The sequence below is a fragment of the Pelobates fuscus genome, chromosome 12 (genome assembly GCF_036172605.1).
Source record: "Pelobates fuscus isolate aPelFus1 chromosome 12, aPelFus1.pri, whole genome shotgun sequence".
NCBI classification, from domain to species: Eukaryota; Metazoa; Chordata; class Amphibia; order Anura; family Pelobatidae; genus Pelobates; species Pelobates fuscus.
Genome location: NC_086328.1, coordinates 88,972,078 through 89,044,166, shown reverse-complemented (window position 1 = coordinate 89,044,166; position 72,089 = coordinate 88,972,078). Strand labels below are relative to the sequence as shown.

General features: G+C 41.3%; 1 protein-coding gene across 1 annotated transcript; it reads left to right on the top strand.

Annotated features, from left to right (window-relative positions):
- The first annotated feature begins 16,739 nt into the window (after window positions 1-16,739).
- Window positions 16,740-50,413, top strand: LOC134578509 (solute carrier family 22 member 20-like). Its single transcript, XM_063437496.1, has 10 exons — window positions 16,740-17,123; window positions 17,509-17,612; window positions 18,947-19,101; window positions 19,535-19,703; window positions 20,350-20,473; window positions 20,682-20,797; window positions 20,924-21,138; window positions 48,279-48,387; window positions 49,618-49,824; window positions 50,317-50,413. Exons 1-10 carry the CDS (start codon window positions 16,740-16,742, stop codon window positions 50,411-50,413), a joined length of 1,680 nt encoding a protein of 559 aa, XP_063293566.1.
- Window positions 50,414-72,089: the final 21,676 nt, after the last annotated feature.

Sequence of the window (72,089 nt, the reverse complement as noted above, 5' to 3'; positions counted from 1 at the left end):
ACACGTCCCCTGATAGGGGACGTAACAGGGATTAAACTGATAGGAATAGTACTACTTAACACAACTTATAATAACGCAGAGAGAGGCAACGCAGAGAGAGGAGTCTGAAGAAGAGGAGTTAGAGGAGGAAGGTGGCTTTGAGGAGGTGGAAGACCAAACACAGCAGGCGTCCCAGGGGGCTTGTTGTCACCTTTCGGGGACCCTTGGTGTTGTACGTGGCTGGGTGGAGGAAGAGACCTTCAATAACATCAGTGAGGACAAGGAACGGGACATGGCTAGCTTGGTATCCAACCTTGTGCAAATGGGGAGTTTGCGGTTGTGCAAATGGACTGTTTGCGGTTGTTTGCGGTGCATTAAACGGGAAGTTTGGTCTGTCACTGTGAAGCGGGCGTAACCCTTACACTACTTGATCGATACAACATCATACCTGATGTTTTAAAGCAGGTTATTCAAACAATTTAGGAATGTTAGGTGATTTATGCCCTTTATGGATTAAAACCAGACTCTGCATCAACTAATAATTTTCCATGGGAGTTTTGCCATGGATCCCCCTCCGGCATGCCACAGTCCAGGTGTTAGTCCCCTTGAAACAACTTTTCCATCACTATTGTGGCCAGAAAGAGTCCCTGTTGGTTTTAAAATTCGCCTGCCCATTGAAGTCTAGGGCGGTTCGCCCGGTTCGCGAACATTTGCGGAAGTTCACGTTCGCCGTTCGCGAACCGAAAATTTTATGTTCGCGACATCACTAATCACTAACTATTAGACATATTAGATTTGTATATTTAGCAATTACTTACATTTATATTATATTTATATTTAACCAAATTACTATCTAGATGGTTGTTTTTTTTATTGCGGTGACAGTCCTGACATTGGATTAAGATTATGAAAGTTATATATCATTAATATAACATGGCCGACATGACAATTTCTTTCACAAATTTGTATTCAAATAGATTACTTTCTAGAAAATGATTTTCATAATAATGCAGTTATAAAAGAAAGAAAAAAATATATCGCACTAAGCATAAAATAGTACTTATATTCATTTATTTATAAAATATTTTATTTATTTAAAAAATATTTTACCAGGAAAGATACATTGAGATTTCTCTCGTTTTCAAGTATGTCCTGTATATAATTTACTATAAACTGATGAGATGGGTCAGTGGGCTAATGCATCATAAACAGAATCTGTTCAACCATTGGGTTGAACAGATTGCTGGCAGGGTTGACTCAGCCCTTCATCCTTCCAAGGTAGATAAAATGCGTACCATTAACTTGAGTAATAGTGACAGCCCCTGGATGTTGGGCAAAAGTAACATCCCTAGGACGTACTTGGAAACCAAAGTAATCTGAATGTACCTTTCCTGGTACAAGACTTTGTTGTTGTTATTATTATTATTCTTCGTATTATTATTATTACTTAGTATCTCTTAAAAGCATGTCAAGTGTGTCTGAAAATTAAATATTTCTAATACCTGTGTTATCACACTAATAAATCATAACTGGTGATAAATTGATTAATAAAACTCTTTCAAGGCTTTGCAACTGTGGAAAATATTACCTGTTAAAAAAATAAAAAAAAAAGTTTCACTTTCTTTCTTTTTATTTATTTATGCATTTCATATGTAATTAGAGTTATGCCCATTATTTATTTATTTTATCTTTTCTCGTCGGATGGATAAACCTTGTAAATGGTTACCTAATTCCAGGAGTTTTGGGGAGAATTTCTAAGGAACTATGCTAGATTGAACCACTTCTCTGAAAATCTGTCTAATCATTTTCTGGATCTTCACATATTACTTTCTATCACGTCATCTAACCATTTCCCTCAGGCACTTGTAAATAGACTTATACGCAGTAAAAACAATCAACTATAATCATTGTATTGGCGAAGCACTAAACAATGCTGCCATGATTTTACCTTAATAAAGATAGCAAAACAAATTCAGAGTCATTCATTAAAGTCCAAATGTCCCTAGTTGAGATTGGCAAAAACAATCCAGTACCATATGGGCAGAGCAGGCTCTACTGGGGTCCAGATGGGTCCACCGAACTCAAACAGCACTTGAAAAGGGTGGCACTTTGCCACCCTATTTTGGATTTTTTCCCTTAATACACTATCCACAAGATGGTCAAAGCCCCTTAATGCAGCAGAGTTGTCCACTATTCATAAATCCCTTCTAATTGGTGGGATAGTAGGACATCAGGAGATCATCACTCCCATTGAGAGCTTCAGGAGACAGCATGCCTAGTAAATGAATCAAGTGTTTCGTGGATGTAAGTGTGTCAATCTGTGTTATGTAAGCATGTGCAGTGTCAGTGAATTTACATGCATGTGTGTTTTTGAATGCATCCGTATGTGTGATCGGTGTGATTCCCTTATGTTGATGTGGGAAAAATGAACAGGGAAATAAGGGGAGGCACAGGTTGGGATTTGCAGGAAAAGGACAAGGGGAGGAGAAGTGTAGGAGAAGCATGGGGGCATAGGAAGATGCAGGGGAGGAATTGTGAGCGATGCACAGTACAGACTGAGCAGAAAATAAAGATCGCAAACTTCTCGGCTTGCTATTTTGTCAATGCCAAGTGCCCTGTGTGAATGCTCCTGTATTGTAAACATATATTGTAAGCATTGCACAGAATGACTAAATAAACTTTAATACCATTTTAATTGCAGTTATGGTCTAAATCAGGGAGTAAGTGTAAGTCTATAAATAGAAGGAACATTATACATACCCTAAAACTGAAACACTATATTCATCTACAAAAAATAACCTCTTCATGTTACGAAGGTCTCCAAGCCAGTCCATTGAAGTACTGGGAACTCAAATTCATTGTTTATTGTTTATTCATTGTTTTAAAACAATCTGTTCTATAAAGTAAAACATGAGAAAAATATATTATAATGTTGCACCTTTTTCATAGCTTTACAACAGGACTCTATGTCACGATTCTGGGAACCTAACACGCTAACACACACACAGAAAAGGTGCAGTACTGGACCTTAGAGTGGCTGGGCTAAGCACACAACAAATATTCAGGAGACAAGCCGAGTAAGGGGAACCAGAAGACGGAATAACGAGAGACAAGCCAAGGTCAAAGGGTAGGAGAAAGTCGCAAGGTCGGATAAGCAAGCCAGAGAGTACGGATTTTATTAGTATTACTATCAGATTTTTCCTGCAAAAGTGTTTGTTCCTTTTAATAGTATAGAAAATTTACATTTTCTGTGAAACAATATGGCGATATCATGGTTAATGGAATAAATATTACACAGCAGCTCAGAAATCCCAATCTTCAAACTACTTCAGAGGTAAGACATACTCCTTTCCCTTTTAACATCTAACCCATCCCAATGGCAAGCAAGGTAATCTGGCATTAGCATGTGCCAACTCTATTACACATTTACCACGCAACGTCACAGGGAGAACTAGAAGGATTTGATATAAAACAATTGACCTGTTCTAGGAACCAAATTCCAAGAAACTCCTTGTCTTTTATTGAAAAAAATAATATTAAATACTTTTTATTTAATTAATATTTAAATACTAGATACCATTTGTATTAAATTATTATTTAAATACTAAATACCATTTGTTCTTATTATTAACCTAGTCAATGTACTCCTAAATCTCTTCTTTTTCTGCCTAAAAGTGATATATGTAGAAACAGTTATGTAACTGTGTTTGTCTAGTGACACAGTGGTACACTGATACAAAAATACAAATTCTAGACCACCCAGGTGCAGTGTATAAAGATAAATAAATAATTACTTTTTGTTAGGTATAGGTATAGCAAAAGGATTCCTCTCAATCCTCAATACAACTTAAGACAAAACAGGATGTACCTAAGTCTATGAAACAAAAGAAAATGCGCTCATAGGGGATTAACGTAAAAACATAAATTGCCCCTAAATTGCAACATATTAATAAGGGGCAATTTATGTTTTTACGTTAATCCCCTATGAGCGCATTTTCTTTTGTTTCATATGCTTAGGTATATCCTGCTTTGTCTACAGGGGTACACTGCATTATGAGGTACATATATCTTTTTTTTTGTAAATATGATTTTTATTGAATGAAAGGTTCACAGTGAGACTCACAGGTCTCCAATTGCATTTGAATCAGGTGGTCAGGACACAACATGTGTCAGAGCAAGATAAAAGAATAAACATGGGATGAATCACAAACAATTGGGCGCACAGGCCCTCAGTATCGTTGGACTCGCAGGTCCCTAGTAGGTTTCTCTAAGACATCCGACTATAAGTTAGATGTTAGCTTCCACTATGCAATTTTTGTTGTCGTAGTTTCGTTTTGTCAGTACAGTATTTCTTCGAGATATAACGGTCCTGTCTGCACTCGCGAGTCCCAAATTGCAATTAAGTGTTGTAGCTAGTTCACAGCATATGTAGGAGAAAAACAGAAAGCATATGTTCGGGCACGCAGGCCCACATTATCAATGGATTCATAGGTCCCTGTTTGACCCAAGGAATCCCTTCACAGCCAGTTGTTTCTGTAAACAGTTACACAGTGTACCATGTGTCTTATCTGTGTCTAGCATAGTTTTTGTAGCATTTAGATTATTATGAACATGGTATTATAGTGATGTGTGTATTATCTATATTGTGAGACAGGTTGACCTTTCAAGTCGTCTGTGGTGTCTGTCGTCAGCTCATCAGTGTTATTTGGGCCTATATTGCTTCGTTCCGTGACTGTCGTCCGGAACGTACGGTTACGCTATCTGAGATTGTTCACTTTTCCGTGTCCATGAATCCCCACCTCTTTAGTAGGTGACCACAGAATAATACGGGGCTGGGGGAGGGAGGTTCAGGTAAGGAAGGAGGGATGGGTTCAGTCCTCAGTCCCTGTGTCGGTAAGTTGTGTGTCCCTAGGTATGTGCGCAGTCAGCAGTGTCTGAAATTCAGGTTTAGCGGTTGTCAGTATCCAGTGGGTCCATATATCGAGGTATGTCTGTTGTTGCGGTCCAGCCGCGTGCATGGTAAGATCCTCTATGGCTCTGAGGTCTTCCATTTGGGTGAACCATGTGTGTATGGATGGGGTTTCTTTTTTCTTCCAGAACTGTGGGACTGTCTGTTTAGCAACGTTGAGGATTCGAATCGTGAGTGATTTTTTATATTTGGATGTCGGAGTTGTCGTATGATGGAGTAGCATGGCTGCCGGTTCCAGTGGTGGTGGGTTGTCTGAGAATCGGGACAGTATTGTGTGAATAGTGCGCCAGAAAGGCTGTATGAGTTCGCAGTCCCACCATATGTGTAGGAGAGTGCCTATTGTCTTGTCACATCTCCAGCAGAGACGAGTCTCGTTGGTGTGTATGTGGTGTGCCGTGGCTGGCGTGTAATACCACCATGTAAGCAACTTGTAAGCCGTCTCTTGGCTTTTGCTAAAAACAGAGCAATGATGTATGATATTGCACATCTTTTCCCAGTCTTGGGTGCTGAATGTTTGGTTTAAAGATTCCTCCCATTGCCCCATAAATTTAGGCACTTCCCCTGGGGTTTGTGACTGGAGGAGGGAGTATAGGTGTGACACCCCGTGTGGTAGTGGATCTGGGTCTGTGCATAGCCTTTTCGAAAGCAGTGAGGTCCCTGGTCAGAGCTACTCCTTGCGGAAGGAGTCTCACATAGCTGCGCAATTGTTCGTACCTAAACTGTGTGAGGAAGGGTTGAGGGTTCTCCCCACATATCTCTGTCAGGCCCTTCAGTCCTGAGGTACATATATCTTTAACACATTCCAGTGGGGAGCACATGTTTATTGTTACTTGCCGCCCGCGGTAGTGGTAATGGTGCCAGGAGTGTCCTCACACACCCCTATTGTAAGTAGTGAAATTGTTTTAAAATGATTTGATTTCTATCCTGGGGTCTGCTGTGCATTGCTCCGACCTACACTCAGTGGCTAAACCAATGTAGACAGAGACTTGGTTCATGAATTGTTTTGGGCCCCCCCAAATAATTGCAAGGATGACCAGAAGGCAGATCCCCACCTGTCGTACAACTCCAGCTTTGCCAGCTTGGGCTCTACCATTTTCCCATCATTGTAGGGTTGTATTTGGTTCTAAGCAGTGTTTGTGTGTTTGGATGTAAGCATACGATACACACACTGACACACAAACAGATACAGGCACAAAGATACACACTGACACAGACAGAGAGACAGACACACAAATACATTCACTGACCCACATGCATATACATAGAAACAGCTACAAACACTGAAACACATGCAGATACACACACTGACACACCGATATTCACACTGACACACATGCAGATATACAGATACACATGGACACACATACAGATACACACTGACATACAATGACACACATACAGATATACAATTACATATACTGACAATATACAGATGCACACACTGACACACATGCAGATACACATACACACACTGACACACATATACAGATATATAGATACACATACTGAAAACATACAAACAGATACTCACACAGACACACATACTGACAAACATAAAGACACATATGCTGATCAAAATGTACACTTTAAAGGGTATCTTCCAGTTTTCTACATTTTGAATGCAGGAGGGTGGTTTCCCCGGGGTTCAGTGTAAGGCTGTTGGGAGTAAGGGGCTGGCTCTCACTTCCTCCCAGGCTGCTGATATTAAAGGGACCCTGTAGTGATGTTTAAAGGTCTCAGCACTTGACTGGACCTCTGCTTACACATGTCCATGGGTGGCCCTGAGTGCATGGGCCACCCGCTTTGCCCCCTTATTGTGTGTGCCCCGGTGCAGCCACTACTTCCGACAGAGAGTCAGGAGCTCTCTGTCTAAGTTAAGATGGGTGATCCAGGATTTATCTCTTAGGCTGTGAGCAATCCTTTAATGCTTTTATCCACTGCAGGGCTTAGCTCAAGAGAGCTAAAAGAAGCTTCGAAAGAAGAAACTTCAAGCTCTCTTCCATAGCAGTAGAGACAACTCACGTTGTATGCACCTCCGATACGTGCAGACTTCTCCTTCTGGCCAGCATTGGAGAAAGTATCAGAGCATTGCCATGGCAATTCGCAGAAATGCTTTGCTACACTATCCAGAGCAGTGCACTTGTTCTGCACCCACAGGAGGTGCAGACTTCAACTTCACTGGCTCCCCCGTCCCCATCCCTGGCATTTGGATGGTCCTGGTCAGTGAGGGAGATCTTCCCTCTTGGCCTCCGTGTAGGACTTTCCAAAAGCTTGAATTTTAATTCCTCAAAGTACTTTATGGTTGACTTTGAGGTGTGTTCTGGAATTATACTATGCACAACCGTTTTCAGTTTATGTTTTCTTACTGTCTGTGGGAGATTACCTTCCAGGATATATTGATATTTAGTTGAATCCATTCATCCGTCTACCTTTTCGATATGTCCTGAGCCACAGGCAGCCACACAACCCAAAGCATAAACAATTTTCCTCCAAGCTTTACTTTTTACCTCCGAACTTAACTTTGGTGACTCTTGTAAAATATTCTATATTTTGGAAATGTCTCTTACGTACATTTCATACTGAGGTGTGGTTGGTCTTGAGTAACATGAACAGATGACAGTAAGTGTTGTCAGTTCTTCTCTATTTCTGAGTGTCCATGGGACATGGGATGACCTAATAGGGTTATTAGAATTGCCACAGCCATTTTGGTGGTATATATATGTAGAATGAATTATCTGTGTAAGAGAGTGTCGAGGAGAACGAGACACAGTCACTGAGACACGGAACATCAAGGCAGAGTGTCTTCACACTCTGAATGTCCAGCATGTACCATCAGCTGTTGACCTTTTTAACATCAATGACATTATAAGTACTGACTTTGTATTTGTGAAGCGAGGAGAATAAATCTCTTTTGTAAGAAAAGCCAGGATAGTCTGATTGAGTTATATTTTTAAATGACATAGAAGAACTATAATATGCATGATACAAGGCGAGCCATCCAACAATAAGAAAGAAGAATTTATAGACATATGAATAAGTATCAAGCAGAATAATTAATATAAAATAATCTGTTTTCTATATATTGACTAAGCCAGCCAGTGTTTTTCTCCAAGTTTCTTTTATACATTTTATGATGAAACCAGCCAGTTTATTCCAAGTTTTTTCATGCTTCAAAAGAGGAGAAAGAAGAGAGAGTGGTCAGAGCTGGATTAAAGTGTGAACTGAAACTTCTCAAGCAACGTGAGTTTTGCAAACAAGCACGAGGAAGATCTGGCAGATTTCCAAAATCATAATCAGAGTCTGCGCAGCCGCGTGAGAGAAGCAAGAACAGATCCAGACAGAATCTAAGATTCGGTGAGTAACATGGAATTCATAAATGATATTGCACAGAAAAGTAAATTGCAAATTGAATTTAATAGCAGCTATTCAAATGAAGAATAATGGTAAAGTTTGTGGGATCAATGTGAGAATGCAAACAGGTTAATTGACAAAAGATGTGTGCTAGTAAGGAAAAACAGAAGTTAAGAAATGTCTTGAAATTAGTGGATACTTTTAATGCACTAATGTTCAAAAAACAGAATTGTCTCAGTGTAAGCTTGACAAAGACCTCTAATCAGGTCGAAACGTTGCTGTGCATTTTGTTGCAATAAACCTGCCTGCGGCTTTACACTTGGAGTGTCTGTGAGTTTTTTTGTTTGCCTCAGTGTAAGCAGTCAGCCAATACAAGGACAGTTTTACAGATAAAGTTTAACATGAAGGTAACAGAAAACTCATGCACTAAATACAAACATGCAGGGCCAGTGCAATGATTTTTGCTGCCCTAGGCAAACAAAAATTTGACGCCTCCCCCTATATGTCCTGCCCACCACGTCACATCATAATGCCCAACCCATATGCTCTTCCATATGGGCCAACCCAGTTCTGCACAAAGTGTCTTTTATCTGAAAAGGCAGTGTGTTTACATTAAAAAGCCTGCAGGCACACGCTATATACACATACACTCGCTGCGACATTGCTTACCTCATCACAGAGAGCGGCATCATCTGGTCCCTGTCTCCTGACTGGCAGTGTGTCCACAGCAGGTTCCTTATGTGTGTGCCAGACTTATGTGACCCGGCATACAGTGATGACCTCAGAGACCACAAGGGAGGGAAGAAACTCCTCCCACGTGTTGTTGTGGTTAACACCTATTGGAGATTAGCCAATCAGACACACCCTATGTGTATATAAGCTAACCTCTCCCTTACCTCAGTGCCCTGTTGTGGTCTTTGGTTTACCATTGAGCGTTGCACTTGTTATTTGGATTTCCTGGTTACTGATATTTGGCTTTGTCTCTCGTTATTCCGTCTCTCTGTTTTCCTTGACCTCGGCTCGTGTTTTAACTATCCCTTTTTGCATAACCCAGCCATTCTAAGGATCAGTATTGCAATTATCTCTACTCTGTCCTGTCTGCGTGTTAGGGTTCCCTAGTGAACGTTACAGCTGTAGTGCTTCTGGTGACTATAGTGTCCCTTTAATGTGAGGTAAATTAGAGATTAGTGCCACTAATAATATATCGGATTGCCTACTTACCACCAGATGAGGATAAGTGGATGATGATGGGTAGGCTGCAGTCGGGCTCCACAGGTTTGGTGTAGAACACGTTTTTTGGAGCATACTGGTCTTTTATATTAGTTTCCCAACAAGGTTGCCACCCAGGTGGACCTTGTTGGACACAGGACATAAAATCAACAAGCCAATAAAAACAGTGTTTTACATTCAGACACTCCCAGATAATGTACACAATCCCTCCCCTCTGTTTGGGAGATAAATTAGTTAATTACTGTATCAACTTAACTATCTCAAACAAAAAATAAAAAAAAATTTTTTACCCATTTTTGAAAACACCCCAAAAACATATGGGATCCTCCTAACACATACATCACCTGATAGCCCCGATCTGGGGGAACAACATACTGAAAAATCACCCAAATCGGTTAGGGGGTTCAAGAGTTAGGTGGAAGTCTCTTTTTGACCGACCGCACAAATGGTTTCATGCCCAAAATAGTTCCAGAAGATTAGGCTGTGTGGCCGGTCTCTTTCGCACAGTCAAAGTACATTAAAATAGTCGAGCGTAGCAGTTCGTACACAGAGGCATTGAGTGTAGTTGGTTCGGTATGTTATATCTAATGAACGGCGCTCCATTCGTGTAATTACCGTCGAACAGAATGAGGAGTGGATGTCCCAGCGATGTTCGTGCCATCGAGTATCTGATTTTAGTTCCATTCACTCAACGACAAAACACCGTTGGCCGCATTCGAATCCCAAGATGGCCAGCGCCACGTGTTCGTGCATACGAACCCCGACCACCCAGTCGATCACTTAGAATGTTAGGGTGTTCGTGATTTTTAGAGGTGTTAGTAAGGTCAGTGAGGTTAACAAGTGCCACGCTCCAGGTCTGGATGGTCGGTCGATCGGTAGATCTTCCATATTATTAGAACGGCCAATAATAAAATAAAACAGACTTAATTCCATTTGAACGGTTAGACAAACTAAAGGTTTCAACTTTAAAATTCAGGGACAGAGGGTCTGTCACAATGTGTTTGAAGTTTGAAAAAGTTCATGTTTAATTTAAAAAAATGTGTGATTTGATATTCTTTAGTTAAACATATGTTCTCTTCATTTTAATACGTTATGTTAAAGCAACAAATGTATGTCATGATTAAATTAGTTCAGTACGTAACATAATAGAATAAAGTAAGCTTTTATGTAGGTAGCTTTTAAGATATTATACCTCCAAAATTTTAAAAAGTTTTAAAACGGGGGTATGATCAATGTTAAATTGGAAATTAAATATGATTAATTTGGAATATATATTTGATTTGAGACTGAAAAGTTGATATGAAGTTGAAAGAAATATAAAACTTTTACAGAAAGGATTATTGCAAAACAAATTATGAGGCCTTAGTATATTGCATAGTACAAGTGTAAACTATTATTAAATGATTAATGTACCAAGAATAAACAAAATTGGTTTATGGGTATTGCAGATCAATATATGTCAAAATATTTTGTTTTAAGCCATTAAATTGATACTGCATTTATTTTTATGTTTTATCGGTTACTAATGAATATGTTGAAGAGAAGTTAAGCCATAAGCAAAGAAAGAAACTACTGTCTGTCGGAGAACCATTTTTAACTTTGACCTGCTAACGTTCAGGGTGACAACTGTGAAACCTATGGTGATGACGTCGTATAGAAGAGAAACCTATCAGGGGACTTTTAAGAAAGATGATAATAGACATATGAATAATCTGACAATTTCCGATTGGAAAATTTGAGAAAAATAAACCGTGATTGGTTATTTAATAGTCATATGTGTGTTTTAGTACAATCAAACATGGGATGCATATATTGACTTTAGAAAGGACGATGGTATAAAGTTAAATATTGCATTATGATATAAAAACGTGTTTAGTTATATTAGAAATAGGACAAGATGAGGATAATCTTGGTTCATTGAAATTAAATATAATACAAAAGAGTTTATGGTTATTGGCCTAGAATAGTAAATGAGTTAATGACATTGGTATGAAGTTTTAACAAAAGGATAATATAAAAGGATAGTTTTATACTGAAGCATTCTGCTTATATATTGATAGATTTAATGAGAAGAAATGAATTCATAGATTATTATATAGTACACAGTTTACCCTGAGTCTATGATGGCATGGACTTGGGATGATAAGATTGATTATATCTATATATATATATAATACATTATACAGTAAGATATACAGCAGAGGGATATACTGATACATGTTTATAGTTAGTAAATGATAGAAGATCTCAATCTTCCTTGGATTCTCATAGAGAGAGCTAACATGAGAACATCTCTTATTGTACTCAATAAATGTGATATGAATAGTGTGTGCATTTGTAGGACAACACTCTTTAATGTTATAGTTTTACGTCACACCATAAACAGAGGGACATGTAAAATATTCTATATTTTGGAAATGTCTCTTACATATATTTCACACTGAGGTGTGGTTGGTCTTGAGTGACATGAACAGATGACAATAAGTGTTATAAGTTCTTCTCTATTTCTGGGTGTCCATGGAACATTGGATGACCTAATAGGGTCATTCGAATTGCCAACAAGCATATTGTATCAATAGCATTGACTTGTAATGCTTACACAGTCATTTTGGTGGTATATATGTAGAATGTATTATCTGTGTAAGAGAGTGTCGAGGAGAATGAGACACAGACATTGAGACACGGAACATCAAGGCAGAGTGTCTTCACGCTCTGAATGTCCAGCATGTACCATCAGCTGTTGACCTATTTAACATCAATGACATTGTAAGTACTGACTCTGTATATGTGAAGCAAGAAAAATAAATCTCTTTTATAAGAAAAGCCAGGAAAGTCTGATTGAGTTGTATTTTTAAGTGACATAGAAGAACTATAATATGCATGATACAAGGCGAGCCATCCAACAATAAGAAAGGAGAATTTACATACATATGAATAAGTATCAAGAAGATTAATTATTTTAAGAGTCCACCTTTTTCTACAACTGTAAACAAGGAATTCAAGTGTTTCTTCATGTGATCACAACATTTTCATCTGATCACAAATGTCTTTGGCTTATCTATGTATTGTGTTGCATACTTCAGACATTGCATTTTGTGGTGACATTGCATTTTAGCTTTTTTTTCTGCTGAACTTTCCATGCAAATCATGCTTGTGCAAGTATCAGCACACAGTGGACAAGTACACAACTACTCCAGTGCTAGTAAATCTTCCTTCAGGAGCTTTACAGTGACATGTGGCTTTTGTGTTGCTTTCCTGTTCAGTCTACAAGCAGTTCTATTGGGGGTTAATTTTGCCTTCCAAATCTTACCTTGACTTCAAATGTTCCTCTTAATCTTTTTCTTAATTTCCATTTCTTAATGACATATCCAACAGTTGAAATTGCAAGCACAAAACTTTTAGATATCTTTTATTACCGTCCCCAGCTTTCTATGAGTCAAAATATTTCTTTTCTAAACCTAAGCCTAAACCTAAGGTTTGAGGAGGCCATGTTAGATGTAAGTCCTACACCTCAAGAGCTTCCAAAACAAACCCCAGTTATGGTGCAATACATAGAAGAGGCATACACAGGTAGTGCTATGGAAGTGCTCTTTGCTGGGTCTTAAGGGAAAAGAGGCATAGCCCCAGCAGGGCCTCATGTATGAAGTGGACCGCTTTCATCTTCTGAGGGAGGGAGTTGGGTCAAACCCATGGTCGCCAAAGGAGGTACCCAGGCTGGCAACTCATAGAAATGTGCTGTTGCTGGATCTTCAGGGATAAGAGGCTGAACCCTGGCATGAATGCAGTGGACCACTTTCATCCCCTGAGGGAGAGATTGGGTACAACCCCTGGTCACTAAAGGGGATACCCAGGATGGCGAATTGATAGAGATGTGCTGTTGCTGGGTCTTCAGGGTTCAGAGGCCAGGGCAGGGCCAGAAAAATATTTGCCTGGTAAGCATAAAAAAAAATAATTCTAGTCCTGCTTAAGCAGACTCCTTCCAAACTGCTGTGAAGGACAGGAAAAAAGACTGTCTGATGGGAAGGGGGATGATCTATTTATACCAATTTCAGAGTTCTATTTCTTGTCCTTTCTGCTTTGAGGGGAGGAGGAAACCCCATTAATAAATGCTGCCATGATTGCTCAGGAAAAATTATTATGCTCTGGAGCTATCAAACCTAAGTCAATTTAGACTATTAAGTTTGTGTTCTAGACTTTACATAGGAATCACTAGTGGATCAATTCCACATATTCTATCTATCTATCTATCTATCTATCTATCTATCTATCTATCTATCTATCTTGCAGTACACCTGCTTTGTAGATGGTTTGTTTTAAGTTAAAGATAATGTTTCACCTGCCAATCTGTCTGTCAGTCTGTCTGTCTTTCCATACATCTCTCTATTTTTTTCACACATGTGTGATATTACAGTATATTAAATGTATCCCCCTTTTACATAACCATTCAGATTCTACAGTTTAAATATTGCACTACTATAACTAGTAACTAGTGCGTTTTGAGGTGAATGCTTGACTACTCTTGGCACTGGTATGAGTTGACTCTCGGTAATTGGCAAGACAAGTTGGCACTGAGTCATACATACTCTTAAGAAAATAAACTTCCCTTTTAACTCAGTCTGTGCCAGCCGCCAGGACAAACGGGATAGATTAACAAAAATATTCAAATTCATGTCAGAAGAAGACTTATTTTCAAAATATCATGTAGTCGATGGCATAAATTCAATTGTGTCGGACACTGGTTTTGTAGGGATTGGTTAAGTATAATTGATTTTGCGAAGGAAGTAAAGGGTGCGCTTGAATGTCAGCTGCCAAAGTACAGTAAATAATAAATGCAGATTCAATATTCTTGGTAAAGGTGTGAGGTCTGAGGTACCATATTAACTTGTTGGCCTGGGAGGAGTTTTGGTATTCCAGGGTGCGAAGCATATATATTGACACCAAACATCTGGAGACTTTATAGGTTGGAAAGACCTCAACTGGCAACACACAGCTGAGGGAAACCAGTCCAGTGAATAAAGCAGACTTCGACATTTTCTTCAGCCTCTATTCCTTGAAACAGAAGATTAGGCAGCTGATCAGGTAATAATTCAAAGACATAATCTTATATCAGTAACACCGCTTTATCATTTGATTTTAAACTAAACAATTTTAGTCTCTGAGGCAGGGCCGGACTGGGGATACAAAGCAGCCCTGGAAAAAAAAATCTATGCCAGCCCCATAAGTCATTGCGCCATATATTGTTGCATGTAATATGTCTTGCCACCCCAGATGATTGATTAATATATATATATATATATATATATATATATATATACATACACACACACACACACACACACACACACACATATATATATATATATATATATATATATATATATATATATATGTATATATATATATATATCTCAAATATATATTGCTTTTTCTTATATAAAATATCGGTCCTTTCAGAGTAAAACGTTTAATTATACAGTAAGCATACTCACATGCAGACACAGACAATCTCACTGACACAGACAAGCTCATTAATACACAGCCTCATAAACAAACAATCTCACTGATATACATAAGCTCACTCACAAGCAGACACACACACACACACATGCAAGCTCACTCACTAGCGGGCGCGCACACACACACACACACAGCTTAATGTAGTGGTTCTGGTGTCTATAGCCTGTCCCTGCAGGCTTTTCAATGTAAACACTGACTTTTCAGAGAAATGGCAGTGTTTACATTGCTTCCTAGTGACAGTCACTAAGACGGTCACTAGAGGTGCTTCCTGTGTCAGTGCTGCACAGTGTGCAACACCTATGTTCAGGGCCACCACGCACTGCAGGCGCTGAACGTTCCCCATAGAGATACATTAATTCAACGCATCTCTGTGAGGAGATGCTGATTGGTGTAGCGTTTTGCAGTCAATCCCATGGCAGAGCATTGGATTGGCTGAGATCATCAAGCTTGATGATCTCAGCCGTAGAGGCAGGGCCAGTCGAGGGGAGACCAGCATGGCGTGGAAAACCCCCCACTATTTTTAAACACACACAGACACACACATACACCATGACAGACACAGACACACACATACACCATGACAGACACACACACACCCCATGACACACACATATACTATGACAGACACACACCGTGACACAGACAGACACACACACCTTGACAGGCACACACACCATGACACAGAAAGACCATGACACACACACCATGACACAGACATACACACACCATGACACATACAGACACACCATGACACAGACATACCATGAAACAGACAGACACACACACACACCATGACACAGACACACATACCATGACAGACAGACACACACACATACACTCACACTGACAGAATGACACATATTATCTGTGAGCGACCAGCCAGGGGGTCGTGCAGGGCAGAGAGTTGAGTGTCCTAAATCTGTTAAATTGGACACTCTAAGATTCTCCGTAAATAGTGTCTGGAAATGTAGTTTGGAATCTATGCACCAATGCAAAATTACTCCCAACCACCTTTAACGGTAAGGAATGTTCTATGGGACCCTTTATATCTCACATTGACCATGTAAAAGACTTGTTAGATTATCAACAAAAATTCGAAAGTGACTTTTAAAATTAGTTGTTGTTTTTTACTGTCTCTTTTAAATGAATAATTGTTTACTTGTTTAGCTGAATTACCTCTACATGAAGACCTGTGTAGAGAGCAACCCTGTGGTGCCTATCTAGAAGCAGGGCGAGCTCTGATGGCGGCCGCTGGGGGAGCTGTGCTGTCTTTGCTCCCCTGCCCTCGCGCGCAGCTTAATGAGAGCGGGGCCGGAAAATGACGTCACAGCTCCCCCAGCAGCCGCCATCAGAGCTCCCCAAGCGGCCGCCACCACACCCAGGTGTCTGCCCGGCCCCTGGTGCCGACGGCCCACCGGGACATTTCCCGGAATCCCGGTGGGCCACTCCGGCCCTGCTCTGAGGTTATCAGTATCAATGAAATAACATAAGTTTGAAACATAGACTGTAATATTTGATTGGGGACGAATCCAAATTAATGCATTTTTCATCGATTTTATTTAAATGTATATGTTTGAAAGAATGCAGAACCTTGCAGGACAATCAATGTTAACTAATTTATAATTGCTTGAAGAGGACTTAGAATTAATTAATTCACGTTTCTTTATTCCAGAGTTTTTTGTCAGTTGACACCATGACATTTGCAGACCTTCTTGACCGTATTGGTGGGGTTGGCACTTTCCAGATACTCCACAGTATACTACTGGCATTTCCAGTTTGCATGGTGGCCTGTCATAACTTCTTACAAAACTTCACTGCCGCTTTCCCTGCTCATCATTGTAAACAAAAACCTGGACTCAACATCAGTGGAAACATCTCCTATGAAGACCTGATGAGGGTGACAATTCCACTGAATCAGAAGGGCCTGCCAGAGAGGTGTCGGAGATTCTCAGAGCCCCAGTGGATGATGCTCAACCCCAATGTCACCCAGGCCAATATTTCAGATGCTGTAACAGAAACTTGCCTAGATGGATGGGTCTATGACACATCAGTTGTCAGATCATCTATTATTACCGAGGTGAGACATCAATCTATGAATCCTTTTGCACTCTAGTTCTCTTGCATTCTAACCATAGAAACATAGAAACATAGAATGTGACGGCAGATAAGATCCATTCGGCCCATCTAGTCTGCCCAATTTTCTAAATACTTTCATTAGTCCCTAGCCTTATCTTATAGTTAGGATAGCCTTATGCCTATCCCACGCATGCTTAAACTCCTAAAAAAAAAAAAAAAATGCCTTTTGATTCTTTCATTGAAGTGCTAGGCTTTATTAAAGTGCTTTATTCATAGATTATTTATAAATCATGTGTTGTTGTTCTACTGACCTCTACGACAATTATTTCATTTCTGTATCTTTGCACCATCCCAAAAGTAATCATTTTACAATTTATTTTTCACAGTGGGATCTGGTATGTGATCTGAGTTCCATGAGGCAAATGGCACAGTCTGTGTACATGGTGGGGGTTCTGCTTGGTGGTGCAGTATTTGGTGGCATAGCAGATAGGTAAGGAGCCAGCTTTAAAAATACTAATGCTCAAATTCATGATATCGTCTTGAGGGAGCACTCATAAATCTCTTTCTCAATAATACATTTTATAGGAACAATATAGTGTTCCTATAAAAAAAACATGTATTCCTGACAGTATAGTCCTGATGTGGCATTTTAAGTGACCGGCCCTGCTTCTATCATGCTGAAAAGATGATTTTATTCACCTTATCTCCCATGTCACATTAGCCTCGCTGCTGTGGAATCTGCCTCCATGGCTGAAGTCATCAATCATGATGATCTCAGCCAATAGAATGGTTTCTTATAGGAAAGCCCTGGGAGGCTATTGTGCAAAAAAAAACATGCCTTCCGTGAATACTATCCTAGCAACCTACTTTTTCTACCCTACCCTAACCTTTTGTGTCATTATACCCTACTCCCTGTAGCATGTAAGCTCATTGAGCTGGGCCCTCAATCCCTCTGTTCCTGTGCGTCCAACTTGTCTGCATACAAATACGTGTCTGTTCGTCCACCCATTGTAAAGCGCTGTGGAACTTGTTGGCGCTTTATAAATAATAATAATAATAATGTGTTGCAAAACGCTGAGCCAATCAGCATCTCCTCATAGAGATGCATTGAATAAATGCATTTCTATGAGGAACATTCAGCGTCTCCATGCAGAGCGTGGAGACGCTGAACGCCAGTGCTGTACACTTTACAGCACTGGACTAGAAAGCACCTCACTCAGACGACCACTAGAGGTGTTATTACGCAGCAATGGAAACAATGCCTTTTCTCCGAAAAGACAGCATTTACTTAAAAAAGTGTGCAGGGGCAGGCTTTAGACACTAGAACCACTACATTAAGCTGTAGTAGTTCTGGTGACTATAGTGTCCCTTTAAAGGAACATTCCAAATGCTGTAACAACTTAATCTCAATGAAGCTGTTGTGGGATCTGGAAGTCCTGTGCAACATCTTACCTTAGAAGGTTAAACAATTTTTGAACAGTTTAAAGTTGTCTTTACAGCCACTTTGCCTCTTACTCCAGCCCCAGTTCCAGTGAGGAAGCTGAGCCCCTGGGCACCAGTGATAGTCATCACTGGCCAACCTTACCTTGCAATAGGCGACTATTTAACATTCAACATTAGTGGAAAATAAAATAAGTTCAAGTGACACACCAAAGTAAAATCTATACTGGCTCTTCTAGAAAACCTGGACATTATAAAAAATGTTAAAATAAAAGTAAAAAAAAAAAAATACAGCTTCTTGCGATAAATAAACGTTCTTAAATATTTTTCAGTTGCATTCCTATGTTTAGAGAAGAAACTCAGAATCTTTTTTCTGCTCTGCAGATTTGGTCGCAGAACTGTCCTCATCTGGTCGTACATGCAGATGTCCATAGCCGGGACTCTTGTTGCTTTTCTGCCCAGCTTCCCGTGTTATGTGTTCTTCAGACTCATCAGTGGCATGACATTCTCCAGCGTACTGCTCAATACACTATGTCTGAGTGAGTACTTTGCACTAAATCACCATTCCAGTTATATAAATAACCCATACACATGCCTTCCAAGTGTCCCTATTTAGGAATGAAAGTCCCTATTTTTGCCCTAATCCCTATATCCCTCTATTCTATCCTAATGTCCCTCTTTTCTAAGAGTGTATCACAGACCTCTAAACCAATAATAGTCTTTAAACAATACATTTGTTTAGAAATCAGTCCTTGTACATAAGACACTTTGTTCTTGTTATAAATTAGTTGCACATTTTTTTGTAGGAAATCATCTTAAATTTCTCCGAACAGCCCCACTCTGGACCACCTGTCCAGCTACTCTCCAAAAATTAAAGTGTCCCTCTCTGCCCATTTGAAATGTTGGGTGGTATGCTTTCCACTACCCATGTTTTGTAAGAACATAGTTGACACAATATATATTTTCTTCTAGTGCTGGAATGGATGCCAGTCAAGGGACGCACCCTGGCAGGAACCTTCATAGGTTATGTTTTTACCTCTGGCCAAATGGTACTGTCAGGCTTGGCATACGCTATCCGTGACTGGCGCTGGTTGCAGTTCTCCGTCACAGCACCCTTCTATTTCTTCTTTGTATATTCTTGGTAGGTATATAATATCTGTTCTATTACACAATAAATTATCATGTACGATTGTATGTATCAAACAATGTATGTATGTGTTAAATGCATTAATGTGTATAATTCCAAATCTAGCCTATGGTATTCAGCCTACTTTACCAGCAGTCACTCTCTTAAGAACCATATTTTATATTTCTTTATATTGAAGCTAAATTTAACACAGAGTGCAAAGTCAAATAGCTGTGATGAGTTGAATGTCTTCTGTCACCTATTTCTATGGTCCAATATGCTAACAGAATTCTGTTGCAAAATTAATAAAATTTCAACATGGCCTTTAACTAAAATGTAAATTATTGTGAACTCCGAGTGAAACCTACGTGAATTTCAAATTTTAGGATAAAATAGCAAAACTGAAATAGTTAGCCATATTTTTATTTTGTCTAGTCTGGTCTAAGAATTTTAAATTCATTTTGAAGTCACCTTGAACTCCCAGCAATCAAATGAGTTCTCCAGGCTTCTTTTCCTATCAAGCAAGTTTTATATTGCTGGAGCATTGTAGAAAGTACAGTCTCTGACAACCAATCATCCTACTTATTTTACTTTATTATATACGAATGCTTGTGATGGCGATATTAACACATCATTATCTGTCTGCGTTGGTCATTCACAGGTTGCTGCAAGAGTCAGGACGTTGGCTAATTTTAAATGGACGCACTGATCAGGCACTGACCAACATGCGAAGGGTGGCCAGATTAAATGGCAAGGAAGCTGAGGGCTTGAAAATGAGTAAGGAGGTAAGAAAATGTGGGGCATAGTGGGAAAATGCACTATATTTAAACTTTCACATTCTAGGATAAAGACTTCTCAATCTCCCACCAGCAGTACAGTATGATCTAATACATAGACAAAATTAGAAATGGGGTAGAGATTGAGACATCCCTATGAATAGTATACTGTAAGTACTAATATAGTATTAATAGTACTGTTACTTTCTCTGTGCAGGAGGTGATCGCAGAGATGCAGAATGAAATATCTAATCGCAAATCTTCTCACAGCCTGTTGGACCTTGTAAGAACCCCTGGTATGAGACGTATCACAGGTTGTCTGATGATGGTTTGGTAAGTACCAGAATTAAAATAAAATGAGTGAACGTTGCTATATTACTTTTTTATATGCATATTTAATACCATAATTTAACATTAAATATTTGAAAAATAAGTGATTTGTTTGTCTTTGTTGTGCAGGTTCTCCACCAGTTTTGCATACTATGGTCTAGCTATGGACTTGCAGAAATTTGGGATTAGTATCTACCTTGTACAGTTCTGCTTTGGAGCTATTGATGTACCAGCAAAGCTTGTGGCAGCTTTAACAATGACCTTTGTCGGCCGTCGGATGACACAAGGACTGTTCCTTATCCTTGCAGGGACCGTGATCATTGCCAACATCTTCGTTCCAGTGGGTGGGTAGTTGGAAATCAATGTGCTCCTCTTCTCATTTTATTCCAAGCTTTCTAAAGAAGTGGTTATAAGCCAGGCAGCAAAAGATACACTCTATATGTGGACTGGCTGCTCATTATCCTGAAGAGCTTACACTCTCCAATCTCAGTGCAACAATCTAGCATTTAAACTATCCAGGTTTTAGGTTTTACAGATAATTTTTGAACTCATTATAATGTAACTATATGTGGTCGATTGTATGTTGCAGACTTATTTAGAAACCAGCTCAGTGTAAAATACCATGTTAAATTAGTGGATTGAGATTGTGTAAATGGTTGAATGTTTGCTCAGTAATTTGACATTCTGTTACATTGCAGATATGCGAGTTCTTAGAACTGCTTTGGCTGCTCTGGGGAAGGGATGCTGTGCGTCTGCCTTTATGTGCGCATACCTTTATTCTGGAGAGCTCTTCCCTACGGAAATCAGGTAAGAAAATATTTTCTGATCCATGATGAGGTTAAGATTTTAGTAATGTGGTTTGGTTTATTTGGGTGTGCTTGCAGTCAGCATCACATAAAAAGAAGATATTGTGAACAATTTAACTTTCCTAAACATAAAGGGATCTGATCTGGTTCTGAAGTGGATCAAATGAGAGAAATCTAATAGGAAGGGTTAATAATATCAGTTTAAATGTAGATTATAGATTGGTAAGCCTGAGGAGTTAATGTAGCCAAATCTATCCAAGCCGGCACAATAAGAGGTTACATTGAAGGATTAGCAAAGACCTAAACATTTTCAAGTTTCAGCACAAATCTAGACTTTGAAATATACATACAATGACCAGCAATGACAAAAAGAGTTTTCTGGATACTTTATAAATATGTCATATAGAATGTAAGCTCGATTGAGCAGGGTCCTCTTCAACCTATTGTTCCCGTAAGTTCTTTGTAATTGTCCTATTTATAGTTAAATCCCCCTCTCATAATATTGTAAAGCACTACGGAATCTGTTGGCGCTATATAAATGGTAATAATAATAATAATAATGTCATGTCCCTTCAAATCAAGATGACATATTGTGTAGTTGCAATATGAAATCTATTGCCAAAAAGAAGGCAACGAAGACAGATAATAATATGATAATGTATAATGAGGTTGATATTTCCCTTACTATCTAAATAATTTTCCATTTATTCTTTGTACATTACAGACAGACCGGCATGGGATTCTCAGATATGAATGCCAGAGTGGGATCTGTGGTAGCCCCCGTAATTCATCTGATTGGAGAATACATACCAATACTGCCTGCAGTCATCTTTGGTGCTGCCCCCATTGTATCTGGAATAGCGGCTACATGTCTGCTCCCCGAGACACGTAACAGACCCCTAAGTGACACAATCCAGGAGGTGGAGGACAGGTGAGGGGGACATATCAATGTAAAACAGGCTCTATCAAGGTGCAAAGTGCTATATGTTAAAGGACATCCATTGGTTTCCATAGTGATTGCTCTTCATTTAGCACTTTGTTCCACAAAGGAACCAACTTTTTTTTCCTCCTCAAATACTTACAGGATAATCCAAACACTATTTGTGTAGTAGAGATCTAATTCCTTCTCTCTGTCTGCACTATTCACATAAATGTGTCTCTCAACCTCCATATCACCAACTGAAGTGATAATATAGAGACATTTTTACCATGAATGCACCACAAAAAGTGTCTGCAAGTCTACTTCCCAAGTCTATTTCTGCTTGAATTGTCAGTGTAAATGCAGTACAACTCCCATCTATAAAAATTATCCTCTTGCTGTAATGATAGCTCAGTATCACAAACGCACAATAGAACATTCATTATATATCAACATGTCATTCTCTGAGGATGTAAAAGGCTGATTCTCATTTTTAGTCAGTCCTTGTTTTAATGGACGATCTGTATGTTATACCGGGACGATCATACTCTTATCATCAATGATTGCAGATACGCAGGATTTTCATAATAAGAAGTATAATAAAAAGTATAATAAAATAATAGTTTAGGATGGGCTATAAAGCCCATGGCACTGTACAGAGTGTTTATTTATTTTTTTTTACTTTTATTTTAATATTTTGTACATAATTATTCAATTTTTGATCTTACGTCTATGTCATGTGAGTATTATGTCCAGTTTTTCTATAGCTTGCTTCATTGATATAATATTTTTCTGTGCAACGCTGGATAAATGAGTATAAAAATATGATTTAATAAATGGTTTTTTTGTTACTTTTTTCACTAAAGGAGGAAAAAGAGTAACTGGAAGCAAGACGTGGAACTAAAGCTTGAAATTGTACCTCTCACACAGAAACCTGAAAACTGCTTGAAGGACACCATCTGAAAATCTTAACCTTTTTTATGACACAAGACAGAAATACATAACATTTTTGACTGTGTAAATAGTCACATTAGTTATGTCACCATCCAAAAGCATTATTTGATCATAGTCAGTATGAACGTTGGTTGAATGTATGAACGTTGGATACTGGGTCTCCAAAAAGCAAAATTAAGTTGATGGTTTTAGCAGTGATACCAAGCCTGTAGGTTCTAGAACAGGGGTCTGTACATTATATTGAAAATGTAGATTGCAATCTATTGCAGATGTGCCACTAAATTTTATGAGATGCACGCTGTTTTCTACAAACGTTTAGCCACTTGTATCCGTTAAAAGAAAATCTAGAATCTAGAAAATCTATCATGTGTTATATATAATATATTGATAATGGCATTTGTAGGCTTTGAAAACCAGGAAAGCTTTGATTAAGAGTGTATTAGTCTGACATTCATTTATTCGTTATCATTAACGTATTTGTGCTTGGATGATAATGTATATTAACCCCTTCATGGCAGATGGTGTGCTAGGACTATCACATTATTTGTTTAGCCCCTTATCATGAAGGGAATAAAAGACAGTGGTATTTGTTTACCCTGTTTTTCCCTAGTAGGGGCATTTAGTTTAGCGGTCTTGTCTTGTTTTGTTAATGTTATTGTCCTGTACATTTGTAAATATTTTACCGGTTAAAATAATTTTGTTTTTAGATTTCTAAGCTGCTGATGATGTATAACAATACTATTTATAAATGTTTAAAGTGAATTCTGTTCAGCAAAATGGACTCAATGAGTTCTCAGACCTGAAGCATTCCGTGTTGTCATTGGACGTGTTCCTGCTATAATCATCGATATTCTTTGCACTGGGAGATGGTTTTCTGGGTACTGAGAAAATAATTTGCTATTGAAATATTTTCAGAGGATTCTACCGACAATAGACACTCGAGAAGCTTAAAAATGTAATAAATACATTTTATATCTGGACATTTTTTTTGTAGTTATTGTGAGATTAATTCTGAAACATTGCATAATTAAAAAATTTTTATTAATGTGTAAGCGGTGTATTTGAGACCATACCTGGAAGGTATAGAGAAGAGTTTTCCCAACTTATTCTCTTCAATATTCAGAGACTGAACCAGGCGCCTGAATGGCCACACCAGTTAGATATATATATATATATCAGTGTTATTAGTGTTAGTGTCTGACTACAAATTCCCTGTATGCCTACACAACAATTTTCCAGATAAAGTATACACCAATCAATGGAAGAATTAGTCTACTGAAAAATAATGGCTAAAAAACAGAGCATTAGAAGGTCATTCACTCAGAGGCATGAAAACCAGGGTACCCCGGATGCAGGGCACCCAGTAACGCATCACTAGTGATGTCGCGAACACGAAATTTTCGGTTCGCGAATGGCGAACGGGAACTTCCGCAAACGTTCGCGAACCGGGGGAACCGCCATTGACTTCAATGGGCAGGCGAATTTTAAAACCCACAGGGACTCTTTCTGGCCACAAAAGTGATGGAAAAGTAGTTTCAAGGGGACTAACACCTGGACTGTGGCATGCCGGAGGGGGATCCATGGCAAAACTCCCATGGAAAATTACACAGTTGATGCAGAGTCTGGTTTTAATCCATAAAGGGCATAAATCACCTAACATTCCTAAATCACAATGGATATGGATTGACACCTGACATATGACATATTGACACCTTGACATATGGATTGACACCTGTCCTCAGAGACCCTGATACACACTGACACAGAGCAGAATAGGGACTGTTCCCCTTACATAGGGTCACTTGGCAGATATGGATTGACACCTATCCTAAGGATCCCTGATACACACTGAGACAGAGCAGAAAAGGGACTGTTCCCCCTACATAGGGTCACTTGGCAGATATGGATTGACACCTATCCTAAGGATCCCTGATACACACTGACACAGAGCAGAATAGGGACTGTTCCCCCTACATAGGGTCACTTGGCAGATATGGATTGACACCTGTCCTCAGAGACCATGATACACACTGACACAGAGCAGAATAAGGACTCTTGCCCCTACGAGGAATCACTTGGCAGATATGGATTGACACCTATCCTAAGGATCCCTGATACACACTGACACAGAGCAGAATAGGGACTGTTCCCCCTACATAGGATCACTTGGCAGATATGGATTGACACCTGTCCTCAGGGACCCTGATACACACTGGGGGGACCTACTGTCCTCCCCCCGCCCCCACCCCTGCGTGGTGGGTGGGGGCCATAAAAATGATGAGGGGGGGACTTACTGTCCTTCCCCCGGCCCCCACCCCTGCACGGTGGGTGGAGGCCATGAAGCACAATAGGGGGAGGACCTACTGTCCTCCCCCCGCCCCCACCCCTGCGTGGTGGGTGGTGGCCGTAAAAATAATGAGGGGGGGGCCTACTGTCCTCCCCCCTGGCCCCCACCCCTACGCGGTGGGTGGGGGCCATAAAAATAATGAGGGGGGACCTACTGTCCTCCCCCCAGCCCCCACCCCTGCGCGGTGGGTGGGGGCCATAAATCACAATGGGGGGAGGACCTACTGTCCTCCCCCCGCCCCCACCCCTGCGTGGTGGGTGGGGGCCATAAAAATAATGAGGGGGAGGACCTACTGTCCTCCCTTCGCCCCCACCCCTGCACGGTGGGTGGGGGCCATAAAAATAATGAGGGGGAGGACCTACTGTCCTCCCCCCTGGCCCCCACCCCTGCGCGGTGGGTGGGGGCCATAAAAATAATGAGGGGGGACCTACTGTCCTCCCCCTGGCCCCCACCCCTGCGCGGTGTGTGGGGGCCATAAATCACAATGGGGGGAGGACCTACTGTCCTCCCCCCGCCCCCACCCCTGCGTGGTGGGTGGGGGCCATAAAAATAATGAGGGGGAGGTCCTACTGTCCTCCCCCCTGGCCCCCACCCCTGCGCGGTGGGTGGGGGCCATAAAAATAATGAGGGGGGACCTACTGTCCTCCCCATGGCCCCCACCCCTGCGCGGTGCGTGGGGGCCATAAATCACAATGGGGGGAGGACCTACTGTCCTCCCCCCGCCCCCACCCCTGCGCGGTGGGTAGGGGCCATAAAAATAATGAGGGGGGGACCTACTGTCCTCCCCCACTGGCCCCCACCCCTGAGCGGTGGGTGGGAGCCCTAAAAAAAACAATAAGGGGTGACCTACTGTCCCTCCCCAGCCCCCACCCCTGAGTGGTGGGGGCCCTAATTAAAAATCCCCCCCCCAATCAAAGGTGACTAGGGGTCCCCAAGCCCCTAGTCACCCACCCCAAAAAAGTTACCCCCTACCTACCCCCCTCACCCTAAAAAAAAGTGAAGGGGGAATAAAATAACTAACCTGTAAAGAAAAATTCAGCTTACCATTTGACGTCTTCTTTTTTCTAAAATCTTCTTTTTTTCAGCCCCAAAAAAGGCCAAATAAAAAGCCAAAAAAAGATTTTAGAAAAAAGAAGACGTCATATGGTAAGTTGAATTTTTCTTTACAGGTTAGTTATTTTATTCCCCCTTAACTATTTTTTAGGGTGAGGGGGTTGGTAGGGGGTAACTTTTTTTGGGGTGGGGGGTGGGTGACTCGGGGCTTGGGGACCCCTAGTCACCTTTGATTGGGGGGGGATTTTTTATTTAGGGCCCCCACCCACCACTAAGGGGTGGGGGCTGGGGGGCGACAGTAGGTCCCCCCCTTATTTTTTTTTTAGGGCCCCCACCCACCGCTCAGGGGTGGGGGCAAGGGGGGAGGACAGTAGGTCCCCCCCTCATTATTTTTATGGCAGCCACCCACCGTGCAGGGGTGGGGGCTGGGGGGAGGACAGTAGGTCCCCCCTCATTATTTTTACGGCCCCCCACCCACCGCGCAGGGGTGGGGGCGGGGGGAGGACAGTAGGTCCTCCCCCCATTGTGATTTATGGCCCCCACCCACCGTGCAGGGATGGAGGCCAGGGGGAGGACAGTAGGTCCCCCCCCAGTGTGTATCAGGGTCCCTGAGGACAGGTGTAAATCCATATCTGCCAAGTGACCCTATGTAGGGGGAACAGTCCCTATTCTGCTCTGTGTCAGTGTGTATCAGGGATCCTTAGGATAGGTGTCAATCCATATTTGCCAAGTGACCCTATGTAGGGGGAACAGTCCCTATTCTGCTCTGTGTCAGTGTGTATCAGGGATCCTTAGGATAGGTGTCAATCCATATCTGCCAAGTGACCCTATGTAGGGGGAACAGTCCCTATTATGCTCTGTGTCAGTGTCTGGGGGGAGTATCTGCAGTAATACAGAGTGTCTGGAGGGAGAATTAGCAGTAACACAGGGTGTCTGGATGGAGTATCTGCAGTAACACAGAGTGTCTGGGGGAGTATCTGCAGTAACACAGGATGTCTGGGGGGAGTATCTGCAGTAACACAGGGTGTCTGGAGGGAGTATCTGCAGTGACACAGAGTGTCTGGAGGGAGTATATGCAGTAACACAGAGTGTCTGGAGGGAGTATCTGCAGTAATACAGAGTGTCTGGAGGGAGTATCTGCAGTAATACAGAGTGTCTGGAGGGAGTATCTGCAGTAACACAGGGTGTCTGGAGGGAGTATCTCCAGTAACACAGAGTGTCTGGAGGGAGTATCTGCAGTAACACAGGGTGTCTGGATGGAGTATCTGCAGTAACACAGGGTGTCTGGAGGGAGTATCTGCAGTAACACAGAGTGTCTGGAGGGAGTATCTGCAGTAACACAGGGTGTCTGGAGGGAGTATCTGCAGTAACACAGGGTGTCTGGAGGGAGTATCTGCAGTAACACAGAGTGTCTGGAGGGAGTATCTGCAGTAACACAGGGTGTCTGGAGGGAGTAGCTGCAGTAACACAGAGTGTCTGGAGGGAGTATCTGCAGTATCACAGAGTGTCTGGAGGGAGTATCTGCAGTAACACAGAGTGTCTGGAGGGAGTATCTGCAGTAACACAGGGTGTCTGGAGGGAGTATCTGCAGTAACACAGGGTATCTGGAGGGAGTATCTGCAGTAACACAGAGTGTCTGGGGGGAGTATCTGCAGTAATACAGAGTGTCGGGGGGGAGTATCTGCTTGTAACATTTATATGCACTGAAAAAAAAATAATAATAATAAATTGAAAAAAAATAAAATAAAATGGTTGCAGCTTCCGAATGAATCTAAAATGGATGCTGTCCAGTAGGTGGGAGGGTCTGCTAGAGAGGGTGTGCTGCTGATTGGCTGGAATGTGTCTGCTGACTGTGAGGTACAAGGTCAACGTTTACTCAATGATAAAGAATAGGGGGCGGACCGAACATGCTATGTTCGCCAGGAACTATTCACCAGCGAACCGTTCGGGACCTCACTACGCATCACCCCAGGGTAGCTGCTGAGGCTGCATTCATGTTTTTACAATGGAGCCTTGTTGTCTCACTTCTCCCTGCCAATAATGGACACTTAGTATTAAATCTAGATTGTATTTGTACCAAAGTAGTAATTTTATTGTCCTTAACAAACCTATTTTCTTCTCAAAATAGTTTTCAGTAGTATTGTGAGAAATTGGGAAAGTGGCAGGTCAACTTAAAATGGAACGAAAGTAGCTTCACGCAATATCCAAATTCTAGAAGAGTGATGAATCTCACAGCCTTTGTAACTGATCCAGATGTGATTTTCCGACTGGTAGCTCTTGATGTCTTGGAAATATGAATCACAGTTCTCCATCACATGTGATGCATTAATACAAAGTAGAATGACATTTACATATGTCCAAGTAGCACCACTGTACAGTGTATTCCATCCAATGCCCAATTACCTGTTTTCATAGCTCCCCTGTTAACTACACCATATATTTAGTAGTAATCTTGATCTTCTAATAGGTTTTGGAAACCAAACTGTTTAGCATTACATGTCAAAGGGGTACTTAATGGTGCAGCTCTTTAAGGCATTATGGAGACAGTGCATTACAAATAAGAAAATCCCAGGCTTTAATCATTTTACAGGGACACCCATTTCAGCCTGAAAGTGACTGATATTTCCCAATATTCTTAGATAGGCGACTATTTGTAAGGGAGAAATATTATACATTCATGCGTGTGACTTTGCAAGCAGGTGCTTGTCCAGAGATTATTTCCACTTAAGAACATATAGTGTTATATACACTGTGTTTAAATACTCTCAAATTTACTGATTGCAAAAAATTTTACTGGGTATCTAGACACTTTCACCACTAACTTGCAACTTGTAGCCTCTTCATAGACTAGGAAGGAACTCCTGTTCCTTCTCTTTCCCAACCTAGTTTACTGTAGGATTTATTCTTCCTTGTTGATATACCCATGAGTGCACAATGACTCTTGTTTACAAATACTGCTCTGACCATGAGAAGTGTTTTACCTGGACTCTCAGAGCACTCACATTGTGATTGGTTGCCTATACTATAGTCTTGCCCAATTTGTGCCTTCATTGTCCATCCACTCCTTCCCTTGGTCCTTCAATTACCCAAATGCCTATATTATGCATTGGGTTTTCTCCAACAAACTTTCTGATTGGGTTTATTCCTAAAACAACAGTCATAGCTTTGTTCTTGGAGAGCTTTAGGCATGAGAACAGGATAACTAGAGATGATATTATCACTATAAGCAGAAAGGCTATGATCACCTGCTAAAAAACAATTTTTATAGTGTGTAAGCTCCGGTGTCATGGATTATTAGAGAAGCTTGAAGGCCAATTTCCTGCCCACAGACTATGGGCCTGCTCCCAAGAACTCCTGAAAGGGGCTATTGTCACTATGGGGAGGGGTATGGGTGCACTGCAGGGTTGCTGTGCTACCGAACTGAACTTGAGCACCTCTGGGGATTGCCTCTATCCATTTTAAACTTTGAGCATCTGATTGGAAGATACCCTGAAACACTCTGGAACTCTTCCTTGGCTTGGGACTGTGCCGAAGTTCAGTTAATCTTTAAGCAGATATCACTTGGTCCCTCAACATTTGGAGGGGAGGTCGGGGAGGCAAGGAGGAATCAGAGTACAGAGTACATGGGGCTTGGGAGCGCTCCCCTCGCCAGAGGTTTCCAGAAGACCAGTCTCAACTGTCGAAAACTTTTACTTTCACTTTAAAATACAGCTCAAAATGAGTGAGGCAGGAAGAAAACCCTCACATATCTGTCTGTTCAAAAGCCTGGAGTTGTTACTAAAGGGATTTATTAAAATATTGTCCCTTTTATAAAATTAGCCATCAGGGACATACAGTTTGGTCGCTGTAGTCAGCAAAATAAAGTGCTTGAGGGACTGAAGTGTCCCTATAAAAGTACAGTTATACTGTTAAGAAATTATTTAAATATAGGAAACAGAAAAGTAGCAAAACCACCTCACATCCCAAAAATGACATAGGATTCCAGATGGAATGACGGCATAATTAAATAATAATGAACTATATTTTGATGTGAGATAATAGTCCAAAAAACATCAGAAATTTACAACTATGGAATGTGCAAACATGTCAAATGTAGCGGTTTCCTTTGACCTATTTTAGTTTTAAGTTTGTTTATTCCGCAGGGAAAGTGGTAAAGTAATTAGAGTCTTACACTGATTTCTAAGCACATATTTATTTGCAGTAAGTTTGCTTATCATAGTAAATTAATAGTTCAACAACTGATGAAGCCTCATGTGAGATATTGTTTTTGCATATTGTTAAATGAACCCTGGGTAGACAAAGAGATAAAAGAACAGGTCTTCATCGCTCCATTAATGACAGCCAGAAGATCATATGATCCAGCGTTGAGCTTAAGTCATTATTTAGCTCCTGCAACTTTTTAGCTCAAGTGTATCATGTACGGATTTTATTAGTATCAGATTTCCCCTGCAAAATGGTTTGTCCTTTTAATAGTATAGGAAATTTACTTTTTTTTTTTTTTTCAAATTTAACAATTTGGTGATCTCTTGATTAATGGAATAAATATTACACAGCGGCTCAGAAATCCCAATCTTCAAACTACTTCAGAGGTAAGACATACTCCTTTCCCTTTTAACATGTAAACCGTCCCAATGGCAATCAAGGTAAGCTGGCATTACCGCGTGCCAACTCTATTACACATTTACTGCGCAACGTCACAGGGGGAACTAGAAGGATTTGATATAAAATAATAGACCTTTTCCAGGAACTAAATTCCGAGAAAATCCTTGTCTTTTAATGAAAAAATTAATATTAAACAATTAAGTTTGTTCATATTATTAATCTAGTCAATGTACTCCTAAATCTTGTATTTTTCTGCCTAAAAGTGAAATAGGTAGAAACAGTCATGCAACTGTGTTTGTCTAGTGACACAGCGTTACACTGCATTATAAAGAACATATATCTTTAACGCTTCCCAGTGGGGAGAACATGTTCATTGTTACTTACTGCCTGCGGTAGTGGTTATGAAAAAATAGAATATTAAGTAATTACATTTGTTTATATTATCAACCTAGTCAATGGACTCCTAAATCTCTTATTTTTCATCCTAAAAGCAATTTATGTAGAAACCGTCATGGAACCCTGCTTGTCTAGTGACACAGTGTCACGCTGTATAATGAGGAACATGTAACTTTTACACTTTCCAGTGGGGAGCAGTAAATTATCTTACCCACTATCAATAAACCACTCGGCTTCAAACGCGTACAATGTTACTTTTAGCATGCTTTAGTGATTATGGTGCCAGGAGTGCCTTTACACCCCCCCCAATGTAAGTAGTCAAATTGTTTTAGAATGGTTTGACTTCTAACATAGGGTCTACTGGTTGTTGCTACGCAGCTCCACACAGAGGAGGAACTAATGTAGAGAGGGCCCTAGTGCAAGACATTTCTTTCTGTACACACACAGGCACACCCACTGACACAAAGATATACACACACACATACAGATACACACACAGACACATACAGGTACAGAGGCACACATTGACACACATACAGAAACACATGCTAACAACATACACATACCAAGACATGCTAACATACATAAAGATACACACACTGACACACATACAGACACAACGATATACACACTGACACACAGATACACACACTGACACACAAGCAGATACTCACATTGACATGCAAACACACAGACGGACACACGCGCATATACACAGATACATGTACTGACTACACACACATATAGATACCCACACTGACACATTCAGATACAGTGACACAAACTGACACACATACAGATACATACAGATACAGAGACACACACACGCTGACATACAGACCAGTTGCGTATCCGGGGTTGAGGGGGGGAGCTGTTGGGAATTAGGGCTGGCTCTCCCACAGCCCCTCATTACTACCTTATTTTCCATTCTCCTGCACAGCTCAATTTTCTGTTAGCTGGGAGGAAGTGACAGGCTCTAACTTCTTCCTAGGCTGCCATTATTAAAGGGACCCAGTCACGATGTTAAAGAGTCTCAGTGCCTGACCAGTCCCTGCTGACATATGTCCACCGGATGGGACTAAGTGCATGGGCCACCAGATTGTCCCCCTTATTGTGCAGGCCCCGGTGCAGTAGTACTGGCTCCTCCAGTGGTAGTTCCCCCACTGCCTCCACTGCTTCCAACAAAGAGTCAGGAGCTCTCTGTTTTAGCTAAGATAGGTGGTGCAGGGTTTATCTCATTGGCTGTGAACAGTCATTTGATGCTTCCAGCCAAAGAGATTGCCCTGCACTGCAGGGTTTAGCTCAAGGCAGCTAAAAGGAGCTTTAAAGCAGGAGTTTTCAGCTATCTGTACATAGCAGTGGAGACAAGGAAAGGCCCCCAGGTTAGAATCAAATCACTACGTACAATTGGGGAACAACTCACCTTGTTTGCACCTACGATGGGTTGCTGTGCGCTGGTGAAAGTATCAGAGCATTGTCATGGCAATTCGCATAAATGCTTTAATACACTATCCACAACTGTGCAGCTTGCACCCACAGGAGGTGCATACTACATATTCACTAGCTATCCCGTCGCCACCTTGGGGTGGCCACATTGGGGTGGCCCTGGTCAGTGAGGGAGATCTCCTCTGTTGGCCTCAATCCTTGGCTGTGGCTGACTGGGCCTTTGCCTGGTTAGTCACCCTATCTGTGTTAGTGTGTTAATTCCATAGATGGTTATTTCCCTGAATGACGATGTAGAACCTCCACTTATAGTTAACACGGATCTTCTATCCTCCTTGTCTTTTCTTGCATTTGCCCGGTAGACAGTCCTGGCCTGATTATCCCTCCTGACCTGGTTATGCACTGTATTGTTTGAAAGTATTCCAAATATTTTCAGTAATATTCAAGCCTGGTTACTATGTAGGCCTTTCCAAGAGCTTGATATTTAATTTCTCAAAGTACTTTATGGTTGACTTTGAGGTGTGTTCTGGATCTATACCTTGTTGGAATGCACAACCGTTGTCAGTTTACACTTTCTCACTGACTGTGGGAGATTACCTTCTAGTAAATGTTGAGGAAAGGGATTTAGGGGTGATTATTTCTGATGACTTAAAGGTAGGCAGACAATGTAATATAACAGCAGGAAATGCTAGCAGAATGCTTGGTTGTATAGGGATAGGTAGTAACAGTAGAAAGAGGGAAGTGCTCATGCCATTGTATAGAACACTGGTGAGACCTCACTTAAAAAAGTATTGTACGCACTACTGGAGACCGTATCTTCAGAAGGATACTGATACTTTAGAGAGAGGCTACTAAACTGGTTCATGGATTGCAGGATAAAACTTACCAGGAAAGGTTAAAGGATCTTAACATGTATAGCTTGGAGGAAAGACGAGACAGGGGGGATATGATAGAAACATTTAAATATAATGGGAATCAACACAGTAAAGGATGAGACTATATTTAAAAGAAGAAAAACTACCACAACAAGAGGACAGTCTTACAATAGAGGGACAAAGGTTTAAAAATAATATCAGGAAGTATTACTTTACTGAGAGGGTAGTGGATGCATGGAATAGCCTTCCAGCTGAAGTGGTAGAGGTTAACACAGTAAAGGAGTTTAAGCATGCGTGGGATAGGCATAAGGCTATCCTAACTATAAGATAAGGCCAGAGACTAATGAAAGTATTTAGAAAATTGGGCAGACTAGATGGGCCGAATGGTTCATATCTGCCATCACATTCTATGTTTCTATGTTTCTATATCTAGTTGAATCCATTCATCCGTCTACCTTTTCAATATGTCCTGAGCCACAGGCAGCCACACAACCCAAAGCAAAATTACTTTGACTTGTCTGTGTGTTGTGTTGCATACTTCAGACACTGTATTTTGTGGTGGCATCGCATTTTAGGCTTTTTTCTGCTGAGCTTTCCATGTAAATCATGCTTGTGCAAGTATCAGCACAGCACAGAGTGGACCAGTGCACATCTACTCCATTGTTAGCTAAAGCTTCCTTCATGTCTTTTACAGTGAGTTTTTGTTTTGCTTTACTGATCAGTCTACAAGCAGTTTAATTGGAGACTTCACTTGGCCTTCCCATTCTTACATTGATTTTAATAGTTCATCTCAATGTCTATTCCTTAATAACATTTCCAACAGTGGAAATTGCAAACATGAAACATTTAAATATATTTTTTATAACCATCCCCTGCTTTGTATGAGTCTAAATCTTTATTTTCTGACCTTCAGCCAGCTGGTTAGAAGATCCCATGGTAGCTGAGTGTAAGCACAAGACCTTGAGAGTTTCCAAAAGATAATTTATAATTCTCTGGAGCTGTCACTACTAGACTAAACTGTCAAGGCCTAAGCCAATTTAGACTATTAATTTTGTGCTTGAGAATTTTTTTATTTTTTTTTAATTTATAATCTTTATTCGGAGATATCATCTCCTTTTTTTCCCTTTTTTTTTTCCTTTACAGAACAGAGATTTCTCAGAATAAGAATAAAAAACAACACATACACATACATATCGTTATACAGTGAGTCGGAAATATCGATAAAATTTCTTTTAAGTACAAAAGGTTGAAATAACATATTTACACTTAGCAGATCCCTATATTGTCTAGAGATCCCACAGAAAACAGACTCACAGACAACGACATGCAACCAGAAAAAAGAAAAAAAAACGCAACAAGACAAAACAACAATTGGTCATATATGGTCCCACTTAATATAAATATCAGTCTCAGCTTAGGCCCAAAAAATTGAGGGCATTTATCTGTAAGTCAGCGACAATCATCTAACTTCGCTAACCAGGAGTTATAGCGATCTTGATATTTTCTATTTAACCCAGCTTCCATTTTCAATTGGTATTTAATTTGTTCCTTAACTATTGGCCAGGATGGCACCAGCGCCATTTTCCAGTACCTTGCAATAGAAAGTTTCGCCGCCAAGAGTATATGCAGGATAACCGGGAGTGAGTTGTAACTAACCTGGGAAATATCCAATTGTAAAAGGCATATCTGTGGTACCAACGGTAGTTCAATGGCGGTGATACATTTTATCTTAGATAGGATCATTTTCCAAAACTTCTGTATATACCCACAGTCCCACCATATATGTAGATAGTTCCCGCACTCCATATTACATCTCCAGCAAATGGAGTCACCTGAAATATTAAACTTTTTGATTTTGCTAGGAACCATATACCATCTATTTACGATTTTAAATTGGCATTCTACCAGGTTGAGACAATGGATATATTTATAGACCAGATTTAAAGCTTCTCTCCATTGATTACAAGTGATGTGGATATCCAAATCTCTTTGCCAAGACTTAATTATAGCTTCTAAAGGTTTATCTAGATCATTTTGCATTAGACTTAATCCCATAGATAGTAATTTTTTAGGAGAATCCCTATCCAGGATATTTCCTATATGTTTTAAGCGTTCAGACTTTTCTGTGATAACGTATTGATGACAAAAGCCTTTTAGCCTGAGATAGTTAAAAATCTCCTTATTATCTATTTTATATCTTTGTTTTAGGGTTTGGAAGTCCATCCATCCATTTCTATCCATTAAGTCTTGAAATTGATGTACCCCCTTCTCAATCCAGCTTTTTAAATTAAAGTTGAACATATAGTGTGATATATTCCTTAAAGGAAGGAAGGGGATTAGCTTATTGTACAGACCTAGGGAGTTTTTAGTTTTTTTCCACCCTCTTAAAATATTATTTAAAATAACACTAGATGATGTGGGGTTTACTTTATGCTCGATCCCCAATTTTAAGGGCCAAAAGAGCAGAGACAACTCAAACGGAGGTCCCTCAGTGGGAGTGAGATCTTGTTCTAACTTGTACCATATCTCATTCTTACTATCGTTTAATTGAGTGATGACTGCATGTGTAAAAATCGCGGCTTTCTGGAAGTCTTTTAAATTAGGCACCCCCAGGCCCCCCATTTTCACTTTTAAAGATAAACGTTTTTGGGATATTCTTGGTGGCTTATGTAACCAAATAAATTTATTCAAAAGGGATTGAGCTAAGGTTAACCAACTATCTGGGCACGGTAAAGCCACCATTCTAAATAGATAAACCCATTTTGGGATGATATAAGATTTGATTACATTGATACGGCCCCACCATGAGATCTCTAAATTCTTCAATTTTTTCAATTTCCTTGCAGTAAATCTAAGGAGAGGTAAAAAGTTTAATTCCATAATTATATTAACATCAATTGGAATTTCAATTCCCAAATAGTTGAAGGATAGCTCTGCCCAATTAAATTTGAATCTCTGCCTAAGCGTAGCCCTCAAATCCTGAGGAGTATTCATTAATAGCGCAGTCGACTTATTAACATTAAGTTTATAACCTGAGTATTCATCTAAGGCATTAAAGAAAGCTATAGAAGAGTTTAGAGGATCTGCTAGGGTTAATACGATATCGTCAGCATACATTGTTAGTTTGATGCAGTCTTTTTTAAAATTAAGGCCCTTTATTGCATCATTTTTCCTTATTGCTACTGCTAGGGATTCTATTGTCATTAGATAGAGAAGAGGTGAAAGCGGACAGCCCTGTCTTGTCCCGTTTTTCAACAAGAAAAAGTCTGAGCTAAATCCAGCTCCCATAACTTTTGCAGAGGGAGTTGAGTATAAGGCCATTATTGCTTTTCTTATATTCCCTAAGAGGCCAAAGGATTGTAGGACCGCGTCGAGGAAATCCCACCTGACCCTGTCAAACGCTTTCTCGGCGTCTAAAGACAGGATCAGGAGGGAACATTTCCTCGACTGGGCCCAATCCACTACATCTATCAGACGTCTAACATTATATACCGAAGAACGTTTAGAAATAAAACCCACTTGGTCCCTATGGATTATATCCATCATAATCCCGTTTAGTCTACTTGCCATTATTGAAGAATAAAGTTTTAGATCTTCATTCAATAGGGAGATAGGTCTGTAGTTATTTATTAACTCTGAAGGTTTTTGATGTTTAAGAATAGGAATTATATTAGCCCTTAGCATCTCCGGCGGGATCTTACCATTTATCATAAACTCATTGAAAATGTCCCTTAGAATATTTGCCAAATTTCCCTTCATAGATTTATAAAATTTATTAGTGAAGCCATCCGGGCCTGGAGACTTAGAACTTTTCAATCTATCTATGGCTTGGTTGACCTCTTCTAAATTTATAGGTTCATTCAGTTTTTGCAGTTGGCAATTCGATATTTTTGGCAGATTTAAATTCTCTAGATATTCTAAAAGATTAACTGGAGATTGTCTGTCCGGGAGGTTGTATAATTTAGTATAGAATGATTGGAAAGCTTGACCTATTTTTGCTGGATCTAAGAGAACCTTATCTTCTTGGATTATCTTAGTTACCCTCATCTTGATAGAATCCTTCTTTAACCTATTCGAAAGTAATTTATCCGCTCTATTACCCCTATAGTACCATGATCTTCGTAATTTTTCTAATGAAAAATTTGCTTTCTGAATCAATAAGTCATTAATGTTATCCATAATAGTCGAGAGTTTATTAATAGTATCTATAGAGGGATTGTTCTTCTTTATATATTCTAATTGATCTAATTGTATATAGAGGTGCGCAAGATTGTTTGACTTCTTTTTTTTTTCCTGAGATCCCAACTTAATGAAGTGTCCTCGAATTGTACATTTATAAGCGCACCATATAATAGGTAATGATAGATCATCTTTAGTATTTTCTTCAAAAAATAAATCCGTAGTTGATTTAATTTGCCTTAAATAATCTGGAATACTTAGCAAGCAATCTCCAATTAGATCTATTATCCTTCAAGCCATCGTCTAAAATCATTATTACCACATTATGATCTGACCATGAAATGTTTTTAATAAAGACTTTTTTGAGCATTTTTGAGATGCTTGGATCTGAAATTATTAAGTCAATTCTGGAGTAGACCCAATGAGCACATGAGAAACACGTAAAATCCATAGGATGAAGAATACGCCAGAGATCCAGAAGGCCCCTATTTTTTAACAAGTTACTAAAGGATTTAGCTGAAGTTTTTAGCTGTTTATTATGCTGATTGCTAATTAAGCTTCTCCTATCTAATTCTGGGTTAAGAATACAGTTAAAATCCCCCAGGTATATTACCATACCCTGCCTATTTCTGTCTACTATATCCATTAATTTCCGGATGAACTTTATTGGAGCTGAATTTGGTGCATAAAGATTAGCAATCGTATAAATCTTATTGTTTATTTCACAGATTAATATATGATATCTGCCTTCTGGGTCCTGTATTTGGTGAATAAATTTAAAGGCTAGCCTAGAGGAAATAAGGGTAGCAACTCCTCTTTTTTTTATCGTATAAGGAAGATGAAAAAATAAAGGGATAATCCTTAAGATTTAGACGTGATTTTCCTCTCCGCTCCCAATGTGTTTCTTGCAGCCCGCAAATAGAAATGGATTCATCTTTCAAAAATCTAAAGAGGATATTACGCTTTTGTGGTGAATTTAAACCCCTAAGGTTCAAAGTTGCTATTTTTATCATTGTTAAACCACTTTGAAGTTGAACTATCTCCCGTGGAACCAACATGATGAAAAAGACCAAATATGACCAAAACATAACAAACCAACAAACACGTACATAATACATTAAATCCCCATTGACTCCCTACCCTACCTCCCATGGGAGCCATCCCTACACCCAGTATTGACCGTAACCTATCCAAGGTGTAGATCAATCAAACTCAACCGCATTAGCGGTTGGAGGGAAGCAGAGGGAAGAATATACTTAGTTATCAATCCAAAAGCCTCATTTATAAAAACTCTAGAATCTGGCAGTAAACAACCTATGGAAATATCCCCTCAGTTACCGAAGAAGGTTCCCAGAGGCGAGAGAGAAAAAAAAAACAAAAAAAAAAACTATCCAGTCTTATCCTTATTAGAACCGAAATGTGCTGGAATTAACCGCCATCTTCCCTTATTAATTATCCATTACCACTTCTTAAGAAACTTAGTAACTTTACTAGCAGTGCCTGTCCCAGTTGATTCAATTAAACTTAGTGCTATATGTGAAAAGTATATTTAATCCCAATGTATACAGTAACGTGAAATTTCCATTATTATCTCATATTAATTTACCTTATTAATTAACCCGTGATATGGAATCATGTATAATCACTATTCTAAGTTGAAAATCTAGGTTATAGATTTCCTTGTGTCAGTCTCATTTTATGTTTCTCCAACGTGTAACTTACTTTAAATATACTTTTATTATGTTATATATACCATTAAGGTGTACTTTAATTATCTACTTAATTATCTTAATTATCTAACCATATTTCCAAAAGGGTCCTAATCTTACATTTGCCCTTACGTTTGTGCCATGAAAATTCGTGTAACCCTAAATATATTAAATTGGAACTGTCTAGTGTTTATCTAGCCATACTTCGGAGGAAAATCACTCTCCTACTTTAGTAAGTAAGTTAAAAAAAAAAAAAAAAAAACAGAAACATACGAAAAGGAAGACACCCAAAAAAACCATTCTCAATCCATTACATCCTTAATCTAAAATTCAGATCAGGTTATTTACTAGTATCCATTGATGCAACTTATCCACCTCTTTAAAGACTTCTAGATTGTCTTTGTAAAAAAACTTTAGTCCGATTGGGAATAGCCACGTATAACCTATATTGTGTTCTCTAAGCTTTCCTGTGCAAGTTAAAAATGTCTTCCTTGCAGTTCTGGTAGCCAAAGATAGATTGTTAAAGCATTTTAGATCTTCAAATTTTGAGTCCTTTAGAGGTTTCGTCCTTAGGGCTAGGTTAAATTTAGTCTTCAAAGAGAGAGAATGGAAGCTTGCTATAATTTCTCTTGGAATATGTGCTGGTAGACTTCTTGGTTTTGGCAGTCTGTGTACATTCTCAAAAATAATTGGTATATTCTGCAACTGGATATCTAGAAAACTTAAGAGCTCAGTCAGATATGTGGTTAGCATTTGGTTGGAAATATTCTCCGGGATTCCTCTAATCCTAATATTTCTCCTCCGCGACCTATCTTCCCAATCCACCAGCTTTGTTTCCATAAGGTTTATTTTCTGCTCCAAGGAGTTAATCTTATCTGCCATCATATTATTTCTGAGCATCGAACATTCCAATTTCTCTTCAATAGAGATAATCTTTATGTTTACTTTCTTTATTTCTTCTTTGAACGTTGTAGTAATAAGTTGCATCTCGCCTTTTATCTTTTCCATTTGAGAATCAAAGCAATTATTGAGAGTGTCTCTATCGATATTAAGCAGGTCGGTTGGAGGAGAATTGCAGTTTGAATTTGGTCCGCTTACATCCGCAAGGCTAGAGTTCGCCACGTCTTCTTCTGAAGGCTTAGTAGAGCCCACTTGGCTCAATCTCCTTTCTTTCTCTTGAGCAAAAAGAAAATTGGACATGCGTTTATCAGATTTTAATTCAGCTTTAGATTCAGATTTAGACTCAGCTTTTTTATCTTTGTCCTTCCTAGTATTTATTTTATTCTCGCCTTTTTTTGCCGCCATGTTTCTATTTTATCTGGCGAGTTAAAAGTAATTATAAATACAGAAAGTACCTGAATTTAGCGATCGCTTTTAAAGTAGGGCGTGTTGAGAAGGTAGAAATCCAACTGTATTTATTATAATTAACCGTCTCGCTCTAATGAAAGAGTTAAGAGGTTAAGAAGCTTTAGTGAGCTCTTCAGGCTCTTCAGGCTTCTCAGAATATTCAAGCTATTCAAGCTAATAAGCTTCCCTATTCTTACTTGGATACTCGCTTTTCAGCACCCAATTTCCAATTTCCAATTCGCGTTTCGGGGTTCACCATAAGCAAACCCAGTTCATAAGGGAAATTTGATACTATTGTGCGTCCCGAAAAAAAGAACAAACCCACAAAAAAAAAATATAAACTTCTTTAGTGAATTTAGTGCAGTTAATACTTCGAGTTTCTTTAAATCCTTTATGAGACTTTAGGAAGACTCTAGGAAACTTTAGTAAGTTTTAAGTGAACTTATAGGAGCTTTTGTGAACTTAAAGGAGCTTTAACTTAAAGGAGCTTTTGGGGAGCTATGATGCTTTAATTAGTTTTAAGTGAGCATTAAGGAGCTTTTAAGAAGCTTTAGCAAGCTTTCCGGGCTTCTCAAGCTTTTGCCGCTTCCATATCCTCACTTGGTCACTCGTTTTCCAACATCCAGCTTCACAGTTCATAGTTCACATAGTTCACAGTACAACAAACCGAGCTCGTAGAGAAGTCAGAGAAAAACAAAATTGAGTTAATATTCAATACTGAGTCAATACTGAGTTGTACATTCATTTGCCGGGTCTTGTCATACTGCACTTATATAATTGGTATACAGCATATAACATACTGAGCGTATTGAGATTCTGCAGTACCTGGCTGTACCTTCTACGGTGGAAACTAGGAGCTGAGAGAGAGAGGAAGCCACCCAATAACCTTTCCGTATTTCAGTGTTACAGCGTTGCAGCGTTCCAGCGTTCCCCTTCGTCTTTTCCGTCTCGTCCTTCAATAACCTCCACCGGATTGCGCCGTATAGCCGTATAGCCGTATAGCTCCCTCCTAGCTCCCTCCTTGTGCCTCCTTATTGCTCCTTCTCACTTCTTTCCTCTCTACCATCAGTCTCGCCAACGACACTAGCCGCCGACAACGCTTAGTATTCTCCGGTAGCCGAGGATAAAGCATGGGCTCGAGGATCAGCAGGTTCCATTACCGCTTCCTCCTCCTCTGCTCCACTCATCCGCGCGACGTCACCACGTGCACGTCACGTCATCGCTCCGCCCCAACTCTAGGGAGAAATCTTATCGCCATTTTGTTGTGCTTGAGAATTTACAAAGTAATCAATAGTGAATCAATGGGAATGGTTGCCTTCTCTCTATCTCCCTCCCTGACTATATATTTCTCTAACTATATCTATCTCTATCGCTCTCTGTCTATCTATCTATCTATCTATCTATCTACCTATCTCTCTATCTGTCTGTCTGTCTGTTATCTATCTATCTATCTCTCTATCTATCTATCTATCTAGCTATTTTTATCTATCAAACTTGCATTACACCTGTTTTATAGATGGTTTGATTTAAGTTAAATAAAACTGTTCATGTGCACATCTGTCTGTCCGTCCCTCCGCCATGCTCTCTATTATATTTTTTTCACACATGTATGATATTACAGTATATTAAATGTACCCACTTTTTACATAACCATTCAAATTCTACAGTTTAAATATTGCACTACTATAATTAGTAACTATTGAGTTTTGAGGTGAATGCTTGACTACTCTTGGCACTGGTATGAGTTGACTCTCGGTAATTGGCAAGACAAGTTGGCACAGAGTCATACTCTCAAGAAAGTAACAAATCAACTCACTGATGAGTTTAAAGCTTTAAACTTTCAATTTAACTAAGCCAGTGTCAGGATAATGGGGATTAATGAACAAATATGCTTCAGATTCATGGCAAGAGAAGACTTCTTTTCAAACTATCATGTAGTCGATGGCATAAATTAAATTGTGTGGGATACTGGTTTTGCATGGATTGGTTAAGTATAATTGATTCAGCGAAGGAAGTAAAGGGTGCACTTGAATGCCAAGTGCCAAAGTACAGTAATTAATACATGCAGATTCAATATTCTTGGTAAGGGTGTGAGATGCGAGGTACCATATTAACTTGTTGGCCTGGAAGGAGCTTCGGTATTCTAAGTTGCAAAGTGTATATAGGGACACCAAAACTCTGGAGCCTTTATAGGTTTGAAAAACCTCAAGTGGCAAAACACAGCTAAGAGAAACCAGTCCGGGGAATAAAGCAGACTTCAAAAAAAATTACAGCTTCCATTCCTTGAAACAGAACATAAAGCAACTGACCAGGTAATAACTCAAGGACATAATCTAATATCATTAGGATCATCAGGATCAATATAGACTGTGATATTTGATTGGTGAGGAATCCCAAACAATGTACTTTTTTATCGATGTATATGAATGTATATGAAGGAATGCATAGTATTCCTCAGAAGAGAGTTCCAGTTGACATTGCAGGACACGTTAAATTAAGGTAACTAATTCAAACTTGCTTGAAGTGAGCTTCGAATTAATTAATTCATGTTTCTTTATTCCAGAGTTTTTTGTCAGTTGACACCATGACATTTGCAGACCTTCTTGACCGCATTGGTGGGGTTGGCACTTTCCAGATACTCCACAGTATACTACTGGCATTTCCAGTCTGCATGGTGGCCTGCCATAACTTTTTACAAAACTTCACTGCCGCTTTCCCTGCTCATCATTGTAAACAGAAACCTGGACTCAATATCAGTGGAAACATCTCGTATGAAGACCTGATGAGGGTGACAATTCCACTTAATCAGAAGGGCCTGCCAGAGAGGTGTCGGAGATTCTCAGAGCCCCAGTGGATGATGTTCAACCCCAATGTCACCCTGGCCAATATTTCAGATGCTGAAACAGAAAGTTGCCTAGATGGATGGGTCTATGACACATCAGTTGTCAGATCATCCATTATTACCGAGGTGAGACATCAATCTATGAATCCTTTTACACTCTAGTTTTCTTGCATTCTAACCATAGACATGCCTTTTGATTCTTTCATTGAAGTGCCAGGCTTTAGTGAAGTGTCCTTTGCTTCAAAGTTTATTTATAAATCGTTTATTTGTTCTTTTTCCAACCTCTCTGACAATTATTTAATTTCTGTATCTTTGCACCATCCCAAAAGTAATAATTCTTACTATTATTTTTTTACAGTGGGATCTGGTATGTGATCTGAGTTCCATGAGACAAATGGCCCAGTCCGTGTACATGGTGGGGGTTCTGCTTGGTGGTGCAGTATTTGGTGGTATAGCAGATAGGTAAGGAAATACTAACGCTCAAATCCACAAAATCATCTTGAGGGAGCACTCATAAATCTCTCCCTCATAATAGATTTCAAAGGAATTCTATAGTGTCAGGAATATAAACATGTATTCCATTCAGTATAGTCCTGATGTGGCATTTTAAGTGACTGTCCCTGCTCTGATCATGCTGAAAAGGTGATTTTATTTACCTTTTCTCTCATGCCGCATCAGTCTCGCTGCTGCTCACATTGCCTCCATGACTGAAATCATCAATCTTGAGCCAATCCAATGATTTATTATAGGAAAACACTGGGAGGCTATTGTGCATGCATGACAAAACACTGTACATTATCTCCTCCTAGAGATGTATTGAATAACTGCATCTCTATGGGGAACATTTAGCATCTCCATGCAGAGCATGGATACGCTGAACACCAGTGCTGCAATGGACTAGGAAGAACCTCTAGTCGCTGTCTGAGTGACTGCCACTAGAGGTGCTACTAGGCACCATTGTAAAAACTGCCTATGTTCTGAAAAGGCTGCATTTACATTGAAAAAGGGACAGGCTATTGACACCAGAACCACTACATTTAGCTTTAAAGGAACATTTAAGGCCCTGTAACAACTTCTTTTCAATTAAACTGTTGTGGGGTCTGGAGGTCCTGTGCATCATCTTACCTTAGAAGGTTAAACAATTTTTAAACAGTTTAACCTTAAAGTTGTCTTTATGGCCTCTTTACTTCATACTCCAGCCCTAGTACCAGTGAGGAAGCTTTGCACCTTAGCACCAGTGATAGCCATCACTTGCCAACCTAACCTTGCAATGGGCGGCTATTTAACATTTAACGTTAGTGGAAAATGAAATATGTTCAAGTGACATACAAAAGTAAAATCTATACTGGCTGTTGTAGAAAATCTGGACGTTTTTTTTTATATATAAGAAAATAATAAAAAATATAATTATACAAATAATGTCAAAAAATAAAATACAGCATCTTGCTATAAATAAATATTCTTACATTTTTTTTAATGGTATTTTTATGTTTGAAGGAGAAACTCAAAATCTTCTTTCTGCTCTGCAGATTTGGTCGCAGAACTGTCCTCATCTGGTCGTACATGCAGATGTCGATAGCCGGGACTCTTGTTGCTTTTCTGCCCAGCTTCCCGTGTTATGTGTTCTTCAGACTCATCAGTGGCATGACGTTCTCCAGCGTACTGCTCAATACACTATGTCTGAGTATGTACCTTGCACTAAATCACCATTTCTGTTATATGAATAACCCATACACACACCTTCCAAGTGTCCCTATTTAGGAAGGAAAGTCCCTATTTTTAGCCCAAATCCCTATACCCCTCTATTCTATCCTAATGTCCTTCTTTTTCTAAGAGTGTATAACAGAGCCCCAAAGCTATAATACTCACAGTCATATGGTTTTAAACTACAATAAATGTATTTAGAAATCAGCCCTTGTACACAAGACACATAATTTTTGTTCTAAATGTGTTGTAAATATTTTTAATAGTAAGTCACCTTCCTTTTCTCTGAACAACCCCACCCTGGACCACCCCTTTAGCCATACCGAAAAATGAAGGTGCCCATCTTTGTCCATTTGAAATGTTGGGTGGTATGCACCCCCCACCCTCATGCTTTGTAAGAACATAGTTGACACAATATATATTTTCTTCTAGTGCTGGAATGGATGCCAGTCAATGGACGCACCCTGGCAGGAACCTTCATAGGTTATGTTTTTACCTCTGGCCAAATGGTACTGTCAGGCTTGGCATACGCTATCCGTGACTGGCGCTGGTTGCAGTTCTCTGTCACAGCACCCTTCTATTTCTTCTTTGTATATTCTTGGTAGGTATATGATATCTGTTCTATTACACAATAAATTATCATGTAAGATTGTATGTAACAAACGATGTATGTATGTGTTGAATGCATTAATGTGTATTATCCCAAATCTAGCCTACGGTTTTCAGCCTAATTTACCAGCAGTCACTCTCTTAAGAACCATATTTTATATTTCTTTATATTGAAGCTAAATTTAAAAAAGAGTTCCGAGTCATCTAGCTGTGATGAGTTGTCTTCAGTTACCTTTTTCTAAAAGACATGGTCCATCAATCAATCAATGAAGTTCCAAAATGGTTAGTCACTTAAATGTAAATTATTGGGAATTCAGAGTGAATTCTAAGTGAACTTTTACATTTTAAGACAAAATAGTAGAACTGAAATAGTTAGCTATATCTAAAAAAAAAAAAAAAAATGTTGAAGTCACCTTCCCAACAATTTACACTTTAGTTTTTCTGCTTAAGAAACAATGCTTAGTGCTTTCTCATTAATGCTATTATTCTAGTAAGTACAGTCTCTAATAATAATAGTTATTATACGAATGCTTGTGATGGCGATATTAACACATCATTAATTGTCTGCATTGGCCATTCACAGGTTGCTGCAAGAGTCAGGACGTTGGCTCATTTTAAACGGACGCACTGATCAGGCACTAACTAACATGCGAAAGGTGGCCAGATTAAATGGCAAGGAAGCTGAGGGCTTGAAAATGAGTAAGGAGGTAAGAAAACGTGGGACACACTTTCATATTCGATGGTAAAGACATCCCAATCTCCCACCAGCAGTGTCCTATGATCTCATCAGTATTATATATACAAACATGGAAAAGGGGCACAGACTGAGACGTCCCAATGACTATTATAAGTACTAATAGTATTAATAGTGCTGTTACTTTCTCTGTGCAGGAGGTGATCGCAGAGATGCAGAATGAAATATCTAATCGCAAATCTTCTCACAGCCTGTTGGACCTTGTAAGAACCCCTGGTATGAGACGTATCACAGGTTGTCTGATGATGGTTTGGTAAGTACCAGAATTAGAATAAAATAAGTGAAAATAGCTATATTACTTTTTAATGCATATCTAATACCCCGGATACATTTTTGTATTGTACATTAAATATTTATTTGGGTTTCTTTTGTGCAGGTTCTCCACCAGTTTTGCATACTATGGTCTAGCTATGGACTTGCAGAAATTTGGGATTAGTATCTACCTCGTACAGTTCTGCTTTGGAGCCATTGATATACCAGCAAAGCTTGTGGCAGCTTTAACAATGACCTTTGTCGGCCGTCGGATGACACAAGGACTGTTCCTTATCCTTGCAGGGACCATGATCATAGCCAACATCTTCGTTCCAGTGGGTGGGTAGCTTGAAATCAATTTGTTCCTTTTCTCAATTTATTCCAAGCTTTCTAAAGAAGTGCTTATAAGCCAGGCAGCAACGGATACAGTATATATCTGAACTGGCTGCTCATTATCCTGAAGAGCTTACACTCCAAATCTCAGTGTAACAATCTAGCAGTCTAGCATTTAAACTATCCAGGTTTTAGGTTTTACAGATCCATTTTGAACGTAACTATAGGTAGTTCATTGAATGTTGCAGACTTATTTAGTGACCAGCTCAGTGTAAAATAAGACCATGTTGTATTAGTGGATTGAGATTGTGTAAATGGTTGAATGTTTGCTCAGTAATTTGGCATTCTGTTACATTGCAGAAATGCGAGTTCTTAAAACTGCTTTGGCTGCTCTGGGGAAGGGATGCTGTGCTTCTGCCTTTATGTGCGCATACCTTTATTCTGGAGAGCTCTTCCCTACGGAAATCAGGTAAGAAAATATTTTCTGATCCATGATAAGGTTAAGATTTTGGTAATGTGGTTTGGTTTATTTGAGTGTGCTTGCAGTCAGCATCACATAAACAGAAGAATTGTGAACAATGTAACTCTTCTAAACATAAAGGGGTCTGATCTGGGTCCGAATTGGATCAAATGAGAGAAATCTCAGAGGAAGAGTTGATAATAACAACTGAAAGCTAGACAGTAGATTAAGAATTCTGGGGAGTTAGTGCAGCTACACCAATCCAAGCCAGCACAATAAGAGGTTACACTATAGGATTAGTAAAGACCTAAACATATTAGAGTTTCTCCACATATCTAGACCAATATTTAGTTAATTAATACAACAACCAATAAAAAACAAAGAAAATAGTTCTTATAATATCTTATCTTAGGAGTCCTTATATCCCTATGCGTATTTAAATAAATTGAAGTTTCAGTGACACTCCAATGGCCATTAGGTGCAAGCCCACCTGCCACTTCAAGGCAAACCTCTTAGGTGGGTCCTACACTAACAATTCACCTTGTTTTCTTCAGCTTCAGGTAAAACACATTTTTAATGAGACAGAGAAGGGTATTTTTCTAAACCCCTGCATACCTATTAACCCTCAATAAGGAACACATGGGGTGAGCGGCAGCATTGTAACATGGCTGTGTGATACAAAAGCAAATGCAAATGCACAAAAATATGTCCTGTGCTCAGACTCCCACTACTCCTGGGCTGCAGCAACGGCCATAGTACACATCAGCCCCAATACATACAATAAAAACCAAAGGAAAAAAATATAAGATTTACTTGCGCACTATACCGCATCTCTACACATATTTAAATAAATTGAGGGTTTTTAAAAACATTTTGTGACTATATATAATTAGATTTATTTAAATTTAAAGTATTTTTAAATAAATGTATTTGCTTCTGACAGCAATGAAGAGAGATAATAATATGATAGAGTTAATATTATGAGGTTGATATTTCCCTTACTATCTATGTCACGTGGTATAATAATAAAATAGCAATAATAATATAACTGGAAGAGTTTCAGGGTTGTATCAGTTAGAAGATGACTAAATTTTGTGATTATATATAATTAGATGTATTTTAACTTGAAGTATTTTTTCTGGAAGCAACGTAGACAGGTAATAATCTGATAATGTATAATGAGGTTAATATTTCTCTTACTATCTAAATTATTTTCCATTTATTCTTTGTACATTACAGACAGACCGGCATGGGATTCTCAGATATGAATGCCAGAGTGGGTTCTGTGGTAGCCCCCGTGATTCATCTGATTGGAGAATACATACCCATACTGCCTGCGATCATCTTTGGTGCTGCCCCCATTGTATCTGGAATAGCGGCTACATGTCTGCTCCCCGAGACTCGTAACAGACCCCTAAGTGACACAATCCAGGAGGTGGAGGACAGGTGAGACTTATAGGTGTACATATCAATTCAAAACTGGTGCTATCTAGAAGTGCTATGTGTTGAAGGGACATTCCATTGGTTTCAATAGTAACATATTTTTCTTTTTTTCTCTTCAATTTTTAAATATATATGAATAAATTGACGGCGATCTAAATGTCGGTGGCTGTAAAGCTTTTGTATAAGTAATATTTAGCTGCATTTTTAAAGGTTTAATAAATCGGTAAGAGATTAACATACACGAGGCCTGATAGACTTTTCTATTTATTTTAATATATATATATATATATATATTCTTTTTTTAACGTATTTATTCATTTCATTTTTTTGATCTCACGTCTATTTCCTGTGAGTAGTCTGAGCAGCACATGTACAGTTTTTCCAGTGCTCGCTTGGTTGATATAAATAATTGTACTCTACATAACAGTGAATACATGGTTAGAAAAATATAGATTTAATAATTCGTTTTTTTTTCTTTTCTTTTTTTCACTAAAGGAGGAAAAAGAGTAACTGGAAGCAAGAAGTGGAACTAAAGCTTGAATTTGTACCTCTCACACAGAAACCTGAAAACTGCTTTAAGGACACCATCTGAAAATCCTAATCTTAATTATGACACAAGACAGAAATACACAACATTTTTGGCTGTATAAATAGTCAAATTAGTTATGTCACCTTCCAAAACCATTATGTGATGATAGTCAGTATGAACTTTGGACACTCTGTCTCCAAAAAGCAAAAATAAGTTGATGGTTTTAGCAGTGATACTTATTGAAATATATAAACCATAACTTAATGTCTTCACACTGAATCTTAACCTAAAGCCTGTAGGCTCTAGAACAGGGGTCTGTACAAAATCTTGATATATACATTTGAAAGAGTGCCAGGCAAGCTGGGAATGTAGATTGCGCATTGTTAGAATGTGCCACGAAATTTAATGAGATGCACGCTGTTTTCTACAAACGTTAAGTCACTTGTATCTCTTAAAAGAAAATCTAGAATCTAGAAAATCGAGAATTTGTTATATATATATATATATCTCTCGAAAATATATTTTTAGGTTTTGAAAAACAGGAAAGCTTTGATTAAGTGTATGAGTTTGACATTCATTCGTTATCATTAACATATTTGTACTTGAATAATAACATATATTAACCCCTTCATGACAGACAATGTGTTAGGACTATCATATTGTTTGTTTAACCCCTTATAATGAAGGAGAAAAAAAATAATAGTATTGTCTAGTAGGGGCATTTAGTTTAGTGGTTTTGTTAATGTTATTGGCCTGTACATTTGTAAATATTTTACCTGTTAAAGTAATTTTGTTTGAGATTCCAAGGTTGCTGATATATAACAATACTATTTATAAATGTTTAAAGTGATTTGTGTTAGCCAAAATGAACTCAATGAGTTCTCAGACCTGAAGCATTCCGTGATGTCATTGACTGTGTTCCTATTACAATCATCGATATTCTTTGAGAAATGGTTTCTGGGTACTGAAAAAGTTGTTTGCTCAAGAAATGTTTTCAGAGGACTCTACCGACAGTAGACACTCGAGAAGCTTATAAATATAATAAATATATTTTACATATGGACTGTTTGTTGTACTTATTTTGATCTAATTTCTGATATCTCTGTAAATTTAAGTGTCAGTTATTTCTCATTTTTGAATTTCATGAGATTAAAAACTCTGCAGAATTGGTGTACTTGAGACTATATCTGGAAGGTATGGAGAAGAGTTTACCCAACTTATTTTCTTCCATATTTAGAGACTGAACCAGGCGTGTGAATGGCCACACCAGTTAGATATACATATCAGTGTTATTAGTGTTAGTGTCTGACTACAAATTCCCTGTATGCCTACACAACAATTTTCCAGATAAGGTATGCACCAATCAATGGAAGAATTAGTCTACTGAAAAATAATGCCTACAAAACAGAGCATTAGAAGGTCATTCACTCAGAGACATGAAAACCAGGGTGACTGAGTGGCAAAGCACCCAGCAACGCATTACCCCAGGGCAGCCATATTCATGTTTTTACAGTGAAACCTTGTTGTCTCACATCTCCCTGCCAATGATGGACACTCAGTATTAAATCCAGTGTATTTTTCTACCAAATAAGTTATTTTATTGTCCTTAACAAACCTCTTTTCTTCTCAAAATAGTTTTCAGTAGTATTGTGAGAAATTGGGAAAGTGGAAGGTTAACTTCAAACGGAACTGTAGCGGACCTCCCTGTACCCTGGCTGGGTACCTCCACCAAGGACCACTTCCTAGCTGGAACAATGGACAAACCGCAGCACTTCTACCCACAGTCGCCATGGCTTGACTGGGACCCTGGAACCGCTCTCTCCTGTAGCCAAATGGGGAATTCGCTCTAGACACCCCAAAGCACTGGACGACACTCAGTTCTGGGACCTCTAGTCCTTACAAGGACTTTCCCTGTTGAATCCTCCACACTGGAAAAGTGATTAAAGAGTAGCCCTTTCCCCTCCCAGTAACCAGACGACATATAGTTCTGGAATTACAAGCTGGAATACTTTAATGTCAGCCACAACTGACCTTATATGCATGTCCCCATGCAAGGGGCACTCCCCGTGGACCTGAGAGTAAACCACAGTAGAAACAAATACACAATTACATTGACTCTCAGATCCAGGACACTACAATACATAATCAGATAATCCCTCCTCTGTGCCTGGGAGATAATTGGATCAGGAACTGTACTAATCTAATACAATTATCTCCAAGCACAGAAAAAATATACTTTTTTCAAAACAACCCAAAAGTACCCCTGATAGCCCTAATCTGGGTGACCAACATATCAAAAAATCACCCAGATCAGTTCAGGGGTTCAGGAATTTGCTGGAAGTCATTTGCTTGACCAACCGCACGCATGGTACCATGCCCAAAACAGTTCCATAGAATCAGGTCTAGCGGTCAGTCTAGTTCGGCAGTTTAAAAACGAACAAACTACCTAACATAGTCAATGGTCTTACCCTGGAGCTTGTTCCTCTTGTTCAGACGAATGATTGCACCAACAGTGCCCTTCTAACTTGTGTAAAACCAAACGCAGGCTATGATGGAAATCCAGCGGTGTTCAGGAGTTTATGTGTCCAATTTTAGTTCCATGAGATTCATGTCCAAACACCGCTGCCTGTGTTAATGGGAACAAGAGGGCCGCCACCTCGTGGTCATCCATAGGAATTGCAGCCACCCAGACGAACACTTAGAACACTGAGGTGGAAATTGTTACTCTGTAGCAATTAGGCTTAACAAGCTCCAGGGTGGTCTCCGGTTCGTGCGGCTATTCGGTTTCCAAACCAAATAGTCCAAATACACGAAAGGAGACTTTTATCTCAAATTATACAAGGTTCATAGTCTGTGGGCATGAGGCTGGCAAGCAGGCTCCTCCAGGAACTTGTGGCAAACTGACTTGAAAAGGGGAGATTGTCACAGGAACAAAACTAGCATAAGACAATTTCAAAATCCTAGAAGAGTTGTGAATCTCAAAGCCTTTATGAATTATCCAGGTGTGATTTTCCGACTGGCAGCTCTTGATCCCTTTGAAAAAAACGAACCACAGTTCTCCAGCACATGTGATGCATTAATACGAAATAGAATGACATTTACATACGTCCAAGTAGCACCACTGTCCAGTGTATATCATCCAATGCCAAATCCCTCTTTCTCATTTTAGGCTGCAATTTGAGCTGGAAGTAAGAGCTTTTCACAGTTGAGACTGGTCCTCTGGGACCTCTTGTCACGGGTGGCGGTCCGGTGCCCGGGACCCAGACACAATCCAGGCGGCGGTGCAGGACCGGGACCCAGTATGCCTGATGTTCAGAGTAGGAGTCACAGTGTGGAGGTGGATTAGCAGGGTCTGGTGCAGGGTAACCGCACTCCCCCTGGGTTTGAGCACCAGCGTTTGTGCAGCCACATAGCAAGACCCTGAATCAGCTTCAGCGGATACCAGGAACTAGGAGCATGGAAATTAAGCAGACCTCCCAGGAGCTGAATAGGGAGGCTCTGCAGCAAGATTGTGTCCAGTACTAGAAACAAGGCAAGACTAGAGATAGGCACCAAACATGAAAACAAGACAGAACTAATAGAACCCAGAACCAGAGAAAGATAGTAAGCTAAACCCAGAACATATACACAAGACATGAGGAAAACATGAACATAACATGGGCATGACTGGACAGGACTGTACATGGACTGGGTATACAAACTAAAACAAGACAAGATAACATAGGCAAAACAAGAGGAGAAATAACTAAGTACTACATATGGAAATCATGGGGATTTAGTCACACTATATGATCATACATTGCATAAGCCTGCCAACAACGCCAATGCACCCCATATCTGGCAGGTCCTACACTGCCTAATGTATGCTAAAACAACCAAAGAAGACAATATATAGCACTTACCTGCAAGAAAGGGCAGAAGCCTTCAGCAGCTGCCTGCAGGACACTGAAACAAAAAGGAAATGATGAAAAACAAACGGGTGTGGCAACATAAAACAAACATTTAAATGAGTCCAAGAGACTGGGAAATCCAGGGACGGACTATAGGAATGAACCCAGAAATCCCAGCATAAAGAAAACCAGACATAGAATAGAAAACCAAAAAAACAAGAAAAACTAAACAAGAATTGGAACAAGAGTACTGGATACCAGAAGCCATTGCCAGACATCTCCACAGAACAGAGCAGGACGTGACACCTCTGGGGAGGGCAACGTTCTCAAGCCTCAGGCATACTCTGATGTTTCCTTTCCCCTGACCTTCGCTCCAAATATCGCTCTATTTGGAGGTCAGGGGATGAGCGATATCTGCAATAGATCGACTGGACCTCTGGAGGAACAGTTCCAGAATGTTTAATTGTATCACCCAGTGAGGCTTGATGTGTAAAACGAGTCCAGGTGATCCCCAGGGGTGCTCAATTCTGTCTGGGAAGCACAGCAAGCATGCAGGGCCCCCGTAAACCTCCCCACAGTGACAATAGCCCCTTTTAGGAGGTCTTGAGAGAAAACCCATAGTCTGTGGGCAGGAGGCTGGCTTTCAAGCCTCTCCAAAACTCAGTGGCACGTGAGCTTCTGTCACACTATGAAAAAACATTTTTGGCAGGTGATCAAAGGCTATTTATAAAGAGGGGAACAAGGGTCATTGTGCACTTATGGATACATCCCCCATACTGGAAGAACAAATCCTACAGTGAACTAGGGTGGGAATGAAAAGGAACAGTAAGTCTATAAAGTCCTAGTCTATAAAGGGACTAATAGTTGCAAGTTAGTGGTGGAAGTATGTAGATACCCAATGAAAATACATGTTATCAATCAAAACATTTCAAACTATACAAATACAGTGTATGGTTACACTATATGTTCTTAAGGGGGAAATCTCTATACAAGCACCTGCTTGGAAAATCACATGCATGAATATACAATATTTCACCCTTAGAAATAGTCACACATTTACAAATATTGGGATACAGTTGCAAGAAAAAGTATGTGAACCCTCTGGAATGATATGGATTTCTGCACAAATTGGTCATAACATGTTATCTGATCATCATCTAAGTCACAACAATAGACAATCACAGTCTGCTTAAACTAATAACACACAAAGAATGAAATGTTGCCATGTTTTTATTGAACACACCATGTAAACATTCACAGTGCAGGTGGAAAAAAGTATGTGAACCCTTGGATTTAATAACTGGTTGAACCTCCTTTGGCGCAGCAATAACTTCAATCAAACGTTTCCTGCAGTTGCAGATCAGACGTGCACAACGGTCAGGAGTAATTCTTGACCATTCTTCTTTATAGAACTGTTTCAGTTCAGCAATATTCTTGGGATGTTTGGTGTGAATCGTTTTCTTGAGGTCATGCCACAGCATTTCAATCGGGTTGAGGTCAGGACTCTGACTGGGCCACTTCAGAAGGCGTATTTTATTCTGTTTAAGCCATTCTGTTGTTGATTTACTTCTATGCTTTGGGTCATTGTCCTGTTGCAACACCCATCTTCTGTTGAGCTTCAGCTGGTAGACAGATGGCCTTAAGTTCTCCTGCAAAATGTCTTGATAAACTTGGGAATTCATTTTTCCTTCGATGATAGCAATCAGTTTAGGCCCTGACGCAGCAAAGCAGCCCCAAACCATGATGCCCCCACCACCATACTTCACAGTTGAGATGAGGTTTTGATGTTGCTGTGTTGTGCCTCTTTTTCGCCACACATAGTGTTGTGTGTTTCTTCCAAACAACTCAACTTTGGTTTCATCTGTCCACAGAATATTTTGCCAGTTCTGCTGTGGAACAACCAGATGCTCTTGTGCAAACTGTAAACGTGCAGCAATGTTTTGTTTGGACAGCAGTGGCTTCCTCTGTGGTATCCTCCCATGAAATCCATTCTTGTTTAGTGTTTTACGTATTGTAGATTCGCTAACAGGGATGTTAGCATTTGCCAGTGACTTTTGTAAGTTTTTAGCTGACACTCTAGGATTTTTCTTCACCTCATTGAGCAGTCTGCGCTGTGCTCTTGCAGTCATCTTTACAGGACGGCCACTCCTAGGGAGAGTAGCAGCAGTGCTGAACTTTCTCCATTTATAGACAATTTGTCTTACCGTGGACTGATGAGCTTTTGGAGATACTTATATAACCATTTCCAGCTTTATGCAAGTCAACAATTCTTAATCGTAGGTCTTCTGAGAGCTCTTTTGTGCGAAGCATCAAATCCTCACAATTCCCCAGATAACTCCACCATGCATTAAGTAGTAAACTTGATCTTTTAATAGATTTTGGAACCAAGTTGTTTAGATTTACATGTGAAAGGGGCACTTAATGGAGCATTTTATCACCTCTTGGCATTATGGAGGTAGTCCATTACAAATGAGAAAATTCCAGATTGTAACTATTTTCCAGGGACACCCATTTCAGCCTGGAAGTGACTGATATACAGTTGCAAGAAAAAGTATGTGAACCCTTTGGAATGATATGGATTTCTGCACAAATTGGTCATAAAATGTGATCTGAGCATCATCTAAGTCACAACAATAGACAATCACAGTCTGCTGAAACTAATAACACACAAATAATGAAATGTTGCCATGTTTTTATTGAACACACCATGTAAACATTCACAGTGCAGGTGGAAAAAGTATGTGAACCCCTAGACTAATGACATCTCCAAGAGCTAATTGGAGTGAGATGTCAGCCAACTGGAGTCCAATCAATGAGATGAGATTGGACGTGTTGGTTACAGCTGCCCTGCCCTATAAAAAAACACACACCAGATCTGGGTTTGCTTTTCACAAGAAGCATTGCCGGACCGCCACCCGTGACAAGAGGTCCCAGAGGACCAGTATCAACTGTGAAAAGCTCTTACTTCCAGCTCAAATTGCAGCCTAAAATGAGAAAGAGGGATTTGGCATTGGATGATATACACTGGACAGTGGTGCTACTTGGACGTATGTGGCTGGAAGGAAACCCTCACAAAATCTGTCTGCTTGAGTTGTTACTAATGGGATTCAATATTGTCACTTTTATAAAATTAGTCGTCGGGGACATGCAGTTCGTATACTGCAGTCCGCAAGCTGAAGTGCTTGAGGGGACTGGAGTGTCCCTTTAAAAGTGAATCATACTGTCAGGAAATTATTAAAAATAAGAAACAGAAAAGTAGCAAAACCACCTCAATGTCCAAAATATGACATAGGATGCCAGGTGGAATGACAGCATAATTAAATATAATAATAATGAACTAAACTTTAATGTGAGATAATAGCACAACGTACACCTGGAATTTACTACTATAGAATGTGCAAATATGTCAAAGGCTACTTTTTTGCATATTGTTAAAAGAACCCTGGTTTAAACAAAGAGATAAAATAACAGGTCTTGGGGGGGCGTGGCTAGCCAAGCAAGGAACAAGACGTGCTGGTGTGGAGCTCCTGCAGACCACACAGATATATAAATTAAAAAGCCACGGAGAATAACCCGAAAGACAGAAATATTAATACCAGAGTTCTCCAGGACCCCCCAGGAGAAAAATCGTAAGCTGACCCACTCGGGGAGCGCTAAGCAAGCAGACATCCGTGCGTCCTTCGAAAGGCTGGAGGGGCATGCACAGCCCAAGATGGCGCCCATGGGTCCACGAGACTCAAGCTCCGCGGAAGACTCGGCAGAGGATAACCGCAGTACACCAGCCTTGAACGGCGTGTACGGGAGTGAAGACTCCGATTCTGACGCCTCACTCTCCACTAAGGGGGATATTAAAAAACTATTGGTGGACTTAAGGGAAGTCTGGAAGGCCGACTTAGCTGGCGTGCGTGCCAAAGTCGATAGTCTCACTGCAAAAATCTGTGCGGCTGAAAAGAAAGAGGGGAGGAGAGAGCAGGAGTTGCTGGAGACACAGGCCCAAATGAAGACAATGTCCCAGTGTCAGACCTTCCGGCATCCGTAATCCGGGGACTTCCGGGTAGACGGAGCGCGGCCACTCCCCCTCCTCTGACGCGGTCGCTCCCAGGATACTTAGGGAGACCGCGTCAACACCACAGTGCTGGATCAATTTGAAAGCCTCCCGCGAAAACTTCAACGCTACGTGCATCTGTGTTTACCTCTACTGTGTATCGGACCCGGACTGTTTATCGTTTACCTGCCTTCTCCTCTCCTCGACCGCGGACTTGCCTTTGGATACTCTTTTGTCTGCAGCTACCTTAATCCTCTCTGAGAACAGATCTCACCAACTGGACTACCACCCCTACAAAGCTAAGTAGAACTCATCGGCCTAAACAGGATATAATTACCTTGCATCTCTGCTTACATTTTCTTGCTCTCCCTAACTAATTATTCTGCTGCAACTACCAGTTCTACATTGGAATCTCATCTCTGCTCGGACTAATAATTGCCTTAACCTAATCTCTCTGCAAATCCTGCTGCTGCTTATTTTTCTGACAAGGAATTAAAGAGACGGCTCAAGGTTAATATTACTTTAATTCAATTGTAACCATTTAATAAACATTTTCAGTTATCTGCAGTTGTGATCCATATTGTCAATAAGTGAACATTACACCCAGCAAATACATGGACTCACCCGCATGGTCACAACATTTGAGGCCAGACACCGCAGGAAAAACGTACAGATCCGCAGGGCACCCGAAAGAGTGGGCATAAACTATCCTCGAGTTTGCCAACGCAGCAGCGCTGGGAGTGAGACCCACAGCGGGAGCATTACCCATCACGACTGCTTTCCGAATACGGAAGGCCCCAACTGCCCCTGCGGATGCACCCAGGGACATCTTAGCTGTTACCAGGGACTTATCCATTAAGTCTGCAATCTTGGTCCGAGCAAAGGGCACCCCTACCGTCGCAGTAGATGGATGCTCCATCCAGATATATGATGACTTACCATTTAATGTCCTATTAGAGAGACGAAGGTTCATGCCCGTGACGAAGGTGCTCAGAGAAAATGGGATAAGATATCGATGGGGAGTATCGGGCACTCTTGTGGTGCAACAGGGAGACTCGGTTCTAACCCTGTCGGCGCAGGAAGACCCAGCAAGATTCCTGAGGGCGCTACACCTGCCACGGCAGGCCTCCACTACACCGACGACAGACACAGCCTCCACATCTGAGGGGGCCAGCCTGGCGAGGCGACCAGCCAACGAAGCGGGAACAGCGCATAAAAAATCACGGCTGCTGAACACTATCAATATCTAACTAGCCGGGGAACAACCGGTGCCGCCGGCATCCCCATGGTCTCTTTAACCCTGGCCCTGCTAACACCCTACCGGGACTATACCAACTTCTTGCCCAAAGCGGACTCTAAAACGTTTACTTCAGCGGCTACTGTGGTAACCCTTAGTTCTAAGTTTTTGGTACACCTAAAGACAATTTTATTAAGCCCGCAGGAGACAAACTGCAAAGTTACATGTTTTGATATTTCTCCCTTTTTTTTTTCTTCTTCTTTCTTTTCCATTCCTCGTTATTATTACTTTACTGTCTGCTATTAAGAGGTCTTTAGGGACGGCATCACCGCAGTGCGGGATAGAGGTATTACAAAGGGAAATTTCATTAATGCACCCCGGCCTGCTAAATGTTAAAATGCGCAGCCCTAGACCATTTCTGACGCTACACTGCTACCGTGATAAGTTAATATAAAATATCTGACAGCACTCTCATTATGAGGTCAGCCTGCCCGGGCATCATGTGTATAACGAAATGAAGGTCAAATGTTTGAGCATTTAAACCGAATAAAGAGATGCCCAGAGACCCCTAACATAGAAAGTACTCAAGTCCCCTGGAGCCCACCTCTCCAGTTTCAGTTTCTACTAGGAGGGTACGCAACAGTCCAGTCTTAAGGGTGTAGTGGATTCTTTTATGCAAACCAATAAGTTTGAATGACTATCTGTTCCTGTCCAAATTAGAAATAATAAAGTTGCGTGCACGCAGAAGTAAATTCACACTGAGACACGAGGTTCAGGTTAATGAAAGAACTTCAGGAAATTTAATGGCAAGAGCCCAGAAAATGGGTGCGCAGACCCTTATAAAGGCATTATTACATCACTACAGAATTCAAGATAACATAGAATTATAAATCAGTAATTGGTTAAGTGTTAAGTGGTTCATTCAAATGCCCTCCCTACTGGGTGTGCCATCTTATGTCATTACTGTTGTCATGAAGTTCTCCTCCGGATTCCAGCACCATCTTGTTAGCACGAGGAGTTCACTCGATGGGAGGGGTGCTTTGGCAGCCATTTTGAGTAGTTTGGCACTGTTAGTTTCAAGGTTAGTTTCTCAAGGCTTTTAGTAACTTCACATTTTATTAAGACAAACCATGTTGTTCACTGGCTACAATGTTTAATTCAACAGGAATCTATGGTTCCGCTGACGCACACTTTCTTCTAACAAAGCACAAAGCATTCTTTAAGACAATTTTATGAGGCCTAAAGACAATTTTTATATGAGGCCTAATAATTCTACAACAAGGGTAATGTTTGTGTTTTCTATTATTTCTTAATGTATTTTCTCATACTCAGTAACATGTATGATTTCTCATACCTATTATTATTGACCATACGTTTACATCTTGTATCACCAAAATGTGCGACTGTATCTTGTCATGATAATGCTCTACTCTACTACGCCTGTGCCTGCTGTTGGGGCACTGCAGGCTTGTTTGTACATCTTGTTGCACGAAAAATAAAGAATCTAAAAAAAAAAAAAAAATAACATTAAGTCATTATTTACCTCCTGCAACTCTTTAGCTCACGTCTCATGTACTTATTTTATTAGTATCACTTTCAGATTTCCCATGCAATACTGTTTGTTCCTTTTAATAGTATGGGAAATTAACTTTTTTTTTCAACAATGTTAATATCTTGATTAATGGAATAAATATTACACAGCTACTCAGAAATCCCCATCTTCAAACTACATCAGAGGTAAGAGATACCCCTGTCCCTATTAACATGTAAACCGTCCCAATGGCAATCAAGGTAAGCTGGCATTACCTCGTGCCAACTCTATTACACATTTACTGCGCAACGTCACAGTTGGTACTGGACGGATTTGATATAAAATAATAGACCTGTTCCAGGAACTAAATTCCAAGAAACTCCTTGTCTATTAATGAAGAAAAATCATATTAAAAACTTTCATTTGTTCCTATTATTAACCCAGTCGGTGGAGCCCTAAATCTTCATTTTTCAGCCTAAAAGTGATACATGTAGAGACAGCCACAGATCTCTGTTAGTCTAGTGACACAGCATTATTCTACATTATGAGGAACACATATCTTTAACACTTTCCAATAGGAAGTAGTAATTGTAGATTATACTAGCTTTGGTGTAACTATAATCTTAATTTTATTAATGACAGGAGGCGAATATTTGCTTAAGTCTCTCTTTACTAGAACTCCACAGCAGCACATTAACATAGAGATAAAAACACCAGAGACAAAAAAATCAGGAATCTATAAAAGGCTTCTCCCAACTAACTATTTCCTCTTTCACGCTGCGACAAATAAAGTACATGAACAATACACCACAAATACAATAACAGAAGAAACAAACATAACATAACGATGAATGCCATGCAAACTTGAAACCGTGGAACCAGTGGGTGAAGTCTTGACCTTGATCCTGTAGCGTAGTCGGATCTAAGAACTGTAGCCAAACCATTAAACTGAAACGAGAGAAAAAGAGTCGAAAACACTGATTAGCGAATGAAATGTACTGAGAAAACATGAATCGCCATCGTAAATACTGACAGTATAATATCCCAGATAGTGAAAAAACCTGAATCCCCATCATAAAATACTGACGGTACCATATCCCAGATAAACCCCAACTCCCCCAGATAACAAACCTAGCCCAGGAGACCAGGTGAATAAACAACAAGTCAGTCAAACTAACAAACAACAAGGGGAGGGAGAAACTGGGAGGGAAATATTCGCCTCCTGTCATTAATAAAATTAAGATTATAGTTACACTAAAGCTAGTATAATCTACAATTTTATAGCATGACGGGAGGCTTCATATTTTCTGTTTTAATGCTCGGACAGCAAAGACCAAAGAAACACGATCCGCCGTACCAACCTAAACTCTACGAAGATAGCTCCTCGTAACCGGCAGGAAAGCGTACAATGTCTTGGAGAAAAACGCCCGCCATGTCGGTACCTGAAGTCTCAGTGTTACGGACTGAAGTGAACCGAAAAAACCTATACGCCCCGCCAATGCCAACCACAACCAAGCGGTACATGAAGGGCGAGAAAAAGGGAAGAACCATTTAAACAAACGGTGACGTCGAACACCGCCTAAAGGTGGGAGCGCTACCAAAGTAAGAATATGACCCTCGGGTCCGACTAAGTCTGATAGACAACTAAGGTCCGAACCGCCGAACCCATCTGAAAGAAAAAGCAAGGTATAATAACTGAAATAAATCTAGAATCAGTGAATGGGCAAAACCCGACAGAAACCACCATAGGAGCATGACAAAAATGCGTTTACCCCCTGGGGAGATGAATTCCCATCCTCAGGAATCGTAAAGGGAATTCTAAGCAGAGCGAGGCCCGCCGACAACAGTCGTACGCGCTACCTAATATAATTAATATGGCAGTCCCCGGTAATAAAGTGACCAAACAATACCCGAACCCTGTAAAAGCGGTAGCAAAATTAGGAGATCCGTACCAGACCCAACTACGTCAGGGTCGCCATGCAGACCAAAGTCTCACAATCCCCGAGATCAAATGAGCAAGGGTCCAGGGAATCCAGGAACTAGGTTTGACTCTGCCGAAGCGGAGATCATAATTCCAAAGTACCAGCAGAACGAGTCACCTGTAGAAAGGTCCTGAGACCAAACAAACAGAGGAGACTCGTCCGCGTCTCCGTGTCGAACACTCCTGGAGGGAAGCATCCATCGCTGACCAGACGGGTCCGTCATCCAGCCGAACTGGTCGGGGACTGATGGGTCCTCCTCCGTGGACTAAAGTCTTGACGCCGGGTCCTCCCAGAGAAACCTATTCCATATGTACGAGAAACACAGGCAGAGGAGAGCGTAGGAGGCATCCCCTTGCGTCCAATCCGCCCTCCAGGACTCCACTCCTTGAGATGTAGAGGAGGTTGATATTTCCCTGGTTGAAAAAAACGAAATCCAGGGACTCTAACAAGGGAAAACACTGGGAGCGTCTGACCTTTAGGTCTGGGAGGTACCTCGCAGGAGTTCCGGTAAGCCCGTCCAGGTAGACCGTACAGCAAGATGTCCTAAATTGATGAAGAGTCGTGTCCAGGTCCCAACGCATAGAAAACGAGAAAGATCTCTTCAGATAGTTCTGGTATTCCTGAATGTCCTCAATTCCTCCCAACCTGCCAACCAGGTTGTATTGTCGCCCAAATGACTGATGCACAAGATACCTATCTCACCAGGGAGAAAATAGAGGCCACCTAACCAGAACTGGGCCCCGCGGTCCCTAGAAGTTTCTTGAGGGCCGCGTCTAATTCAAAGTAACTAATGAATATACGTTCAATCGTAGACTCGTGCCGGGACTCCGAGGGGCTCAGATCCCTTTATCCCAAGCACCTCCAGCGGTCCAAATTGCATTTAGGTTATGGTCGTCTGCCACCCCAGACTCGGGGCCCCATCTGGGATGTCATCTGAAAGTGGAGGTAAGTGTGAAAATCTGGGTCAAGGCTCCAATCCCCTATAAAAGGTACGGGTTGGAGCTGAGATAAGCCTCCGTCAAGTATTTCCATGAATACCGCTCGAATTATCCTGCGGGCTTCTCAAGCCAGCGGTCTACGGGCCCAGAAACGCACCGATGGTGCTAGGTGATCGGGCAGAGACCATTCCAAAGAAACCAGGTGAGCAATGGATCGAGGGTCGAACAGGGGTTCGTTTAAGGTGATCCACGAGACGACCTCTTCTTCCAAGGACGTCAGGGCCCACTTTGTTCTACATCTCATGGTGCCACTAGGGGCCATCATCATAATCCACACCCCCATCGTCCTCTCCCTCCGAGGGGGACCGGTGAGCACGCCATTCAAATAGGGCGGCCGTGGTGGGGGGGGTTACGGGGACCTTCACCCCTGCGCCACATAAGCGGTGTCGTCTGGCCGTCATGGTTGATCATATCAGGCCTAGACACTTCTCCGGAATCTAATCTTTCCGGACGTCTGGTTCAGGGCATTCACCCTTCCAGTAGCGCTCATGCGCACTTGCCTGCTCTCCTCAAGGAGAGTCTGACTCCTTCAAGTCACTGGTTCAGGGCCTTCACCCTTCCAGTAGCGCTTATGTGACCTTGCCTGCTCTCCTCTAGGAGAGTCTGACTCATTCAAGTTGCCTGCCATTTTAAAGGTGGGCCCTCTAGCGTTACGTTCCTGATAAGCTTAAGGGAGGACCCTGGCTGAAGCCTAATTCCACGGAGGCGGTCACTAGTAGTCATTGACTGCGCTGTTAACCCGGATAAGGGTTCTCCTGTGCAGCGGTCCCAGGCAAAGCGACCTCAAGGAGAATAGAGGACAAGAGTCACTGACAGGGAGATAGGGGCAGCACCCCATATAGTGACCAAGGCAAGTTGGACAGCGCATGCAATGCACAAGCGTGAGTATGTGGCAGTAGGCTTGGCATGCAGACATTCTGGCACAGGCAGCACAGGCCAGATCAATGTGGCACAGACAGCACAGGCCAGATCAATGGGGCACAGACAAAGCAGGCCAATCAATGGGGCACAGGCAGAGCAGGCCAATCAGTAAGGCACGGACAAAGCCGGCCAAGTCCTGGGACACAGACAAGTCAGGACCTTCAGAGATGTACAGGTGAGGAACTGCGCATTCCATTCTTCTGATAAAATGTACCTTTCGCTCTTCAGATAAGATGTACATAACACTTCTTCAGATTAACAGCACATAACACACTTCTGTGTAACTGTAATTAACACTCTTCTGTGTAACTGTACGTAACCTTCTTCAGTGTAACTGTACATAACACTCTTCTGTGCAGCCGTACATAACATTCTTCTGTGCAGCCGTACATAACATTCTTCTGTGCAGCCGTACATAACATTCTTCTGTGTAACCGTACCTAACGCTCTTCTGTGTAACTGTATGTACATTCTTCTGTGTATTTGTACATAACACTCTTCTGTGTAACAGTACATAACATTCTCCTATGTAACTGTACATAGTATATTACTGTGTAACTGTACATAGCCTTCTTTGTAACTGTACATAGCATTATTCTATGTAACTGTACATAGCATCATTCTATGTAACTGTACATAGCATTCTTCTATGTAACTGTACATAGCATTCTTCTATGTAACTGTACATAGCATTCTTTTGTGTAACTGTACATAGCCTTCTTTTGTGTAACTGTACATAGCCTTCTACTGTGTAACTGTAGATAGCATTCTTCTGTGTGACTGTACCTAGCATTCCATTGTGTAACTGTAGATAACGCACTTCAGTTAAATAGTGCCTGACACTCCGTAAATAGTGAACTTGCATATCGAGTACACCTGTAGTCAGGGAACTCACCAACTGAGCCATTGGTCAATATGATAAAACAGAGCGCTGCAAGCAATCATCTGAACAAACAAAAACGGGGGGGGGGGGGGGATGAGTATAAGTGGAAACACTGCCAGTTGTGCCTGTAACCCTTGAGGGGTTGTGCACAGCTCTATATAGCATGCCTGTGATCTATATCAACCACTATGGTCCCCAGTAGCCTAACCTGCCAGCCACATGGAGCACAAAGCCAGGAGAGCCTGAGGGTGCAATGCGCCCAAGTCATAGCTGAGTCCCAGTCAAAGCTACAGCACATGTGCCTGCCATCGACGGAACTAATGCAGTAAGTCTGGTAACTGTCCGCCGCACTGCATGGGAATGTAACCCCCCCACGCCGTGGGAGCAGTTATACCGCGAGCGGAAGCGTGGGTGGGGTGGGGGGTGGAAGTAGAGGATCTCGCAGAGAGTCTTACTCCGGGGTCCCGGCGGTCGGCAACGGAAAACGGTCGGAGGACCACTTTCCGGAGGCCGCAAAACGGACAAAAAGTGAGGGGGGCAAAGCCACCCGGAAACGGTAGAGGGAGGGAGGGAAAAAAGGAACCCCCCCCCCCCCCCAAACCCAAGAAAAAAACGATCCCCAGATAGGGGGGCCCAAAACAGGAAAATGCAGAAAAGTCATAAGAGAAAATACATCCCCAGCAAAAAAGTAGACAGAAAAATCCAATCTAAATAAATAAATCATAATGGCAGTAGGAAGGTAAACACATTCTAAACAAATAAATCCCTGCAGCAATAAGAAGGTAGATGCAGAAAAACAGAGTAAACAAATCAATCAATCAAGCAATCACTACAGCACTAAGCAGGTAGGTGAAGAAAATACAGATAGCTAAATAAATCAATCACTATAGCACTAAGCAGGTAGGTGTAGAAAATACAGTATAGCTCAATAAATCCCTACAGCACTTGTATGTACGTAGTGGGGAATCGCGATGCAGCCTAGAACAAAAACTAACCCCATTCAACCCCCCAATAATGACAGACCACTTAGTACGGATGAACAGGCCACAGCATTTATTATTGTCACAAACTAAATTACTGCATAACACATCCATAACTTTATTTATTAAATCTCTTCTTTTTCTGTAACCAAAAACGTTAGACATAAATAAGCATAAATTAACATATGTACATATATAACTCCACACATAGTGTTATACAGTGACCCAACCGTCCTTGCCAATAAACATACAGTGGTTCCTAATCACCACTTCCTCTCACCTCCCCCCTCGTCATAAAAATCATATCTTTCCAATGCCCGCCATCAGCCGACCTTATCCACGCTCGATGGGCACGAGACCTCAGGCAACCTAATGTTAAACCTTTGAAGCAGGGGAGGTTGAGACCTTAAAAAACTTGTTCATCTCATTCCATATACTTAAACGTAACCCCTCAAACTCAATTGGCAAGGACATACCTCCGCCACAACCCCGCTGTTTTACACCTAAAATCAGCGGGGGACCCCACCACAACCAGCCATGGCCTGTTCCACCACTTCTAGCAGTGCAAGATTAACATAGAATAAATACTGCACCAGTAAATGAAATGACAATTCGTGATCAATCTAAAAAACACAAATAACACAACAGTGCAAAATGTGTGTGTGTGTGTGTGTGTATATATGTATATATATATATATATATATATATATATTTTGATAGACTCCTCATGTAGAGTAAAACTCACAGGATTTAAAGCCATCCCAGGCTCTGTATAATATGCAGGAGGGTGCCTAAAAAGGCTAAAACGATATCCTTGAGGAGAGCAGCACAGGATACAAAGTGCAGAATCCAAAATTTATTGAACAAATAAACAATTAAAACAGGGACAATATGCAGTGTATAAATAGTAAAATATTCTAAGCACAAAGCCTGAATAAAACACCGCAGAGTAAATAAGAAAAAGTCCCAGATACAATACTTTGGTCTAGCAGCAATCGCGTTTCAACTCCAGCCGGAGTCCTCCTCAGTGCACCATTAACATAGGCCTCATCCGACCTCCAGCAAGCGCCCCCATCCCCTCGAGATAACAAGGCCACATGCGGCCAAACCCTAAGGAATCCCCCAAGCCCCCAAGACAAAACTAGAAACCCATCTCATCCGATTCCCGACGGCAGCGCACCAGGGGCATTGCTGAGCGCACTGCCAACAGAAATGGGCGATAGCCTCAGCCCGGCCCCTGAGAACCTCTGGTAAGAAACAGAATGCGTAACATGTCCAGATTTAAGAGCACCCAAATCCCAAACAGCCACCGAACCCAGGTCATTCCACTCAGACAGATGACAAAAACCCCCGGTACCCCTAGGAGGCGGGAAAGCTGACCCAGGATGAGGAGGAGCCACACCTCCCTCATGTATCTGGCGCCAGACCAACGAACCTCCACTCCCGAAGGTGTAAGATCCAACCACTCGCCCCCCGCCTCCTGTCCCAAATGACATATGAGCATCCCACCCTCCTTATTCCGGGGTGGGGGGAAAGGGGGAGAGTGTCAGGGTACCTGCGGTCTCTACCTCCGAAAGAGGTAGAGACTTAGCTGTTCCTCCATCCAGACGGCCTGATGGCTCCCTTTCCCACGGTCTATCCGGTCATGCAAGGCCGGCCGCGAGGGAGTGACTGCCTTTTACAGCATCTAGGCAGGAAGTTGTCATCAGGACACTCCTCCGGAACGACCTGTCACTCAATTGCTGCAGGACCAATCAGGACGCCTCGGAGGCGTGGTTACTGCTCTGAACAGGGTATTTAACAGAGCTTCTTTCATTAGCTCATTGCCCTGTCGTGGTTCTAGCTTGTTCTAGTCACTCAGTGCTTGTGTATTCTATTATCCCATTTGGTTTTGACCCGGCTTGTTTACCTTACTCAGCTTATCTCTGTTACCCTTGATTCGGCTTGTCTCTCGCTTACCTGTCTTCTGTTACCCTTGACCTCGGCTTGTCTTTGACCATTCTATACTGTACTACTTACGTTAGTCCGGCCATTCTAAGGTCCGGTATACGTATCTGGCTACTGTTTGTACTCTGCGTGTTGGATCCCTGTCCCGATCCTGACAGAGAGACAGTAACCGCGGAGAGAAATCCATTTGTAGACTGGCAGGGTTAACCCAAGGAAACTACCACCCTGACCCTCACCATTCAAGCCCTGTGAACCAGTGGCACAAGCACGCCCAGCCTTGCGGCGTCTGTAGCCGCCCCCTAACCGGACTGAAATGCCCCCTGAACTCTCCACCATCCTTACACAGGAATTCAAGCCACAATTGGAGCACCCCAACGACATGGCGAGAAAACCCGGCTTCGAGAACCAAACAATGGGAGAGGAGGCTGAACAACCCAGGGGCGGAAAAGCCCTCACCGAAGGAAAACAGGACGCATGTGGGAACCCGGCGCTCCCCCAATTGGAACAGTATATTTCCAACTATCCTGGGAACCTAGCACATCCTGTTAGGAGCCTAACCGTTACCCTGTACATTCCATCTACCTCAAGAGAAAGCAGAAAGGGCCCGGTTATGTCAACCCCGCAACATCCAAGAACGGAACAGATTCTATTGATGAATCAGCCAACCGCTACCAACTTACCTTTCCCAAATACAACAGCTGTCGAGCGGCGAAAGCCTGAAGGAAGTCCATTCCGATGCTTACTCGATCCACCAAAACCCATTCCCACCTGCAGATGACCGTAACATGAATGGGAAGCCGCCAAGGAAATGCTCTCATCCGGCCTGATCGGTCACACTTTACTGTAGCGGGCCCCAGACCGCTAGACCGAGCGACCATGTCTCCACTGCCTTATAATTTGGCCCCGCGGAGCCCCCCGCCTGAAGTACGTCCTACCGTGAACAAGATAGAACCCCCGGGAAAAACCCCGCCTGACCAGACACTTCCAGACTCAAGCAGCACCGAGCTAGGCTCCGCAACCAGGTTACCACCGGGGTAGAGGGTACTGCCACATGATACAAACAGCCTACACCACCCCACGATTGTCACAATGGTACCCACCTGTCCGGGAGTTGGGTACCCCACGGCTACCATGCCACCAGAATGGGGAAGCTCCAAGACAGCCAGTCTGCAAGAGCCCCGATGCTTGCCAGCTCACTGAGCAAGAGTCAGCACACCATGGAAAAAAACCAATTAGGCCCCAAAAAACCCCAAACCCGCTGCAGCGGCAACAGGTGGAAGTCAGTGGAAGGAACTTAGGGGGCCCGATTGCACAAGCCACCGTTAATGGAGGCCCAAAAGGAAAACCCCATAACGCCCCAAGGGCAACACCGACAGGCAAAGCCCAGCTTACCCAGGAGGGCGACATTAAGAGCCACCTGTGCGGGGGCACATAGCCACAGAACACTGACTGTCAGAAATACGGCCTGGAAAACAGATGGAACGACAACAGAGTAAATAAGAAATCATGCAAAATTGACCCTTCCCCTCTACAGGCACCATGTCCCAAGGGGGGGGTTCCCGCAGAGCGGACTTCGGGAGCACCCTAAAATTGGTCGGGAAGTAAGTATACCAAGTTTTCTTGGTAAGCCGCTCCCCCACCACCCGAAGGAAGTCTCATATGGGCCGAAAGGTCCTGCTCGGAGAGCACCCACGTCCCCTATCCCGACAGATCGCCCAAGCACGGGGCCCGCCGCGGCAAGAGGGAACATATCACTAAGAAAAAAAAAACTCACCACTGCTCCCTAGTATTACGCGACATTGGCAAGTCACGCAACAGCATCGAGAGCCACCCTAACCGCCTGCCTCTTGGGAGGCAACGCCAGCACTATAAGCTGCGCAGGATGCTGCAGGAAACTGTACTATAACACATGATAAATACTGATAAAAAGGGGGGGGGGGGTTAAATAACCGGAGTAGACTCCCTGGTAAGCGGCGTCCATTTACCGTTTTCCTCTTTCTTTTTCTCTTTTTTTTTTTTTTTAATTTTTTATTTCTCAGTCAATTCAGGTATTCATTCAGGACTTTTTTTTTTATTAATTTCCACATTTTTACTTAATTTTTTTTATTATTTTTTTGTTATCTCACATTCCATTCACGTATTCATTCAGTTTTTTGTTTTTTTTGAAATTTTGAAATTTTTATCTATAATTTTTATTTATTGATTTATTTTTTGTGCGCACTAATACCCCCTCCCAGCTCTTAAGGGGACCCGATCGGATGCAAGAAGGGACAACGTACTCACCAGCCAATGCCCGGTGCACCACCCGCGGCATAACAAGTGTAGAAGTCCAGGCAGAAGACATCGAAATCAGCTTCCATTGTTTTCTTCCAAGATGTTCCAGACGCCACCTGCCGGGCATTTCTATGAACTGCAGCCAGGACCTGTGAGAAGGGCATGGAGAGGACGTGCCACCAGGAGGCAGCCGAGGTAAGTAACCAGAGAGAAGAGCAGAAGGCAGAGAGAGAAGAAGAGCAAAAGGCAGAGAAGACCCAGGAACAGGTAAGAGCAGGGGAAGAGAGGAAAAGGCGGGGGGGGGGAGGACATAGAGGAGAGAAACAGAGAGAGTGGAAGGGGGAAGAAAACAGAGAGAGGGGAAAAAAGGGGGGGTGAGAAAGAAGGACCACCAGGAACAGAAAGAAAACAGGTGGACACCAGGGGAGGAGATGAGGCCCCCCCCAAAAAGCCAACAAGGGGGGGAGAAACCGAAGACGAGAAGGGGGGAACTAAAAAAAGGGGGGGTGCAGGTGAGAGAGACCCCCCGGGCGCCATCCTCACTGGCAGAGGAGGCCCTCAGGAGAGGTCCCCCCCACCCCTAACGGCAGTAAAGCAGTCCCCTTCTCGGCCCCGCAGTGCCCACTCACCGCCGGGGCCCAGTTCCAGGCCCCGCCGTCGCGCCCGCCATGCAGCGGTTCAGGAAGGCTTCTGGTCGTCCGCACAAGGCGCGGGATGAGCCGCCTGCCTCCCACAGCCTCCGGCTGGAATCCCAACGCCGGAGGCTGCAGCCGGTGATCCGGCTGCAGGAGGGGGAGGCCACAAGCCCCACGCGGCATTATTAGGCCGCGCATCCTCCGTGGCAGTTGTAGACCGCGTGTCTGGAGCCTCATCAGTGGGGGTAGCAGAGCCAGCAGGTGGGAATGCTGGCCGGCACCATTGCAGCCCCCAGGAGCAGGGGCCACAGAGAAGGCCACAGATGGCTGAAGACAGGCCACGGGGGGAAAACCCACACCGGCAGCCAGCCAGGGGAGGGGGGGAGCAGGGGCCACAGGGAAGGCCCCAGAGGGAC

Bases quoted from the DNA above. Each gene is read 5' to 3' on its own strand.
- LOC134578509 (XM_063437496.1), top strand. From the start codon at position 16,740: ATGACATTTGCAGACCTTCTTGACCGTATTGGTGGGGTTGGCACTTTC. The intron at 20,798-20,923 runs GTAAGTACCAGA...TTTGTTGTGCAG, and splicing joins GGTTGTCTGATGATGGTTTG to GTTCTCCACCAGTTTTGCAT. The intron at 48,388-49,617 runs GTAAGAAAATAT...TGTACATTACAG, and splicing joins CTCTTCCCTACGGAAATCAG to ACAGACCGGCATGGGATTCT.